The sequence below is a fragment of the Papilio xuthus genome, unplaced genomic scaffold (assembly GCF_000836235.2).
Source record: "Papilio xuthus unplaced genomic scaffold, Pxut_1.1 DF826159.1, whole genome shotgun sequence".
Taxonomy (NCBI): Eukaryota; Metazoa; Arthropoda; class Insecta; order Lepidoptera; family Papilionidae; genus Papilio; species Papilio xuthus.
In genome coordinates this window covers 1,544,185-1,615,276 of record NW_013532490.1, presented here as the reverse complement: position 1 = coordinate 1,615,276, position 71,092 = coordinate 1,544,185, and the positions used below count along the sequence as shown (strand labels likewise).

General features: G+C 34.0%; 3 protein-coding genes across 12 annotated transcripts in view; 2 read left to right on the top strand and 1 right to left on the bottom strand.

The window, feature by feature from the left end:
• Positions 1–6,927, top strand: part of pan (transcription factor pangolin) — a 126,517-nt gene extending 119,590 nt beyond the window's left edge. For 2 of the 6 annotated variants that reach the window (XM_013319313.1, XM_013319312.1), the window contains exons 9-12: positions 444–666; positions 1,115–1,280; positions 3,380–3,449; positions 5,751–6,927. In XM_013319313.1, coding sequence (XP_013174767.1) covers positions 444–666; positions 1,115–1,280; positions 3,380–3,449; positions 5,751–6,168 — 877 coding nt within the window. In that variant the 3' untranslated portion in view covers positions 6,169–6,927. Of the gene's footprint in view, positions 1–443; positions 667–1,114; positions 1,281–1,833; positions 1,988–3,379; positions 3,450–4,586; positions 4,735–5,750 lie in introns of all 6 variants that reach the window. The other 4 variants (XM_013319318.1, XM_013319316.1, XM_013319315.1 and 1 more) reach the window with 4 other exon arrangements.
• Positions 6,928–10,349: 3,422 nt separating this feature from the next.
• CRMP (Collapsin Response Mediator Protein) lies at positions 10,350–41,748 on the bottom strand. 3 transcript variants are annotated; one of them, XM_013319386.1, is made up of 14 exons: positions 41,533–41,748; positions 29,393–29,487; positions 16,862–17,046; positions 15,788–15,864; positions 15,393–15,593; positions 14,788–14,934; positions 14,189–14,315; positions 13,718–13,826; positions 13,273–13,421; positions 12,840–13,027; positions 12,546–12,630; positions 12,292–12,441; positions 11,803–11,928; positions 10,350–11,612 (listed from the first exon to the last, which is right to left on the bottom strand). In XM_013319386.1, exons 1-14 carry the CDS (start codon positions 41,572–41,574, stop codon positions 11,533–11,535), a joined length of 1,761 nt encoding a protein of 586 aa, XP_013174840.1. In that variant the 5' UTR covers positions 41,575–41,748; the 3' UTR covers positions 10,350–11,532. The 3 variants fall into 3 exon arrangements, with proteins under 3 accessions (XP_013174840.1, XP_013174841.1, XP_013174839.1); XM_013319387.1 differs by lacking the exon at positions 41,533–41,748 and adding an exon at positions 35,870–35,918; XM_013319385.1 differs by lacking the exon at positions 41,533–41,748 and adding an exon at positions 30,158–30,294.
• A 511-nt stretch (positions 41,749–42,259) lies between these two features.
• Positions 42,260–68,466, top strand: Nep3 (M13 family metallopeptidase neprilysin 3). 3 transcript variants are annotated; one of them, XM_013319419.1, is made up of 15 exons: positions 42,260–42,429; positions 47,630–47,740; positions 58,631–58,796; positions 60,138–60,347; positions 61,868–62,081; positions 62,481–62,553; positions 62,934–63,254; positions 63,357–63,454; positions 63,841–64,004; positions 65,078–65,260; positions 65,600–65,761; positions 66,167–66,356; positions 66,858–66,988; positions 67,302–67,441; positions 68,056–68,466. In XM_013319419.1, exons 1-15 carry the CDS (start codon positions 42,397–42,399, stop codon positions 68,230–68,232), a joined length of 2,373 nt encoding a protein of 790 aa, XP_013174873.1. In that variant the 5' UTR covers positions 42,260–42,396; the 3' UTR covers positions 68,233–68,466. The 3 variants fall into 3 exon arrangements, with proteins under 3 accessions (XP_013174873.1, XP_013174872.1, XP_013174875.1); XM_013319418.1 differs by lacking the exons at positions 42,260–42,429; positions 47,630–47,740 and adding an exon at positions 52,352–52,937 and having other exon boundaries at positions 68,056–68,465; XM_013319421.1 differs by lacking the exons at positions 42,260–42,429; positions 47,630–47,740 and adding an exon at positions 57,416–57,471 and having other exon boundaries at positions 68,056–68,465.
• The last annotated feature ends 2,626 nt before the right edge of the window (positions 68,467–71,092 follow it).

Genomic DNA, 71,092 nt, shown 5'->3' with positions numbered 1-71,092 from the left:
ACATGATGAGGGATCATTTTAGAAAAAAGATCTACTCATAAACGAACGGTTTCTGAAAGGCGTGATTAAACTATTATTCCACCAACACTAGAACAAACGTCCAACAGTTCGTCGACAGTCGTTCGTCCTTATGTCCGTCCATATCGACAATAACCGCGGCCGCTCGTCTGGCGTTGGCCGCCGGAAACGCCGCGTCTATTTCCAACCGGACGCGCGCTTGTTTACTGTCACCCGTCGCCGTCGCCCGTCGCCTGTCGCGGCTGCGTGTCGTTAACACCTACCACTATTAACATATCGATATCGACGCCGATAACAAAACTTGATACATCGATATCTTATTGTTGCACGTCACTTTGTACGGTTAGCAGAATTACATTTTCAACTATTATAAGTAGAGTTCTGTGTTCCGTCGATAATTCAAAGCCATGGTGATAAAAAAGCAGTTATAATGGTTTCAGGTCTCAAGCGGAGAAGAGCGGCGGCGGGGGCTCCGGGGAGAAGGCAAGTGAGGGGGGCGGCGGCGGCAGCAAGGAACAGAATAAGAAGCCTCACATCAAGAAGCCGCTCAACGCCTTCATGCTTTACATGAAGGAGATGCGTGCCAAGGTTGTCGCCGAGTGCACGCTCAAGGAATCCGCCGCCATCAACCAGATCCTCGGTAGACGGGTGAGTCCCGCTCCAAAACTTACACCGTCCATATCTTATAAATGTTATTTTTAATTTTGAAATACATATCTCAGTATCCAAGTCAAACTGGCCATTTAGTATTCCAATCAAACGATTTAATTATATAAAATTTACCCTTGACTCTGTGTTTTGTTCCGTATAGAAGCGATGTTGTCATTGTTAATCTTGTAAGGAATACGATTCGCGAGGCGTCGAGTCAACAAATCGACGGCGAGACAATGCCGCGCCGCGGCCGAGCCGGCGCCGTATCGCACATCAAACTAGATGCATTGAATAATAACGAGTGTGTAACGCGAGGCGACATTCCTCACAAGAGTAGCAAGTGTGTCAGAGCGGCCGCTCGCGAGCGTCCAACGAGCCGCGCGCGTTGGGCGGCCGCGAGCGGCGCGGCACGCCCATAATGTGGTGTACCCGTGTCGATACGCAGTGGCATTCGTTGAGTCGCGAGGAGCAGGCAAAGTACTATGAGAAAGCGCGGCAAGAGAGACAGCTCCATATGCAGCTATACCCCGGGTGGAGCGCCAGGGACAACTACGGTTACGGTTCCAAAAAGAAAAAGCGGAAAAAGGACCGAGGTCCCGCTGAATTGGGAGGTATTGGACCTTAGGAACTGTAACCTGTGAAGGGGCTGGGTCACGTCGACGCTTGTGTACACTCGCTTCACCTCCCCCTCCCGTCCTGCGTGTCCCGCCGAGTCCCGCGAGTCCCGCTCGCGGCGAGCTCCTCTAACACTACTAACGCCCGCTTGCGTCACTCAGACGACTCCGTTCCGAGCCGACCCGACCCGAGCCTGTCCCGTATCGTATGAGTGAGCGTGTTTGCGTGTGTCGTGCGCCCGGGGCCGTGCTAGAAAAGCGGCCGGCCGGCTGTTGCGTGTTGTGTACTGTACTGTAGACGTCGAGTGACCGCACTCACCTCACCCCGGAAACATTGGTTTGTTCTGTGTCTAGGCGCGTCGTTCGACCGCAGAATAGGTTCTGGGAGGAACATAATTGGCCATTCTCATTCCGGTTAGGATCAAAATTGCCGCGGGGACGCGTATAGCGGGCTGTTTTTCTAGCACCAAGATAGGACGGCGAGCCGCTTGGGCCGCGTCGAAGTGCATTTATCTTTTCTTTCCATATTCGCTGGCCGTTGACGGTACAGTGGCACGCACTCGGCCGGGAGGAGCAAGCCAAGTATTACGAGCTGGCGCGTCGGGAACGCCAGCTGCACATGCAACTCTATCCCGATTGGTCGTCTAGGGCTAATACGCAAAGGGGCAAGAAGAGGAAACGAAAACAGGAGACAACCGATGGAGGTACTGCCTTTCGCTCCGTCGCCGTCCCACCTCGCTCCGCATTCACCATTTCCCGCTCCTCTCCAGCAAAGAAGACCACGCTTGTCACCGGAACAACCGGCATCGAGCTACCTAAAATATCACAATCACGATTCCCAAAGTCCAACACGTGGTCTGAACAGTGGACGTCTCAACGAACGCGCTACACGCGCTTTGTCTCATTAAAAAACGAGGTCAATTAATGAAGGATTAACTCGGAGACGTCTGCTGCTTCCTTTCCCCTACCACTGTCCCCTCTCCCCTGTCCTCAGGCCCGTGAGAGTTCAATTACTTTGAACTTGATGCCAACCATGCGTAGTTACTGCCGAATGTATAATGGTTGAAGGGGTCCAGGTTGTAGACTTATTATTCAGCATTACTTATTTTATTTAATATTTATCGCATTTATTTATTTATACATAAATTTTTTGTTACTGTAATTACAACGCTATATAAATATATATTCCGAGAATCATCCCGAGTAAGTGGCACTCCTTCGAAGGTTGTCCCGGTTTTTGTTGTTCCGCTCCGCTCCGCCGGCGGCCACCAGTCCGGTCCGGCCTTGCTGCCATGATGCGTCAACATTTCAACTTTAGAGTAAATGCTTCGCAGGGAAGTAGCTCTGTGCGGGCTGGGACAGCCTTCTTGAGATATTGAACTATGCAAAGGTGTAGAGACATATTACTTGCATGAGAGAGGAGAGGAGAGTACGCGAGGGCGTAGGAGAGCGGCGGCGGCGAACGCGTCCGCAATAGATACGAGCTGCCGATGCTTCTGCGGTGTTCTGTACAATGATACTGGCCAAACAACATATTTATTTTGATTCCGGAGAACCTATTCTGCTTCAATTTGCTTACAAGCGTCATGTTTATTTGTGACTGTTTTGTTTTTCCGTATGACGTAGTTAGCACAGTTTTTGATAGCGAAAGCGAGTAGTCAGCTATTTTTAAAACCAATGTTTTTCCGTTTTTCCCTTTTATTTATCCCTTTCCGATTTCCCGCATGATACTAACGTGTTATTAGATGTTTGTTGCATGCAAGCTTGTTTGTAGTCGTAGTATTAGGTGTATTATTTTTAAGGCGCTTCCAACTTGATTTAAAGTAAATTTATTTTTGCCAAACGATCGAGAGTAAATACCATTTGATTTGTATTAAAAAGCCGCTTTTAAAAACCAGATAATTTGATTAACATTATTTTTAGAAAGTCAACTTCCCACATCACACGGTTGAACCGTTAATTTGCCGTTAAAGTTTTAATTTGCTATTAAATATCCATATATAATGATAATAAAGTAACAACCTGGTAGAAGTTTGCCGATAACTTGTGAATTATTTAAGCGACGTTTTCTAACAAACTTCCTGTCGCACTTCCAGGAAATAATTTGAAGAAATGTCGGGCGAGGTACGGCCTCGACCAACAGAACCAATGGTGCAAACCTTGCAGGTGGGTACTTAGAAAACAACTTTTTTTTTATTATTTTTCGCTTGAACCTGTTCAAAATTTTTAAAAGAGGTTTTCCTATAACTTGTTTGTCGTTTCAAAAATTATATTGTTTCTATGTGGAAAGACTTGGCTTATCTTTTCGTCTTCACATACAATGGCAAAAGGAGCCCAGTCCTCAATTTTTTTTTGTTTCTCTTATTAGTTTTTTTTTATTTATTGTAATTCAAAAAAATCTGTAGTAGTTGTTGTGTTTTATGTTATTGATAATATTAACGTTGATATAATGTTTCGGTTTAAACAAAACGAGTCTGGTCAAATAGGATTCGTGTACGGCGAAGCAGCAAATATAATTCAGAAAATGTGTCTTTTCACAAAGAAATAAGTTTGATACGATGTAGAAAGCACACGGAATAGATTTTTTTGAAAGTAGACAAAGTGTGGTAGTGAATAGGCAATAGAATATCGGCAATCCAGATCGGCTGAGGGAAGGCAATCATTTGTCGAAGAAAACTTTCAAAAAAATCTTGACACATTTTCTGAATTTCGCTTGCTTTTTTTCTTGGGATACGACCAGAGATATTTAATATGACGATGTTTATACTTATCGAAATGTTTTTTTCCACTCATGATTGCCGCTACCCACGGAACAATGCTGGATGACTGGCACCATTGGTAACTCGTTACTCGAATATTGATCGCTAACTAAATATACACCAAACTCCACTTGACTCGATATTTTTTGTTTTTTTTTTTATGTATTCCTTATTCCTGTTGTCTAATCTTACATTGTCGCAATCTTATAACATGATGCTGTTATGTTTTTTATTACTTAACTTTTTTTTCTTGTCCATTTTGCTATTCCCAAATTCTCTCTTTTTATACTTTCTTGAATGCCTTCTTTTGTTGAAATGTAAACTAATATTACAATTTCTGACTTTGCAATTACAATTCTGTGTCATTCTTTCGTTGCATTTTTTTTAACCTTTTTTCGTACCTTATATTACTTTAAACTTTCCTCATTATTCATTCAACTTTCCAACACCATATTTTGGTGCATTATGACTCTTTTTCTTTGTACCTTCTCTTATTTACGTTTCACCACTTTTTGTTGGTGTATTGCGTTTGTATGGACATCAGTCCCGAGTCAAGTAGCGTGATGGTGTCGGGCGGGCTAGGGCTGCTGCGGCCGGAGGCACCACTGCCCGGGGCCAGCCTAGTGGGCAGCCCCGCGCAGGAGCCCACATACGTCAACCTCTAGTGCCGGTCCAACGCCGAAGGAAGTACGGTCAGTTACGTCGTAGCATGGATTTAGCCGATTTATTGTTTTGCAGTATTCTCAGTTTAACTGTAACATTGTTTTTGTCGTTGCTAGTTATTTAACATATTGTTAGTTGTTTTTTTCGGTTTTGTAGTGATTTTTTTTTTAATTTTAATTGCATGACGTTTTCGATTTTTAATTTTGTTTAGCGATTCTTTAATAGACAAGTTTATAATTTAGGATTATTATTGAATGTTTATCGAGCAGAATTTTCCTATGTTTACAATTGGGTCATATTGTTTTAAAACTTGTGGATTACGAGGAGAAATAAATATGATCCCTTATGAACTTGTTAACAACGAAAATATAAAATATATAAGTAGATTGGTTTCAATAACTTATCTATGTCTAGATTTGTTGGAAGGTCGTAATATCGTCTTCGAGTTCTTGGTCGACAATAATCTGCTTTTAAGATAGAATGTTGTGCTTTTTTTAATTTGTCGATGTTTGATTTTTTTTTCGCATTGTAATATGTTTTTGTTTCTTCAAAATTCCATTGAGTTTTTTTTTAGCGTCGCATGAGTGTTCGGATGTTTTCTGTGTGCCTTCATTGATGTTATTGACGTAGTTATATCCTTTTGTTGTTTTATGTTACTTGTGATTATTTTAGCATGTATAGATTTAATATTTTTACAATTTTTATGTCTAAAAGAACGCAAAGTGTGTAAAAACTAATTTTTATTAAATAATACAAAATTATTTTATAATGGACCTAGATGGATGTGATGTAAGGTAAGAACAGATTATTACAACGTTCCTGATATAGATTTCTAAACATTCGTGGTTACATGCAACTGTTGTTTAGTTCCAAGAAATTAGGATTCTTATAATGACTGGACTCGGTCAATTACAGTAGTCGTATACAATTATAAAGAAGTTACAAAGATAAAGTGAAATATAAGCAAAGAAGAGGACATCGATTCTGTTTGTTCCACTTTGTATCACGTTAAATGTTATTAACTTTGGCGACGGTAAATTTTCAGGCGGAAGAAAAAATGCGTTCGTTACATGGAGGCGCTGGCGGCGGCGGGGGGCGCAGGGGGTCTGGGCGCGGGGGGCGCAGGGGGCGCAGGGGGCGCGCACTCTCCCTGCTCCGATGAGGACGTGAAGCTTGAGGAGCTGTCGGACGCCAGCAGCGACGCCGAGCCCGACACGCCCCCCACCTCCGCCTCTAGCCCCGGCGGACTCAGCGCGCTCTCCTCGCTCGCCTCCCCCGCGCCAGACCCCGCGCACCCCGCGCACGCCCCGCAGCCGCACCCCACGCACCCCACGCCGCGTCACCCGGTGGGCACGAACCCGCGTGACGCCAACAACCCGCTGTCTGTGGGGCAGCTCACCTCGCAGTCATGGCCGCGCGCCGCGCAGACCCGGCCCTCGCACGAAGTCATCTCAGTGTCATAGTGCTGCCGCCAGCGCCCGTCCGCCGCCGACAGTGACAGTGATAGTGACAGTGACAGTGACACTCTACTGACTGCAATCTGCTGACACGGGCTCGCTGTCTACCGCTAGGCGGCGACACTCTACTACAAATCTGGATTGTTACTTCTTAATCTTGTATCATAAGCCTCGTGTTCCTTGTAACGTGTTTACAATTTTGAAGTAACAATCCGTTTGAGAACAGCGCCATCTATCGGCGCGTCGGTACAACGCGGTGGCGAGCGCCATCTAGCGGCGCGTGTAAGAACGTTGTTGTGTTGGTTGTGACATGACAAGTTATGTTCAGGAACTGTATTATAACTTCGAGGATATTGTGATTTCACATTTAATATTTTTTCATCAGGTGCTAAATAACACGGGTTTTCTTGCATGACATTCGGGAATATCGACATTTTGTGTATATTTTTTTTTATTTGTCAACTATTCTCTTAAATACCGTAGAAGTTATGTTTATTTCGCTGACAATTTGAAATGGCCTAAACATTCACCATGTGTCTGATATTTCTGAATGCCATACGAATGCAATGTACATGAAAACTTAATATGTAATTTACGTAAAACTTCTGTGAAATAAAGAACACACAATTTAACATATACACTTGTCTCAAACTCCAGTCAACCATGATCTCAGATCCACTCTCATTGAATAACAGTTGAAATCGGCTATAACAACATCGCAGCAACTTTCAATATTCAATCATAATACATAGTCTTTATAACCGATGTCATATAAAACGGTTTCTTCTGTATATTCAATGACTAGTCACAGTTATTTGTGCCATTGTGTACAACCGGTTTAAATAACGATTATATTTAACGTTATATAGTTTAACAGTTATAGTTGATCAACAATAGCTACAGAAAAAACTAATTTAAATTCATCTTTTTTTACTCTATAACTGTTAAACTACATCGATGAATAGTAAAAAAAGTGGATTTAATTTTTGACCTCTTGTAAAAGATTTTTTACCTAAGACCCATTTATATTAGATCATAATTTATGACCGAGTTTGTTAATTATTTGCCTTTGTAAAAAGATCAAAAAAAATTCTTATTAAAAAAAATACAAAAATGTTTCATCCTGTATAAGAACATTTTAGAGGTGTTTGTAAAATCAATGTTAGATTTCAATATTTAAACACCTAATTTTTTATATTTGCTTAAAGTCTCGTACATTTAAAAAAAACTGAAAAAAAATGTTTTTGAATGTTTTGTTATTTTAAAAGGTTTGATAATTAACAATCTCAGTACATAATCAATAAACATCAATATAACAGATAATATTAACTTATAAAAATTAGAAGTACATAAAAAAATCTTACTTATAAAATCAATATTGCCGTGTATACCTCTATATAAAGGCATAAAATAATCTAAAATCAAATATAATTTGCCTTTTATTGCTCTCTTCAGAAATATATTTAATCCAGACTTTAAAGTAGAATTCCATTGTGGTGGTACAAACTTGTCATCTCTTTTTTATCAAAAAGAATAGAAAGAGATGGCAATTATCACAACTATGGAATTCTATTATATATACAAAATTGCACCATAATGTTCCACGTAGTGTTTAAAAGTTTTAGTTTTAAAATAAAGTACCTCTCTTTGGGTCAAACTTGTGTAAAGTATAAATAATTCGACCCAAAAGGGACAGCTGTTTTTTTTTCCGTTGTGCGGAATTGTTAGACTGTCGTAGGAATAGAACTAGATGGCGTTGCATGAGTCAAAATATTTAATATTGTGTTTATGGATGTTGCCTTTTGGAATTTAATTTTTTTACTTATAAAAGAAAATTTGAGTTTTTTTATTATTTTTCAATGGAATTGTTTTAATTTATTTTGATTGATAAAAATTTTGTGTGAAAAGGAACTTTTTAATTTATTATTTTGTTGTTGCTTTTAATCAAAAGTAACAAGAATAAGTGGAGATATATTTTCTCTTATTACAAGTGCATTTATTACTTTTTTTCTACTAATTTTGGTTCAATGTTATTTGTTCATTGCAATGATATAAAAAAACAATGATTTTAATTACAGAACCTTTACTTACAGACTTCTATTGCAATTAATGCATTTTAAATAGTCTTAGTATGAGTTCGTTATAAAATTTTATTTGAAACTCTAAAAAATGGGTTCGTTTAAATTATTTCTATGTATTGTTACTATTAACAACACTGAAATGTAATGAAAAATAAATTAAAAAGAGAGTTTTTGTTTATAGGAGGTAAATTTGATTTTTTTGTTTTTTTTTTAATTGGAAAATACAACAATTTTTTTTAAATATTAACTAACTAAACCACGAGTGTAGTAAATGGATTATTATATGTTTTTGCGTCAATGATTTTATTGTAATGAAAAATTTTTTTTGTTCATTTTGTGTAATGTGAAAATTCCAAAGGGCAAATTCCGAAACATCCTGTATATGTGTAAGTACACACTAGAGCGGTGTAATTGTATAAAATGTAGGTTTTTAATCTAACTGTGTCATATTAGATGATAAGTGTACTATTCTACTTACTTATATATTATACATTATTGCTATATAAAAAAGAAGTTTAAAGAAAAAAATATTAGTTAAAATACTGACTCAAAATATTAAAATAATATCAGAATTCATATGCATTATTACAGTTATTGAAGACCGCGTTTGTAAATAAATACACGATTTAGAACAGTTTTTTGGTATTAAAAATAATTATTGCATTTATTATTATAATAAAAAAATTATCGCACGATACGTTCTCGGATGGTTTGTTTTTGTCCAATGCAACATTTTTTTGTTAATTACTATTTTTTTTTATTGTTATTATTAAGATTTTTAATGTTGTTAAATGCAATATCGAAACTACTGATTGTGCTTTTCGTGATTTTAAATTGATTTTTTTTGAAAAGAAAATAATTGAATCTGTTAACATTTATCATTTGACGAAGTTTTTAAATCTCTTTGACTCCGATCGTTGGCATGATTTTGCATGATTATATAAAAACCTGTGCAATATTTATACATATGGGTATTGTATAGTTTTTGAAGTACATATAATATTATATAAAAATTCAAGTGTAAAAATGATATTTTAAGGACTATTTCTGAATTTATAGAAATTATTTTGCTTTCAAATCAAGAAGAAACATTTTATTTGTTTTTTTTTTTGTCTTTTTGCTTTAACAGTAATGTAAAAATTAAAACCCTACGTGCCAAAACCATCTGGAACTATAAATATTCAGGGATTTAACGGATGGACAGTAATTTTAAACTATAGCATATTTCAGTGCCAAATTTAACTGTAAAAACTATGGGTATTTTGTAATACCCAATACCTCTGAAAGGTCTTTTATGTTGATAGATTTTATAGGTTGTTTTTATTGTTAAGGCGGCAAAGACAGGCGGCCACTGTGTCGGGCCGATTATGTTTTTTTGTAGGGAAAATTTTGTCAAATTAGAAAACTCAATTATTAGGTCTGAACCCATAACTTTGTGTTCAGTTGAAGGAATATTATTTTAATAAACAACTTAAAAATTGTATTTTTTATTTTTTTCTCACTCCGAGATTCAGCTAACCACTAAACATATTGTCCTCTCTCCATTACTCTTTGAAATGACAGAGACAACATGTTTTTTAATATAAGTGTAATTTACATAAGGAAAAATAAAACATCCTTTATGATTACATTGTTTATTTTGTGACAATGAATAATAAAGAAAATACATATAAGTAATTGTGTATAATATTGTAAAATTGTGATACAGTGAAACGTTATACGGACATTTGTACTGGGGTCTACTTCAATTACAATGAGTACAAGTTAATTATTTAGAAAACTTTAATATTTTAAATATTTCTAGTCACGTACACACAAATGAGACTATTTAAAATTACTGTTTTACTTAATATTCATTCATTTCTCAAACAATTAGGCGTCATTAGTCATAAATAGAATAATTTGAAAAAAAAATGTAATCAATGAAAAATAACTAACATATTATTTGAGTTCTCTTAATGCGTGTAATAAAAAATAGCTTATAAAATGCATAAATAAATAAAAATGCTCTGATTGTGTTGGAATTTCAACATTAAAAGTTGCATGATTAAAAATTCTAAATAATATATTAATTATAATATTAATCATAAATAATCATGACTGTCAAAACATTTTAATTTAAATTGTCACTAATAACTGAAAGTTTACATGTTTTTGAATTCAAATCCAACATAAGTAATTTACCATATTTTATGAGTACTCTTTGGCGTTTTTTAACAATGAAGATATTTTAAATTCGAAAAAAAATCGATGTTTTCAAAGAACAAACTTCCCTAAACGCGATGACAGCGATATGACAACCGCGACCACAGATAAAAACAAAGTGCAGCAATAAATGCAGATAAAATACAATCCTGCCTTGTCACTAAATATCGTTTTAATTTTTTTTTATTCCTTTTGAAACTTTGTAGCTTATGCCTCGAAGTTTTGTGTAAAAAATTACAAAAGGTAAAAACTGTCACTATCTTTTATGATAAATAATTAGAGGCAAACTATATGTGAGATGCAAAGATAAAAAAATCTATTTCTACCTACTTTCATAAGTGTAATCAACAAGAAAATACAATATTTGTTTTGCAAAATCGACTACAATTATTGAAAACTAAAACTAAGTACACTAAAACTTGCTATAAAATTATCAATATTGTTCAGTAAACAGTTCCTTTAAAAAACTATAACATAGAAAACATTGGTTCCATTCGACATCACATTTTCTGATAAAAAAAAACACAATTTTCTATAACCTATCCTGAGATACAGTCAATTTTAACTATAATCCTTACAAAATCAGTCTATGAAACCGAATTAATATTGCCTTACAATGATTAAACAATTAAAAATGTCATGCAACTATAATAAGCAGTCTAACAATGTGGATAACTCAAAAAACCTCATCGAATCTATCAAAAGTACAAACAAATATAAACCTTATTGCGTTCGAATAAGTTATAAAATAATGTGAACATTTTGACAGATCTAATAAGGATTTGTGTTAGTTACTGTAAATAACAGAGTAAATAATCTAATATGTTCGCAACAAACGCTAAAAAAATGCTTTGCGTTTATGAAAAAATGCTTTCAGAATAATTATACGTCAAACACGATTCACAAATGCCATTAAAATGTTTAAAATTAATAAACATAATTTTCCATTCATCTTTTTTTTTTTAATTCTTAAAATAAATAATAAAATAAGACACATCCGATACATTTTTTCACAAGCTAAAGCCGCAAGCCGCAGACCGGTTTGAACTTGTCGATACCGGACCGGACCGGTTTGATCCGGTTCTTACCAGAGGCCGGAGGACTTGCCGCCGGGCGGGTTGCGCACGCGCACTGATGTCTTCGTCTCTGCACCTTCCAACTCCTCTGCAATGTTTAAAATATGTTTTATTAGTTTCTACCACAATTAAAGTATTTTAAGTATATAAGAAGGGGGCTAACTCTGAGTTGGGGCTGATCAACTATAAATTTGCTATTGACAAAAACTTCTTTTTAGTTTTTCACCATATGGTCGTATGTTACAGTATACATATGTAACAAGTCTTGTTGTACTGACTGCTGATGGAGAAGGTGGAATTCTGCAAGTCACGTTGTCCAGGCTCGCGCATCTTGCGTCCTGTGGGCGTGCTGCAGCCCGAGGACAGCGCGCTGTCCGCCAGCTGCTTGCTCACTAACTGCAGCTCTACAAAACAAAACATGATAGAACTTTAATTTGGGATAAAGAATTTACATTCAACATTCAGAGATAGTTATTTTAGTTAGTAAACGCAGTAAATAAGTATGACAGGCGGATACCAGAGCAGATTCTTATGAAGCAAATTAAATTGAACTCGACTCAATGGAAATAAGGTTTAATTTTATTCTTCAAGTCATTTTTTATCAAAAGCAACCGTAAAAAGATTTGAAAAGTAAAATTAAACCTTGGACCAATCATATAAAGAGCTCAATTTTATTTAAATCTGTTCTGCTCTCAGTCCCCTTTCTAATATGTATTACAAAACAATGAAACTCTTTTATCTTAAAACAAATATATAGTATAATTTACCACTGGTAGGTGTGGGAGTGCCGTTGGTGACCCTGGCGGGGAAGTCGAGTCGGGGAGAGGGCGCGTGGGGCTCCGGAGTGCGGGCCTTGGGCGCTTCGCCCCCGTACACGTAAGGGCTCATCACTGGCGTCTTCAGGAATTTACCGAAACCTGAAAAATAAACGTTTTAGTTACAATATTGTTATTTCAAACGAATGATTTCTTTCTAAAGTCAGGTAATAACATAGTTACAATTATTTGGTTTATTTGGTTACCTTCAACGACCCTGAGGTCGCCGTCGTCGAAGCAAACGCGGCCGTTGACCACCACGTACTGCGGACTGCCCACCACGTTCTGACCCTGCGAAAACAGTTCACTTTTATTAAATTTGTTAATAATAAATATAAAAACCGATAAACAGAGAAAATTATGGTATAAGGTTTCCGTCTTTTTGAAGAGGTAATCCATTACTTGGAAGAGCTTAACATTGTCGTCACTATGGGCATGGTCAGAAGTAAAACTTTCTTTTCTCAGCGCAGGGTACTTGGACATTGTACACTAGCGCGTACCTCAAAGATATTGAAGTCGACAGCGTGGGCGTGTCGTGTGGCGGAGATGGTGCGCTGTAGGCGCGGGTCCCACACCACGAGGTCTGCGTCAGCGCCCACACACACGCGACCTTTGCGCGGCCACAAGTTGAACACGCGCGCTGCTGTAGCACTCGTCACCGCCACGAAACGACACGGGTCCATTATACCTGATGATACAAGAGGTTAACTTTAGAATTGATATATTTCCTTTATTATTATAAGGTGGCAAACATACATTGTCATACTTGTAAGCAAGTTATTTACTTATATTTAATTCATATGTAAACTAGAGCTTTTGAAAATTACTATACTAAAGATAAACAAACGTTCTACAACGTTATGTCTGCATTTTTGACTCCAACTCTCAAACCAATCAAGCAATTACAAACCGAAAAGATTATTTTGTACATACCAGTGTTAACTCCCTTCTGCCAGAGTATGGACATGCGGTCCTCGACTCCGTTCACGCCGTTAGGGATCTTGGAGAAGTCGCCATGGCCCTTGGCCTTGTCACTCTCATGGAACGTGCAGTTGTCGCTGCCGATCAGCTGCACGCAGTCACTGGAATTATACACGTATAATTCTATCAAACGCCTGTAAGAAATATTACGGCAATAACAGGTCATACAGAAATGAATGTTGTTATGACAAAACGTACAGGAGCAGTTAACTTTAAAATAACCTTTTATAAGGGAACAATGGTAGACGAATAAGTCATAAAAAACTTGTCTAGGCTTTAACTTAGCTTTGTCGCCTTGCCTAGCTTCTGCGATATATGTACTCTGTATCTCTCTAAATGAAGTCGCATTGCCTCTTTCTCTGTCGTATCATTCATAATATTGTCTTTATCCACTCACTCAGCGAGTGCTTCCAGCATGGCCTGCGGGGTGTCAGGGTCGGAGCGCAGAGGAGGGGACATCACGTGACCTGCTGCATGACGGAAGCACGCATTGCGGTAGTGCGAACCTGCGAGTAAACGAACTTTTATATAAGTACGGATTTTTTTTAAAAAAAACAGAAATAATTGATTTATCATTGAAATATTAGCTTAATTCGCTATTTATCTAAGTTAATATATTCAAATAACTATTTTGTGTTTGAATTTATAACTCAGTGTGACGATGAACTTTTATCAGGCATATTTTTTCAAAAAAAAAAGTGTCATCAGCTTAAAGAAAGCGCCATCTATAATTAATATTTAGAAACTTCTAGTTTCAACAGCTATTTTACTTCAAAAATATTCACTCCTTTTTCATTTCAGAAGTCTCAGTGTTGGTTATAGTACCTTTATGTAGAGTTTTGTCTATGGCTATTTTTTTTAAACATACCGTCAGTTCCAACAGTGGCTGCGAGTGTTTCTCCATACACGGGCTGTTTCTGTCTGGGCCGAGCGTTCTCCAGAGCCTTCACCGCGCTGCGCGACATCATATGCACTATGTATAGTGGACTGTTGGCCTGGAAATAAGAAGTATTTATATGTAAAACAAACTAAAAACATATTTTAAAAGTAAAATGAAATAAGTACGAAATTGTTTGTTGATATTTCATGATAAATCCAGTATCAGATGACTTCAAAAATTTTACATAGATTTTAGCATAGATTTCTCACACTATGTATAGACATATTAATAAAATTGGCGTGTCTGTATGAAATATCGAAAAATTTCGTATGATGAAATCATATATTTTCGTAGCTGATAAAGATCAATTTTAAAAATTTTTGTCTGTCTGTCCGTCCGTAAAGCCAAGTTTGTTCCAGATAATCTCCGGAACGTCTGGATGGATTTTGACGGAACTTGGACGAGAAGGCAGCTGATGCAAGCTTATATTATAGGCTACGATTTCTAAATCCTCCGCTGACAAAGTCGCGGGCGACAGCTAGTCTACAATATGGTGGATTTAACAACTCAGTATCTCAGTTACATACCTGATTAGCGATTACGCATGCTCTGTTGACAGCTTCAGCCTCGACCTCCTCATCACGAGACAGCTCATGACCCTCAGGGTCAGTCTTGCCCGCAGCAAGCAGCTTCTCTGTGTTGCGAGCTATTATGTGCCCGTTCTCTGCGTGCACCTACAAATAGTAATGGGATTAGACTATAGGTTTAACGGTGACTATAGGTTTAAGGTTTCTGAGACCAAATCCCAGTATAAAATAGTTATCTTTACTTTGTCAATGATAATGACAGGGCTGACGATATGATTTATATAGGAATTTTGATCTCAGGAACCAACGGTTAATGAGTTAAATCTTACTTTGTCGTGTCTTCCCTTAGAATTTGTTTTAATGAAATATACAGAGTGTCCCAAAATTCAACGATAAAACGGTACTTGTGTATAGCCAGGTCGATTGATTTATCGTTGAATTTTGGGACATGCTGTATAATGCTTCAGAAACTTTAAATTAAAAGTAATATGTTGTCACACCTTTCTCCAAGGTCCTTCATCTAAATAGATTATAAAATAGTTTCTTAGGCTACATAATGTTTTTTCTAGTACGGTTTCTATTTTCAAAACTTTTGGTATAATTACCATAGGCAATGCTCCCAGGTGCTTGCAGGTCTCCATAGCAATGTACAGATGGTAGTCATCCAGCATCCAGGTGTCTCTATACGCCATGAACATCTTGAAGGAGTTGACGCCGTACTCTTCGGAGCAGAGCTGCTGCATCTCCTTGGCGACAGCGGGAGACCACCAGGTCACACCAACATGCAGCGCGTAGTCGCAACACACCTGGGATTGTAAAAATTTATGGTGGGTTTTGTTTATACTTCAAATAATGTCAGCTTTCAATAAATCAGGGTGACTAGGTCATAGTCAACTATGCTAGCCCACTGCGGGTTAACTTTACATTTATCTTTGAATTTCTTCTCAGATATGTGCATGTTGGATCAAGATGTTTTTCTTAGAAAATCAATAACTTTTACCTTATTATCTGCCTTCTCCCTCCAGTGGTTGTAAGCTTCAACAAGAGACTGTCCTTTTTGAGGCAACACGAAGTCAACTGAAATCACAAATTGCAATTTAATAATTTGTTTAGATTTTTTTCTATAGACTTTTATCGACGCTTTTTACTTCTTATTAAATTCATTTATTTGGCTAAAAATCTGTTTCAAAATGAACTACAAATTTGGTCTGTAAGCTTGCAATAAGGGCGAATTAAACATAAACTGATAGTTGGTTTTAAATCAGATTACTGCATCACAGAACTTTTAGGATATTAGTTACAAAGGAATAGCCTTGGACTAAATTGTCCTTTCTTCAACAATACTTGTATTCATAAAGGCAGGGTATTGTGATGAACAATCTGTGTTTACTTTGTATAGAGAACCTGTCATTTTTACTATACAGCAAATGTACACAAAAATATGTTTTAAACAATTTCTATTATTATTTTAAAACAGTTATCAATGGTTACCACACCCAGAATTACTTATAAATGCGCTTAGCATTGACTAAAGTAATAAATAGCTATCTTAGTGATTAGCCAATGGCACTATAATATTTAATAGTTTAATACTAGTTTCTTTATTTACTGTCAAGTGAGCGGCCACCTGAAATGACTGAAATAGCGAAGTGACCGTTGCCCATAGACATAAGCAATTGCATATGCGTTGCCTACCTTTAATCGACGGAGGAGAGGATGCACAGAAAGGAAAATATGTTCGCTTTCCATGCATCCTCTCATCCGGAAAGTCCACTTCCACTTCCCATCTTTTCCTAATAAGAAAAAGGATGGGAAGGGAAAGAGGACTAAATTAGGCCTCTTAGGGTTTTTACAGATATCTTGGAGGCTCGGAACGTCGTACGAATCGCTGCGCATAACACAATGTTAGGTGTGTTAGAGTGTAGCAGGATGCGGGGGAAAGGCATGGCAAGGCGCTGATGACCTTGAGCCGCCAAGATATTTGAAAAGAGTAATACATTGTTTCCTGCTGTCAATTGGTTGTACATTGATTGTTATAAACTTATGTCTTTTACTGTCATTGCTGTTTACTTACTGACAGTAGTGGTACCCCCCGCGACCGCTGCCCTGGTACCCGTGTAGAAGTCGTCAGCTGTCTTCGCGCCCATCATCTCCAGCTCCAAATGCGTGTGAGGGTCGATACCACCTGGTAACACCAGCTTACCGGTCGCGTCGATCACCCTGGTACCGCCAGGGATGATGAGGTTGCGACCCATTTGCCTGGAAACAGAAAAGTTAATTAGAGGACGCCATCTATATTCCAGTAGAACAAACAATTATTTGCTTTGAATGTTTATCACAAGACAGACCTGTTACTACATTTACAAAACGCTAATTCCTAAAACTACCAGCTAATAAAATCACGCTAATTTTTTTGGCTATAAAAATCTGGCTTCGTCACCCTGAACGACCCGCCGAGTGATTTATTGTGTAATCCAAAGGAGGCAATTCAATTTATCCAATTGTACCACATTCCGTAACAAAAATAAATTAAATTGAGGTTAACAGGGATCTGTTGACCTCAAAAAGGATGCTATGAGAGCCCCTAGCTGTTCTATCAATCAGTTTTATTGTTTTTTTTTATCAAAATCTATCCATTTAATTTAAATTAATCATTCAACACGGGATTAATTAGATCTTCAGGTAGCTCTTTTTTACTATTATATGAAAGAAAAAAGTGTTTTTGTTAATTCCTGCCATAAGTAAGTAATGTCCTTACTGAACGTTGGAAGTTTCTGATTGTTGCTAGATTAGAATATATCTAAAAAGGCAAAAGCGTTACAGCCCTACAGCCTATTCAGACTTATAATAAACAATCTATAGGTAATTAAAAATGGCGGGCGTTTATGACAGTGACAGTTATGGTGACGGATGCTCGCCGCCGCATTAGCCGCTTCCGGCGCGCCACGCGGTTCGCATCTAAACGTTCACACAACGCGTTCTCAATTTGAATAATTTTAAATTTGGAACTGTTGTTTATTGAATTCAATGTTGCCATTGATTTTTTTCTTTCAGTTGTGTTTGAGACCAGTAAAGGTGATTTTTTTTTTAAATAGGTAAATTAATAAAATCGCCATTGTTTGCATTGTATCAAGCTATATTATTTAATGAATTTGCCCTACAAATGATTAGAACTAGGATGAGTTGCAATTCTTCACATACTTTTTAATTCATCGATAAATTGGTTTGAGTCATCGTTTTGGATCCTTTTTATTTCCAATCATATTAACCGCCGAAGTACATATTTCCATGCTTCTTTCTATTGAAAAAAAAACGGCACTAAAAAAACGATTATACAGGTATTTTGTAGTGGACACGTCAAACGTAATACTTTGAACCAAAAATCATAAACATTTTAAAACTTGCGTAAGAAGGCAGTCTTAAGATAAACGGAAGCTTTAGAATACCATCTCATTTCTCCGAATACCACAAAGGCAACAGTTATGTGTTTACAAATTTATCTCGGACGCGCTATGACGTTGATGTGTTGACAATGGACACGCGTACGGGGTAAGGGCTGTCATCTGTTCGAATTTGATGTCTTTGGTCAGTGTTTTTTTTATAGTGACTTAATTTCTATCTAATGTCTATGGGTAGATGTCGCTTTCCTATTTTGGTGAATTCACGTGGCGCTTCCCCGTTTGCTGCCTTTTAATAAAAAATAGGTATTATTTTGTAAAACATGTTACATTAACGACATAATTAATTATCGCTGTCCTATTTGTAAAAACGAACGCACCGCTATTAATATAAAAATCGCAATTAGGCTAATTGTTTAGCAACAAAGTGACAAGAATTAGGGCGCGAAAGGTGGGAGGGGTTCGCCCGTTTATACTAAAACGTCACATAGAAATATTCATGACAGGTCTACCTTTTTCCCTTTTAAAATCGCTGAATCACCGCCAATAACAATTTTTTTTTTGTTTGACAAAAGGCCAATGTTTCTATGGTTATGTAAATGTCGGTGGGTTGTATTTTTACTGCAACATAGAATGTTTAGGCCAATTTTTAAAAGATGAATGCAATATGTACTTCACAACTGACTTACCTTACCCTGAGATTTGACTGTCGAATGTCTGAAGCTGAAAGCTGTACAAAAAAGTATTGCCAACTCTGTTTTCTTAAAGAAAATGAGTAGGATGACAATATTTTTGTACGTTTGATTCGTCTATGGTATTACATAACATCGTATATATTAAATGTTAGTCAATAACTTTGTATTACGTGTTTACTCGAGTATATTTTTTCCTGTAGACTAAAAATGTGTTATTTTCTCACAATCACATTGTTGTTACTTAACATAGGAAAGTATACATATGTGTACAATGACATAGCATGGGAAAGTACGCGTAATCATAAATAATGACGTCCCATCATTTCCCAGCTTGGGTTCCACAAACAAGTTGTCAAGTTTAATAATATGCGCAAGAAATTGTATTTCCAGCCCTTAGGTTTTTAAATAAACTGGAATAAACAGTACTTTTTCTTACTAAAGAACATTCAGTTAAAGGCGTAATACGTTTTTTATTGACTAGCTGTCGCCCGCGATTAAATGTCATAATCAGATCACTATACGTCCAAACTGAAGGACTCGGAGCCTACCCTAAGTTAGGGGTGACTAGGCAATAGTCATCCACGCTGGCCTAGTGCGGGTTGGTTGACTTCACACATATATTTGAATTTCTTCGCAGATATGTGCAGGTTGCATCACGATAGTTTCCTTCACCGTTAGTACGTCTGATAAATGTACATATGTAAATCGAAAATCGAAAAAATCAGTGGTACATGGCGGGATTCGAACCCAGGTCCTGCAGATCAAGTCAAATGCTGAAACCCCTGAGCGACTCCTATGAAAATTGGTCTAGTCGTTTCGGAATTTGGAAATGGAGATGGAAGTTAGTCAAAAAGAAACACCCATATATAAAAACATATTGTTATCTCTATTTTGTCAAAGATAATGACAGGGATGACGATATCTTTGATACAGAGATTTTGATATCAGAAGCCAATAGTTAGTCTGGTAAAAAAAATAGAAGAGACCTTTTCATGTAGACTACATGTGCATGTAATAATATAGAGTCATTTTATAAGAATGAAAATTAAAACTAAATAAAAATTTTACATCATATCCACAAATAACTATGAACGAATCTTTTCCACCTACGTATGACATTCGACATGCAATCATCATTGCTTATAACTTTGTAAGTAGGTAGTGATAAATTACACGTTTTAAGAGCAAACTAAATCAGCAGAAATATATATTTTATATCATAAGGTGGCAAACGAGCGAACGGCCACCTGAAATAGCGAAGTAACTGTTGCACATAGACATACGTAATTGTATCTGCGGTGCCTACCTTTAATCGTTTGAGGAGAGGATGCACAGAAATAAAATATTTTCCCTTTCCATGCATCTCATCCGGAAAGTCCACTTCCACTTCCCATCCTTTCCTTATAAGAAAAAGGGTTGGAAGGGAAAGAGAATAAACTCATCAGACGAAACGCGGAATTACTTCCACTTCACGCCTGTCTTCTGTGTGGTCGTGGTATTTCACCGGGCGGGCCAATTCGTGTGAAGATGTTAAAGCGGGTTCTATCACTGTTAAAAAAATTAACCTTACTAATATTATAAATGCACATGTTTAGATGGATGCATGTTTGTAAGAAGATATCTCCAGAACGGCTGCATGGATCTCGATGAAATTTAACATAAATATAGAATAATCTGGAAGAACAAATAGGTTTTTATTGACGAAATCGCAGGCGACAGCTACTCATCGGATAAAAATTTAAAAAGCTACAAAAAAGCAATTACTTAAGTAATTAATTACCCCCAATTTTATTTCCTTAAGCTACACCACTCAGGGTCATTAAAGGAATCCTTGTCATTCGCACATATTTAATCTAAATTAAGTCTAGATATATTTAATTCGGACTATGGAATACTGCTACAAATTTGCATGTATTCAAAAATTACTCTTAAACCCTTCTGCGTAAAGTTTAGAATTACATGCACGTTATTAAAGCATACGTAATCGGAAGAAAATCATAATAATAAGGAAACGTTATGGGAACATGCACAACGAACTTGACTTTAATGTGTATCGAAAAATAAACTCTTTTGCTTAGACCATAGAGTAACGAATTGAATGACAAAGTATTTAATGCTTTTGGGTTGGGATTGAAATTTCTTTTTATTGAAAAATAAACTCTATTTTTAAGACTACAGTATTGAATTTAGAATTGAATTGTTGTATTTCGTCGTGTGCGTTTTGTTTATTAGATTTTCTTAATCAAAAAGGTTTTTATCACGTTATTCGGCCATTATAGGAATTATTGGTTTTCTTCTAAATCGAGGTTTTATTGCAAAAATTAAAGAAAAAGTTTTATTATTAGTTTAAATCCTTTTACATGAAGGTTTTTATGAAATAAAAAAATAAAATGCTATTAAAATATTAACAGCTACGGTCGTTCGAAAGCGGTCTTTATGCTTTAGAGACAAAGTTTAAAATACCTTGGCATGTGTATCGCGTGATTGCAATGACGTAATGTAGGGTAGAACGAATGGTACATAGTACGAACGATAACGGGATCTCCCGTAATGGTTCCTATTTCCGTGTGTATTTATATTTACTTTATGCGATTTACTAGAGGAAAATATATCACAATTGTTTTCAGTAGGAAAAAAGACATTTCATATGACGGAAGCATTCTTTCTTATGTTCAATTTCTTTTTCGGACTTGTACACTCAGCGGCATAAATATGAATACATTTAAAAAGCCTCCGAAACGCGTATTAGCCTTCGGTTTCTAAAACTTGTATGCACTTGCATCTGTATGCTTACGACCATGATAACATGTTACCGACGAAAACATGCATACGACTATTTGAAACCTATACAAGTTTCTAAAGTATTGTAAATGTACAAATATTTATGCGGTTGACTGTACATTATTGTCATCTCTATTATTCTCTAATATTATAAATGTGAATGATTAGATGGATGGATGGATGCAGTATTGTTCGAAAGTATCTTCAGAACGGCTAAACGGATCTTGGTGAAATTTGGCTTACACATAGAACATAGTCTGGAAGAACACAGGCTACTATTTACGCGCGGACGGAGTCGCGGGCGACAGCTAGTGTCTAAATAAAAATGAAAAAAAATTAGATAACTATGATATTTTCTGAAGATTTTTTTTAAGTTTATATGATAATTAAAAGTTTTCCAGTTGAAAATATCTTTTGAACTAACGTATCTTAACGATATGTGATTTCTTGCAAACTCAGTTATTCTTCAAACGAATAACAGTTTGCAGTCGGCAACAACCGTTCAACAATTTTACCATCAATCAAAACATACTGTATTGTTACGGTTTACTTTTTTACGGTTTTTAGCTTTGTTCACTACGATGTACTCGATCTGCGCGGAATTAAAAGATAGTAGTCTATGTGTTCTTCCAGATTATGTTCTACATCTGTGCCAAATAGCGATATCCATGCAGTCATTCTGGAAATACCTTGAAACAAATATCCATCCATCCAAACATTTGCTTTTATAATATTAGTAAAAAAGTAAGATTTTGAAATATTTTTAATAGCAACCTAATTAATAAACTCTACTCTCTCTCAACATTTTAAAAAACGAATTCTGAAACTTAATAAAAAATGAAACAATTGTTAAAAAGGTAAGGAAGGGTCAAGCGGGACTTGACAAATGCATTCGCTCAGAATAGTTTTCGATAAGTTACGTGATTGGCGCGCGTCAGTTCTATACATTTTTGAAGTTCGCTTCAAAACGAATGCACATTATCTAGGCCCGTTATCACTATTGGGATTTATTTAACGTATTTTTCTTTCATTTTAAATACTGGCAGGTTAATTGTGTTGTACAGACTTGACGGGAACAATAACCACGTCACTAATTAGAGCGGGCAGGTGCTTGACCTGCGCCATTGTTAAACTGACAGTAATAAGAATAAAGTCTGTTGTATAGAGTTGCGAAAGCGGACAAGAAGCGATGTTTGATACAAAACTTTGTTTCATTTGTTTCAAACCTTATATGTACAAAAGAGGAAGAGGTCTTTAATATATCTCTAACTCGGTCCTACATACTTAAAGAGTTATTAGGACGGCCAATAACTGGGTATCGAATTTAGCAGTATTTGTTAGGCGAGTCGGAGCCCATTTAAATTAAACTTGGCGTTTCGTTTTCAGTTTCGTTTCCTGTTCGCTTCTGCTGTGTAGTGCAGGCCTAAGTAGCGTTTTCAGTAAAGCAATTATTATTTTTACTGCGTCTTTACTTCTCAGCGTTTTGTGTATCGTTTGAAAAGTAATTAACAATATATTAACAGCTAAATAAATCACAAAGGATTAGTTAAGTTTATTATTTTAGTGCCAAATTTGGCGCCGTTTTATCTTTATTGTTTCATTTATAGTTAGCGGATATTACAAAATATGTATATTTTTAATAAGAATTAAATTTATTAAGAGACCTCTTTACATATGTAACTCTTTTCGTTGGCTATGTTGAAATATGTCTTTGTAAATAAGTGTAGTGGAAACGCACTCTAGCGCTACTTCAAAGGCAAAAAGGATCATCTAATATTCCCGTTACGTTACGCTGACGTATCGGTGTCGCGGTCAACGGTTAACCGCGGTTCAACGTAAGTGGTTTAACTGAGTACCGCCCGAGCTAAGTGGGGAGGCGTAGAAACCTTGGTCTTATTAAAATGTCGCTTTAAATAGGTCAATATAATGTCAAAATGACCTTAAAGCAATGATGTCATTTAAATTAATAAACATTTATTTAAAAACAAATATTAGCAGATATTTTGGAAATTACTAATATTTCTTTTACCATTTCTAACTAAGCTCAAGGCTTGTGCTAGGATATGGTTTACGACAATAATCGAATGGCGGGAGTCGAACCCCCGACATCGTGATCGGATATCCGTACCCCTAAACATTAGGCTATTCAATACCATCCATTACCTATAAAGATGGGTATTAACAACCAGTTTTAATATATTCTTTGGCTCCTGTAACAACATAGTTCAGGAGCCAAAGCTTTTATTTATTTATTGACGTAATTCTGGAACACCTGTATCCCTGTTTCAACCATTACTGTATAAGACTGAATATGCATACTGAGTAGCATATTATGTACAAAATTTAATAAAATTTGTAAGTTGGTTGCAGCAAATATTTTTGATCGCATCCGATTGGTCAGATTCTACTTAACTATCCACTGTCAAAAATACTGTCACATAAAAATGCATATTGTTATCTCACTTTTTTCAAGGAGTAAAAAAGGGATGACAATATTGCTATGTAAGAATTGTTAGTAATTAAAAATATTCCATGCGTTGTTGAAATTGACTCATTCAATTCGTTAGTTAACTGGTCCACTTGACTTTGAGTGTTCCGCGGCAAGAGCGTGAACTATTCGATAATTGAATAATGTTCCGACACTTACAGTACCATCCAAACTTAACAGCGGCTTGAAATCTTATATGAGACGTTGCGCATAACAGATAAAGTATTAGCGAGACTCAAAGTGGATCCACGAACCTCCATAAACTTTGAATCTTATAATACAAGTAAATATCGACCTCGACTCTCTCCGCGCGGAATAAAAAAAAATGTTCTATAGTTTAGGGGAGATCCGTTGTGCCGTTCTTGAGATACCTTCAAACATCCACCCCTACATCCAAACATTCGCATTTATAATATTAGTAAGATTAAAAATATTGTAAGCATAAAATGTAAAAAAGATAGCAACTTAAAATGATCTTTTTAATTACCTTAATTAAAGGAATTTGCATAAAAAATATTCCATAAATATAAACAAATCCTTTCTCCTTAGTCCTTGAACTTTTATTTCTTTCCCGCCAATGACGATGCAACAAACAGGTTTTAATATAATACATTAAAAACAAGATTATTGTCGTTGCTTTTATACATCGGCTATGCATTTTTGCAGTAAGCAGTTTTATAAATGTCTTATTTCACTGTAAAATTAGAAAGATTATGTTAGGTTTTATCTTTGAGTGTGTTTACTATTTTTTTAATAATGTATAATACTTCTACGTATAAATACTACAAAATGTTTGAAATTTCCATCAAAGGGCAACGGTTTGTAGATACCATCAGTAGGGGGAGCGAAAATTGACTTACAAACACGTTAGGGGCCCAGACAGACGTTTAATATTGAATTAGTTCCCCACATCGACACTAAGAATTTAAATTGCAACGGGCTTAAGTGTTTAAAAGAGATATTCTCCACAGTTTTCTACCTTCAACAATTCAAAAATCTACTCAAGATATATAAAACGTAAAACGATAGTTGATTAGGGCCTTACTATAAATAAAAAATTGAATTGCAGGCTTGCAAAATGAGTTCTTTGCCAATGAATAATGAAATACCTACATATACCGAAAGTGGTGTGGTGATACGTATTTGTGGCGAACCATATAACTTTGACGTCTATAATATCCTTCGTCGGCTTTCAAAGGGTTAAAACACGTGTTCAACTAAACAGTGTCCAACTACAATTTTGGTTATTCAGTAAGACTTTATTTTTCTAATCAACTTAACTAGATGGCGTTATTTTCAATCTCAAAGATCGAATCTATGAAAATTGGAAACACAATGGAAGTGATGATACGATCTTTTAAAAACTTTTATCGATTAAATAACCTTATAAAGGGTGTTCAAAATAACCGTAGCATAGAATCTTTGTAGTCTAAGTGTGCCAAGGCCTTGCGAAATAGAATTTTGTAATCTACCCTCTATATCAGAGGTTCCTAGTGTTTAGGAAATGAAGACTTAATTTTTGTTAAACAGACAAAAATTACACTATTAATATAAGTAAACATAGCACACAACTGTCAAGATTAACCCAACCTTCGAAGAATTTACTGGCGTGACAATTGTATAAATATACTAGCTGTTGCCCGCGACTGCGACCGCGTAATTAAAAATTAGATATTAGACGATTCTAAGACCTACTGAATTTGCATATCAAATTTCATAAAAATAGGTCAAGCCCTTTCGGAGGAGTATGGTCACAATGTTTGTTACACGAGAATTTTATATGAATTATTATCGTCTCTATTATGTTAAAGAGAATGAAAGGGATGGCAATATGATTTGGTACAATATGACCAGACAATCTTTGGATTGGACACAAATAAGCAAAACTGTGTTAGATCAACTAGACATGTAGGTAGTAGCTTCAATTGAACTGGCCTATTGAAGTCGACCTATTGAAGAATCAAGGTGAACTTTTCAAGTGCATAGAACAAGGTTTATCGCTTCTAGACATTCTTAAGTCTTCATTCTTAACCTTATTTCCATAACATATTGAATTTTTGTTTGACCGTACAATACTCAAGAATGATAACACAAATAGCCGCCCGCGACTATGTCAAAGCGGCATTAAAAATCTTAATTAGTAGCATATGAATTTTTCTAGACAATGTTTTTTTTGTTATATCATAAGGAGGCAAACGAGCGAGCGGCCACCCGAAATCGGTGAAATAGCGAAGTGACCGTTGCCCATAGACATACGCAATTGCATATGCGCTGCCTACCTTTAATCGACGGAGGAGAGGATGCACAGAAAGAAAATATTTTCCCGTTCCATGCATCCTCTCATCCGGAAAGTCCACTTCCCATTCTTTCCTTATAAGAAAAAGGGTAGGAAGGGAAAGGGGACTAAATTAGGCCTCTGGGACGCACACTCATCAGACGAAACGCGGAATTGCTTCCACTTCACGCCTGTTTTCTGTGTGGTCGTGGTATTTCACCGGGCGAGCCGGGCCAATTCGTGCGAAGATGTTAAAGCGGGCTCTGCCACTGTTGTCTACCAATTTCTATATCTATGCCCAGTTTTTTCCAGATTCATTAAGCCGTTCTGGATATAACTTCAAACAAACATCCATCCATACATTCACATTTATAATATTAGTAATATAAGTATGATATAAAATTGGCAAGTTTATTGTTTACTCTGTGATGTCGGGCTGGTATTTACGTCACGAAGTCACGGCCGGTGAATCTAAAAATGCATTCATATAATATGCACTAGCGTTTTACTTGTATAAAACCCTCGTTCCATTAAACGCGCGCGACTGTCTGCGCGCGATTGGAATTTCTTTGTCAGTAGCGTACACGCTTGTGGAAATGGCACACGATGCCTACAGCGTACATAACTGCGTGTGAGCATTGCTCGGATAGTTTTTTTAGTGGAAAATGGGATTAAAAAACTATAATTACATACTTATTATAGGAACATAAGGAAATGGAATACGGATAAGAAAATGCTCCTAATTTGGTATGAAAGCCTAGTACTCGTAATTTAGTAACAAACGTGTTTAGTTCTATATAATTTTAACATTGTAAGGCTTGTTTATAATTCATTGACTTTGTAAATGCATAATGAAGCCCGCAACCAAGGGACATATTGCATGAAGCCATATCGATAATCTATTAGTGTCGATTAATCGTCTTATTACAAGTACATCACTATATGATGAATTACTAAATAAATCTATCGACATTTTTTAATCAAGATTCGAGAGGAGTTGGCAGAGACTAGTGTTGATAATTCTATAAATTATTACCATTCGCAAGCGATTTCCTAGTGCAAAACTTTTGTATTAACCAACCCCAGAATGTGTTTAATCTCTATACCAAATTAAATTCAGATCCGTCCATCCATTTTGGAGTAAAGTGGTAACAAACATACATACAAACTCTCCAAGTAATGAAGTGAAGGGACTGAGAAGTATTTGATAAACATCGGGCACTCGGTTGCAGTATTTTAAGATACTATAAAAATATAAAATATTCTGCATATCTTTTGATATTTTAAATGAAATAATCACACAGGTCACCTTGTTTGTTTTTCAAAGAATTGCAATCGATCTAGACATTTTACGTACAACGTAGGCGGATATTTAATGTTCAGACTTAAATAGCTGACGAATACTCAGGTAAATATTTATATTTAAACTATTTACGTAATTTCCATGACCTTTTCGAGGTCGGAATTCAAATTAATTGTATACGTGAAAGTTTTCAAATATTTTTATTAACTATAGCAGTTAAAAATTTATTTAGAAACTCACCTTTGTTTTAAAATTAAATTATACACTGTTTTAATTTTAATTGAATCCTATTAAATTAAAAAAAATAATATCAAAATCAATCCTATTATTGAAATCGCTATCACAATATTAAAAAAAAAATCCAAACGTATTTATATGGCTCCAACGAAAATAATCGTAACTAAATAACTCTAATTTTACAGAACAGATATTAAAAATAATTATTTGAAATAAAAAAGCGAAAGTCGAAAAATAGTTAAAATCTTAAATTCTTAATTTTATTATTTCACTTTAAAATTAACACAGATAATTAATAAATCGAGATAAAATAAAGAACAATTAATACTGTGTAAAATGCAAAATTGTGAGTTATCACTATCTACATTGGAGCTATGCCCAAGTAGTATTTGTTAGTATATTTTGGCTAGCATGCAGTCTGCACGCAGCGTTGTCGCTGCCTGCAGGCTGCAAGCAGACTGCGGTCCTCCCGGAGTGCACGACGCTGCAAGCGAGCCAGCGAATCTGCAGCTAGCTCGCTTGCAGGTGCAAATCCCCCTGCGCACTGTCCCCCCTTCCACGGGATGAAAGTCTAGATTTTGTACGCGACATCTCTTGGTATTGATTTAAATCTTTATATGTTTGTTTCACTGTAATTTTAATATGTGATAATTAAAGTTTTATTGAAACATTTAAAGACTATTTTAAGGTCAATAATTGGGAAATAGTACGCGATTTCTTTAATGACCATTATCACATTTAAAGATCAGGTAAAAGATAGAGCCTTCTTGGAGATTCTTCTCAAGCCGATATATTTATTCATTTGTTTTAGAAAATTGGAAAGTACTAACAGAATAAGTACTTAAAATTGAAATAATGTAAAAGCTTTTAGCACCTCCCATATTTGCCAACGAAAGTTGGCTTTTACGTTAAGTCTTTGCGATATTGTGCTCTATTTCATATTGAATAGGGTCTAAAATAGTAATAGTAATAGAAAAACCCGTAGCTAGCCCGGGCTCGCGTCTGCGTGAGACAACCACGCAATGTATTGATTTGCAACTCTTCACAATGATGGCGGAATGCGGAGAGATTTGTTACTAAGTACAGATAAGGTTTTCAGATGATTGGAGAGTATACAATACTACAACGACAAATAACTAGGCTTTACACTGAAAGAGCTAGTAAAAATCATAAAATGTTACGATAACCAATGAAAAAATTTTTTTAAAAAATCGAATAAGGTCTGATTAATAATAGATACTGGCCGTAAAATGTGGCCGAGTATCTTTTTAAAACTAAAGTTATAAGTATTTTTTATCGCTATAAAAAATTTACATGACAGAAGAATTGCAGTACACAGTATTAGGTGTATTCCAATTTAAACATCCACATTAACAAACAAAATTAAACCTTAACCACGTGGAATAGAAGACATATTTCAGTACTCACTTAATGATTCCATCCTCAACGTATACGTCTGCATCTTCCATGCCATCATCGTTGACAACACGACCATTCTTGATAAGAAGACGGTTTTGTGAACTCTGCGAAAAAAAAACAAAAGACATTTTATCTTGTACAGAAAATAATATATTTTTGTCGTTTTGTCGGAATCCACGGTATGGTATGAGACATACAGATTTCCAATTTTATACTGTTGTACGTCGGCCATATGTCCTAAGCTTTATAAATAGCACCTAAATGCAAATCTTTAAAAATAACCATCCTTTGTTTATTTCTCTTGATGTGGGTTTTCACTGTCGAAACAGTACAAAAAATGCCATCTCTCTTTCTATTGGAAAAATCAGTGATAACACTTTAAACGTATATTTAATTCCTTACTAAAATCGCTAGCATTTGTTTTAGTAAAATATTACTTAGGTAATAAGTAAAATAATATTTTAAAAATGCACAGATAACATATTAATTACTAAATTAAACAAACATAACCTCTAAGTATCTCAATGATAATAATGTATGTCATATTTACGTTGTTAATTAACCACACCGCAATTATATAAAAGAGAATCTTTACTACATTTTATATTTTATTTATATATTATATATGTTTCAATTCTGCAAACGTAAGTGTTCAAATTGAAACATATTAATTACTATAAATACGGAATGTCAACGACCACTGTCAGGATAAATCTTAGCGAAAGGATATGCTAAATATGTACGTAATATTGCGATTCTTTAACTAATACTCACTTTAATATTAGCACCGGAAACGGACGTGGCTGTGCAATCCACTGTCATATTAAATGATGCCATACGTCAAGAAAAATTCGCGAAGAATTCCGACCGGAAATAAAAGAAAATGGCGGACGCTTTCCTACGACCGACACGCCCTCGTGCGGGTTTTACACTGAAACTGAACGACGCCGAAAATACACTCCCCTCGCAAGCGTATAGCCGCTATGTTTTCGTTAGAAAGTGACGAAGGATACACGCTATCCTGTAACTGCGATTCAACTGTTTTTAATAACAGTTTTCTTGTCATTATATCAAATTTTACATCTACCCAATCCCAATATTTAATCGTACCATTAAAAAACCAAAACATATTCAATCTAGGTGTCCCCCGCTGCACCGTCCGCGCGGAAATAAAAAACCAAACTGTTCTACATTTATGGCAAATTTCATTAAGATCCGTTGAGCCGTTCCGAAAATTTTCTAACAGACAACTATCCGTATAAACTTTCTCATTTATAATATTAGTAAGAAGTAAGATTATATTGTATTTACTCTAACAAAAAACATCAAATTAACCAAAATGTATTTCGTATCGTTTACAATCAAATAGGTAGAAGCCCTTTTGGTTAATTAAGCAAATTTCGTGGAAAAACCAAACAGAGGGGTGTCTAATTTATTTGCATTGGCCGTGAAATATTGCGTGTTAAAGGAAGGGAAAGTCCAAAAACCGCAAGTCTTTCTAAACCACTAGAGGGTGTAGTAAAAGTCGAAAGCTTACCGCAAGCGATACAGGATTTAAAAGCTGTGTTACTTTAACGTTTTAAGTGGAAAACAATATAACTTAGGTATAGCCTGACCGGGAAAATGGAAAACCTGTCATGAGGCTAGTACACGAAGAAATTAATTATATGTTTTTCTGCAAAATGTTGAGGTTTTTTATATCTCTGGTTATGCTATACTAGAATATTATTTTCGTAACCTTACTAAAGTATAACCTGGTACAAAATTATATTCCTTACTTATTTGTGAGACCCTAATCAGACCTAATCAGGTCTATATCTAATGACGTATAAAGCCTAATTATAAAGACTATTTTACAGGTTTAATTATTATACTATTAGAAGAAATTGTAAGTTATTAAAATATTGCTATTTTAACGTCTATTTTTTTAACTGTATTTGTTTTTATTATTACTTTTTGAGGTCTAAAAAATGTAACATTGTTTTAAATTAAAAAAAGGTAATGCCATTAGTTTATCGACTAGATTTTAATTTACAAGAAAGTTGAATCACGCCTTAAAGAGATCGAAAGTGTGTGATGTGCCTTAATTAGAGATTTCTACACAAGTCCCATGTTTAACCTTAAATAAAATGTTTTGAGAAAAACTAGAACGTATCTAGAGATACTAGTGCAAGTGAAAATCAATGTTTCGTATCACTTTCTTATTGGATTCATACTATTAAATTTAAAAGTAAAATCAGTTTTATACCGTTGAGTAAAAACATAAGGCATTAGAATATTTCCGCGAAAGCGAACCGGAAACAAATCTAACTCATTTTTCTATGAATTATGAATTTAAAAAAATACTTAATAGCCTATGTGTTCTTCCAGACTATGTTCTACATCTGAGCCAAATTTCATCAAGATCCGTTGAGCCGTTCTGGAGATACCTTCTGACAAACATCCGTCCATCCTAACTTTCAAATTTATTATTTCCCGAACTTTTCACCTTGCGGACCTCTCCTCCCTCCTATCAGAATTGTATTGCTTCATTGAACCTTTTTTCCTTCAATCTGAAAATCCTTCATCAGGTCTCTGACCATCGTAAACGATGTTGTACGTACTTACTACTTACAGTATGGACCTTAATGGTCATCCTGTACTTTGGAAATCACTGATTTAGTAACTATGTTATGGAGCAAATCCAAACGAAAACAAACTCTACGTTGTTTCCCTTCGTTTTAATGTATAGCGCGTTATGTTATTACCTTTCGCAGCTGTGTGCTATAAGCCTATGTGTATAATTACGCGCAGTTGATCCAGACGACTTTTATATGAATAAATTTATTCAATAACAGCTACTTTTTGTTCAAAAGAGTGTTCTTTATACGCCACAGTTAGTTCAGTGAACGTTTGTTTTGTGGAGTTTTAATTAAGTGTTCACGTATTGAATAGGGAAGGTAAATAATTACTTTTTGCCTTAAAAAAAAAAAAGACGTAAACAAAACATGTCTCGCAGGTTATAGAGCATGGCGTTTCCTTTATCTTACTAATATTTAAATGCGAATGTTTACATGTATGGATGTTTCTTTGAAGGTGTCTCCCGAACGGCTGCATGGATCTCGCTGAAACTTGGCACATATGTAGAACACATAGGCTACTTATTAAGTTTGTTTTTAATTCCGCGCGGACGGGCGATAGCTATTTACATATGTATACATAATATGTATGTACAACATAAGTATGGAGTCATCCAATACAGTATGACCTTGGTTTATATTCCCACGGGTTATTAAATCTGTATTTAACATTCCGAGTTTTATCATAATTGTTATATATTCAATGAAATGTCGCACAATAATACCATACAGAGGATATTCCTACATCAAGACATTGCTTACATTTTGCCTGTTTTTACCATGAAACAAGTACCTTGTATTATTGCTAATAAGGACTAGAATTGCTTGAATTATTATCGTTAAATACTAAGGGCTCATGATTAAAGAGCATTGACTATTACCTAAAAACATTAATATATGTTATCAAAGAGTTTAGGCCAATAATTTGTATATTTACCGCAGTGAGAATCCACGGCTGGTCAAATCGTTATGATTGTATCGTCACGTACAAACTCGCCAATTCAGCACGTGGTTAGAATATTAAAGTTTTTTTTTAAATTGTTCTAGAATTATTATTGACTTGGCTAACATCTGTTGTAAATTAAAAAGATATTTATTATATGAATGTAATTGAGTTTACGTATACGTATTAAGCTAGCTCTCGCCCGCGTGTTTACGCAGTGGAAACCGTTGTCTGATTCACTCTTAAACTAGAAACTTGGCAGCCCTTTCGTAGACGTAAATCGATAATTCACAAACGACTTCACATAGGATAGGAGACTGCGGAAAACTCGAGTCGCAATAAAATGACTCACTGATGTAAATTCGACATAAAGTTTGAACATTACATTACGTAGAATTAAGATTATTGTGTTATATAATAAAACTAGCTGTCGCCCGCTACTCCGTCCGCGCGGAAATAAAAAAGTAGCCATGAGTTCTTCCAAACTATGTTCTACATGTATGCAAAATTTTATCAGGATCTGTTAAGCCGTTCTGGAGTTACCTCTAACAAATATCCATCTATCTAAACTTTTGCATTTATAATTTTAGTAAGATTAAATATTTAATTAACAAAGATATTTATCCACGAAATTGTGACATGTCATCATCGAGATTGTCACCGACAATTTAAAAGTCAATTTAAAAAAAAAATGTCGCCATTTTGTCTGCAATTGTCGTATCAAAGAGCAAAATTAGTTCTTAATTTGACGGACTACAGTTCGTTTATAAAATGTCGGATAGGAAATTATAACGTTTGTTATACTTTCTAAATATAGGATTCCATAATATCGTAGTAATGCACTTAGCAACCTACACATCTCTCTAGGCTGATCAAACAAAATTTGATATATCTATTCTTAGATGTAAGCATCCAAACTGAGCCGTTTTATGTTTCAAACTTTCCTTCCTACATGCACTTCATTTTAAATGAGCTCTTATTGTAACTACTTAAGTATTATATTCGCATATCAAAGCTTTAAGATTGAGCTTGTTGAAATTGTAAATTAGTACGCGTAATTAACATGGTTAACAGATTTCTTTTATTCCGTGAATACATGAATTGGCAATGAGCTTGTTTACATCGTAAAAGTCGGAAAATGTTTCAGAATTTTGGCTAATTTCTGTACTGTTTTTCGCAAAAGTTTGCAATTTTGTACCGAATCGGTGTTTGACTTGACACGTCGGGAACCTGAGTTGTGTATATTACGACGTGCCAACTCAAACGAGAGTCAACGGTCAATAACGTTTACAACAACAGAGTCTTACTAATCATCATCATCAGCTCACTATACTTCTTCACCGAGGGGCTCAAAGCATACCCTAAATTAAGGGTGATTAGGCCATATTCAACCACGCTGGCCAAGTACGGTCTGGTTGTCTTCACACATATCTTTGAATTTCTTCTCAGATATGTGCAGGTTGCATTACGATGATTTCCTTCACGGTAAGAACGTCGGATAAATGTACATGTAAAGCGGAAATCGAAAAACACATTGGTACATGGCGGGAATCGAACCCAGGAACTGCAGATTGCAAGTCAAGTGCTTGACCCCTGAGCCACCGACGCTCTTACTAATATTATAAATATATTAATTTACGTGGTGCTTAAACTGAGCCTATAAACTTTTAACACAAACAAAAACATACGAGTACAATAGTTATTTAAGATCATAGGTTATCATTTTCCATATCAAAATTTAAAATATTTTAACTCCCAAATTACATTGTACTAATACTAGCGGTTGCCCACAACATCGTCAGCGCAGAAATAAAAAAAAACCCAGCTGCGGTCCATCAGCCTTCCAATCGTTCCGGAAATTATCCGGAACATGCGGGCTTGCAGACAGACATACAGACGAATTTTTTTTAAAATTTAATTTTCGCTATCATCAACGCAAATACATTATCATACGATTTTTTTACATTACATTCAGACAATCCAATTATATTAATATGTATAGATTAGGATATTTATACGTACTCGCCTATTTATAATATTAATGTCTAGATCATATTTATGTCTAGAAAAGTAGACATTGGCGTAATGCCAAAGCAAAATAGTTGTAATATTGATGTTATGCTGGTAACTTTGCAGTTATATATTATTCAAAACGATTTTACTTAACCGTATATTCGTAGTACTTTATTTTATTGTGCGTAAACTTGAATAACTTTGCAACTAATCTTTTCTAACGGAGCTTGTTACTTTTGAATGAGTCATTAACCTTTTGGTTATAAAAATAACATAACACAAATTAATAAAATTGCAGCGTCTGTATGTAATATCGAGAAAAAAAATCTTACAGACATACTAGCTGTCGCCCGCAACTCCGTCCGCGCGGGATTAAAAATAGATGTCCGATTCTCAGACCTACTCAATATGCTCACAAAATTCCATGAGAATCTATCAAGCCGTTTCGGAGGAGTATGGGAACGAAAATTGTGACACGAGAATTTTATATATAACATTTGCGTTGCTGATAACGAAATATCATTTTTTTATTTTGTGTTCCGTCCACAGCCGGTTTTGTTCTGGATAATCTACGGAACGACTAGACCGATTTTGACGGGAATATAGCTGATGTACGTATTACACGCTACTTTATAAATCTGCGTCGACAAAGTCAATGCGTGAACAAACAAATAATTCACGGTAAAACACTATAATATCAATACGGTTTCTTGTTAATATATAAATCTTATGAAACACTACCAATCGCCCGAGATTCCGTCGCGGGGAATTAAAAAAAAAACATAATTAGCCTATGTGTTCTTCCAGATTATGTTCTATTTGTATGCTTAATTTCATCAAGATCCGTACAGTCGTTTTAGAGATACCTGAACAAACATCCATCCACATTTATAATATTAATAAGATCCTTACCATAGCGCATTAACGTCCGTTTAACTGAGAGCAACGAAGTGAACTAAAGTTATTTCCCAGGCAACTTGATAACTTATCTTTACACAACACGAGACTTGAGATAATTTACATGTTTTGATTCATACTTGCTTATGATATAATTGTTACTATTAGTTTCGAATAAAAATGATAAAATTTTGAAAAAACATAAAGCAAACTTGTACATTTTTATTAATCTTACTAATATTATAAAGGTGAATGTTTAGATGGATGGATGTGTGTTAGAAGGTAAGTCTAGAACAGCTGCATGGATCTTGCTGTAATTTGGCATAGATGTAGAACATAGTCTGAGGGAACACATAGGCTACTAATGAGATTTTATTTTCAATACCGCGCGGATAGAGTCGCGGGCGACAGCTAGTGATTGATATTACCGTATCGATAGTTTACGTTCTATGTTAAACGTAGGCTTTGCAACACTCAAGTATTTTTTTTCTCATCTTTTTCAGACTATTTGGAAAAACTGAGATGACAAATATTTAGTTAATGTTGCATTGTAAATTGTTATGTCCAGTATCTTCGGGACCTTGCCTAAAGGGACTCCTTTTATTAACATATTTTAGTTAATTATTCGGTTTTTTTTTAATTTTATTTTATATCATAGGTTTAAGAGATTTTATAAACTTTCTGAATACATAAAATTGTTATGTTAACAATCTTACCGTAACATTGGTTAATCTTATCTTTGTCGGTGTCAAGCAATATTTACACACAAGTGGGTTAACAGTCCGACAGTGTGTCAGCGAGTTTGTTTTAGCGATCAGCTAAACGATTGTGTAATGTTGCAGAATTGTATATGTCATTAATATGTCCTCTTTAGTATTCTAACCGTGGGTTTCCGAGACCAAAATCTCCGTTTAAAACATATTGTTATCTCTGTTTAATTAAAGATAATGTCATTTGTTAGTTAAAAATTAATTAAATGGGATTAGATACTTTTGTTATGAACGTATATTTTGCATTATGTTTTAAATAAATTAAAAATATTTTTTAATGTATGCTTTTACATTGTGATTGTGTTTAAAGTCTTGATCAATTAAGAAGTTATGTGTCAATCGGTCTTGTTGTTTTTTTTTTAGTTGGTACGTAAATTTTAAATTAGAAAAGAGGTTATTCTACGAAAGGTTAAAGATTTTATAAATATTAGACGTCTCACATGCATGCAGAAGTTCGTTACGGAACTAGTGATGTACCGTTAGTTTACGCGAGCCCGGAAGTCGATAATTATCGATAGAATAGAGTCGCGTTGCACATATCCTTGTTGACACCACACTTCGTGTCCGGGAAATGCTAATAGAGAACAAATTAATAAACGTCAAGTGTAGGGTACTATCTTACTAATATTATAACTACGAATGTTTAGATCAATGGATGTGTGTTTGAATTTCCCGAACTATTAAACAGATCTCGCCAACCATTTTATTATTATATATGATCTACATCCCGTTTAAAAAAACGTGAAACACTAACTGTGGGTTTATTATACCAAAATCTTTGTTTAAAACATTAGTTTAGTACAGAGATTTTGGTCTCAGAAACCAGCAGTAAATTGTAACATATTTCAATTACTTCACTTGTATTTTTATGTTACAAAAGTTTACTCGTTTTTACATAAGTAATGACATCACTATACCCTCAATCAATTTTAGCCTCTTAGTAAATATCGATATCGATAATCGATATTTTATCGACACAACACAACACTATTGGACTATCAGTGAAAGTAGAGTTACAAAGCTATTGTACTGCACGCAATAATTGATTAGAAGCAATCATAAGAAGTTTTATATTGTTCTCAACACGATAATACTAGCGACAATCGTCTCACATAATTATTATACAACTAGCAGTCGCCCACGACTCCGTTCTCCTGTAATTAAAAAACTTAATTAGCCTATGTGTTTTAACAGACTATGGTCTACATCTATGCCAAATTTCATCAAGTTACGTTGACCTGTTCCAGAGTTACCTTCAAACAAACAAACATCCATCCATCTAAACATTCGCTTAAATATATAAAAGAAAGTCGTGTTAGTTACAGTATTTATAACTCAAGAACGGCTTTACTGATGTAGTTGAAAATTGGTGAGCAGGTAGCTTAGAGCCAGGAGACGGACATAGTATACTATTTATTCTTTTTTTTTCGAATTTATGCCTTGAAGAGCTGCTTTTTATTTAACTTATCTATATATTAAGATTTTTATATTTCCACGCAGACGGAGTCGCAGGCGACATTTAGTTTATAATATTTGTAAGATAGTATAAAGTAAGATATCATTTTAACCGCAACTTTTAAACACTGGTTGGATTTAACTGAAACATAAATCATCGTTTACGTCCCTTTGTGAGGGGAAGAGTACCCCAAGGCTAAATGGAGGCGAGAATAGATTGGTTTGTGGTGAAGTGACGTTAAAAACCTGCATCTTAACTTAAAACTATTTTAGAAAATCAAAAAAATACAAGAATAACGAACAATAAAAGGAAGGGCATAATTAAATTAAAAGTGACCACAATTTTAGAATGATCCTTTTAAGTCTTCCTGGATTAGCAATTTTCTGGACTAATCGTCGTCCATTTAATTTAACATTTAAGATATATATATCATCAGCTGAGCTGATCATATACGTCTCCACTGAGGGGTTCGGAAAACTCGTATTTAAAATATAGAAAACCTCTTTAGTTATAAGACGATAATAAGAATGTAGAAAAAAAAACAAAAAGGTTTAAATTGATTATCTTATTAACTGTACTTGTACAAATCAGAGAACTTACTATATTCCCAAAATGGTTTCAAATGGAAATTGTTCAGTCAGTGATAACGTGTTTTATAACAGCTATGAAAAACGTTACGTGATAAAATGTGTGCGCGAATGTACAAAAAATGTAAACAAAAATGTGACCTTTAACTTTTGACCGTTGCGTCGATTAACAGTGGGTTTCTAATACCAAAATCCTCGTTTAAAATATATTATTATATCATTTTTATCAAAGTTAATGAAAATATAACATTTTGGAGTCAGAAACCCACGGTTAATGTCTGTGGATTGGACGAGAATAATCATTTATTTTGTAGTAATATGCAGAACAAAAACGCTTATAAAGTTAACAACATGAAAAGGTTAAAAATATGCGCATAATAGAACAAAAATTAAACTCAAAATTAAGAATAAAAACAAAAAGATTTAAATTCTGATAAAATATCTTGTTTCATTTTATACGTAATAAATATATTTCTTCTCTGTCATACAACGAAATGTGAACAAAAAGAGACGGGTATTTTTAGAGAATTGGCATAATTCATTATTTACTTAGGCAAAATACAAAATGAATCTCCGTTAGTTCGTTTACTCTACTACGTAGAAACCTAAGCTTTATTTTTTCAAAAACCTAACAGTAGCTACTTCGATAAAACCGTTTCTTTGAAAGGGGGAAGATGACATGTGGTCAAGTGCACTTTTTGTTTTGTTTTGCCCCTAGCGTAGTTACGAAACGTTTTGAAGCGTGGGCTAATACACGTTCAACGTGTTTACAAACGACACACGAGTTCTTGTTTAACTGTTTATAAGCAATCCAAATCGAATCTAGGAGAAATAGGTGTATACCAGACATCATTTGTAACCTTACTAGTTGTCGCCTACGACTTCATTCGCGAGGAATTAAAAAAAACTTAATTTGTATCCTGTATTTTTCAAACTGTTCAACATCTATGCCAAAATTCAGCGGGATCTATGCAGTTCTGGAGATACCTTATAACAAACATCCATTCATCTATCCATACATTCGTATTTATAATATAAAACGTGAAGGTTACTGTTAATTCAATAATTATAAATTTTACGAAGCTATTGAGGAATGAAACAATTCTATATTATTACAACTTGACCTTGACATTTTATGTAACTATTAATAAGGTATAAGAATTAGAAAATCGTTTACAAAATATAACAAAACACATTCTAATTTCAATCAAATATCTTATTTTTGCTAAATCCAATTTTACAATATGTTTTAGAAACATTCTTTCTATCTCTATTCATTAAATGAAAATGAAAGGGATGATAATATTGTTGTCATAAATGTTACGAAAGTGAAAACTTACTAAAACGAGTTTATCTTTTCTCTTCACATCTCTTGATTTAACTCACGTAACCCCTAACAATTGATTTAAAACGTTTAGTAACCTCTTAAAATAACTACTTCCTTTTTGTTTAGCTACATATAAGGATATCCGCGTGATATTGTTATTATATGACAAACTAGCAGTAGCTCGCGACACCGTCCGCGCGGAATTGAAACAAAACTTAATAAGTAGCCTATGTTTTCATCCAGGCTATTTTCTACATCTGTGCCAAAATTTCATAAAGAACCGTTGGGCCGTTTTGGAGATACCTTTAAACAAACATCCATCCATGCATCTATCCATAAAGTTTTCGCATTTATAATATCATTAACATTACTATTAACCTCTGTCGTACTGAAAGCTATCAATATTACAAAATACTTTTTTAAACCTTTCATGAGCATAATTTAATGGTGTCAAAGACACAAATGGGATGTCAGTGTTTCTATAGTAGCGTAAGTAATTTCATCTTCTAAAACACATTAAGAATATAAAAGAATCTTTTTCTTTTAAAATAGTTAAAGAAAAATCCTCGTAACTTAAATTCAGTTTTAAACAAAAATTTTAATTACAAGCTGTACACTAGACAGCGGATAAAAAGACCATCGGATTTTTAGATTAAAATTTTCCGATCCCATCAATGTCATGACCAGACTTAGTTGTAATTTGAATAATACTGCTTAAATATGGCTTCAACGTTCTATTACTTCTATTGAATTAAAAACGTGCCTGTTGTAATCTATACCTAGCTGTTTTCTATATTAGTGTTTCATCAAATATTTAGCGACAACGCCCTTTATCCCGCGTGGTCCCAGTCTTCCTAGTTCCGACATTTTGATCCTAGTCCCTATTGCGCATGACACGTTCAGTCACTGAACCTGGTCCTTTTGATGGAATATATTATCTGTAACGTGATTCTGAGGTCGTTCACCATTTTGATAATATCAAAACTTCAAAATGTATCCTACATCCTAGCATCTGCTAATATAGTTTAACGATCAAAAAATTTACATATTCGCGAAAGGGTTGTCTTAAAAGATTAGTTGGATGCTTAAAATTTAGAAATAACTACCCTATATTTTATATTTCATGAGGTACTTGTATATTTACTAAATTCGATTCCGATTTTGTCAATACATTTGCTTTTTGTATGACGAATTTTTAGTGATTATGCACTTCTAGGTTAATAAAACAGGATGATGAAGTATTGTCGATTTAGTTAGGTTCGTTTAAGATCTTTTATCTTAATTCTCGCCTGGGAATCATGATCTCGTGGGAACCTCTCGTGTCTATTTGTAAATTGTTTCGCAAGAATCAGCCAACCTAATTTTGCCGGCCAAATTTAGGTCGTATTTTTCGCGTGAGCATAAATTATTACGAATAAAGCAAAACGTGCTAAAACGCCATTTCCCTACTTGCTAATAGCAAATTACGTTTTGATCGTTAATTATTTAATATTCATGTAATTTTAAATTTCGCTACTAATAACGGATTGTGAACTTACCTGCAAATGGATGGGGACCTTTTTCACGGGAGCGTTGGTCATTTTTAATCAATAGATTACACAAAATGCACAAAAACGTATAAAATTTTGAAAAGTGCGTGTAGGCGGTAACGCAATTACGATTTTCGCGTATCACCAACGGTGGTACCACGCACAATACCAAAAAACACACATATATCTACTGACTATTTTCATTGACTGAGCTCCCCTCCTATGCGCATGTGTACAAACTCGCGCAGCCCCAGTTTATTGGACGACGCAGTGCAAACGGTAATATTATTTTGTAGTAGTTTCTACGAATTCACCTAGATGGCGTGGAGTTTCCAAGTTCCATAGTTTTGATTTCTTTTATCTAGATTTTGAAAACGTATAATATAGAAAATAATTTTTTGTCTAATTGATACCACAAAAATATGTTTTTATTAGCTGAATAAAATGTTCATAATCCACGAAAACAATACAAATAAAAAAGCCAATCAAAATCAAAGAAGTTACCTGTTTAAAAATGATAGGACTGTGACTTCTAACATTTTTCCAATAATCTATTCCTGTAATTTTTAAGAAATTTTGTTATTTTATAGGAATTACTGAAATAAAGACTGTTAATTATTATTTGCATTTCGCACCGATAGATGGCGTTTTAATAAATTTACACAATCGATCATTACATTTGCGAACAGTAGCAAAACGACTCAAGTCGAGTCCCGACCAAAACATTCAATCGGGCCATACGTCGGGGTGTACCGATTTTTCGCGCCCGTTTTATTGCACGGGAATAATATTACTAAAGATAATAAATTTTATAGAAAAATCAATGTGAAGTGATACTGAGTGTATTGAGTTCTTTTAAAATTCAGCACATCCATGCCATCGTTACACCTGAAGCCTGGAATTACGGTAATGTATTATTTATGCGTGTGATTTTATCCAGCATATTTGAGGCTTTGTTGTAAAAATAGAAATGAAATTTTAGTACAGACATGTGTTCAGAAAAGAATGTTTGATTTTACAATTTCTTAATTTTATTAACAACATTTAAATATAGCAAATTTACTAACCTACAAAAATGTACTAATTTTAATTTTTACAACAATGTTCTTAGGTCTTATACTTAAAAATTATACAATTTCTTTCTTGATCCTTATAAACATTCCTATAGGGATATCAGTCTATTTTATTAAATGTATACGTGTAAAAATACATTTTTTATATTCATGTACAATAAAATTCTAATTTTTTATACGTATATTTGATACTTCAAAGTATGTGTATATTTTTATTTAACGTTTATATTTAGAGACGACGGATAAAGGACGTTTAATGTAGTGTACTAAGATTTCGCATTTTAGCTCTTATCTGACATATTAAGTGCTGTTCCATCAGAATTAGTTGATAACACACTCCCGTTAACCAAGGGCATGGTTTTACCTTGTCCTTTTTACGTATAAGAAATCAATCTACACCTACGCAGTCTATAAAGGAACGAATTCTGTATGCGATGTAAATAGTAAATAAACAAAAAAAAAACTGAAATCCCTTAAAATTGAGTCATTTTTTGTACACCAATTTTCATTAGCTTCAAAATCTATTTATGCATTGGTTCAATAATACGTAGGAGACGAACAAACCAAAATAACACTTTTTATCTGTTTATTTTTAGGCATATTCGTTTTTTTTTTGGAGCAAGTACTGGCCGTTAATGATTTGACAGCTGTTAATTAAAAAATCACTGTAAGAGAAAAAATCCGAGCTAGTTGCCGTTGCCGGCATAATCCAAAATATTGGCATTAGTTAAATTTCCCTTATCCTTAAAAAAACTGAGATGACAATGTTTTGTTTGTGGCTATTTCTGCAGTTAAAATCAAAGGTTGGATTTAAAAACATGTCTTAGAAATAGTTACATACTTTTAAAATACCCATCTTAAACCCATTCAGAGGCGACAGAAATAGCAAAAGATATTATCGTGGGGTTGAATTTCGTATTTTATTTTGAGTTGAAACTCAACTGTGAGCAACTCTATCTACTAAATTATATTTGCTTATTTATTATATCTTTTGCCCGCGATTATGTCTGTGCGAAATTAAAAAAAAACTTAATCATGTATGCCAAATCAGGAGGGTCTGTTCAGATGTTCTTGAGATAATTAATAAGAAACATCCATCCATACATTTAAACTTTCGCATAATGTTACGTAAGTGTATTATTATAGTTGACCTGTTGCTACCTTTAGGAGTTAGGGTTGCCAACTTTCAATAAAATAACAAACACTAACGAGAAAACTACCACGAGTCAACCCTTGTTGGTATTTAGCATCCTGCCTCTATATCTCGTTCTTATCCAATGCCTAATTTAAGTAAACAGAAGTAATTCAATTTCTATATGTTGAAAAAAAAGACTAGCTAATCTTATAAAGTATAAAGCAAAAAAGTATTATACCAATTGTACTTTGTCTATGGTTGAAGGATTGGCTGTTTCCGGCGGTGACAACCCTAAGGATTGGGCGTCGCGTGCCCTTGACTTACCCCTGCCCGTGTTCCTGATTGATTTTTACCCAGTTGGTTAACGCCTAGCAACCATTTATTTAGCATTGTTTACCCACACCAACTAAATTTTAATTAATATTACTTACAAGCTACTGAAAAGCATTTTTTTCGTGAGTAAACTTTGCGATATTAGAATATTCGAACTTCAATGTAAACATTGTCTTACTAATATAATAAATGCGAATGTTAGGATAGATGGATGTTTGTTAGAATTCGAGAACGGCTGTATGAATCTCAATAAAATTTGACATAGATGTAGAAGATAGCCTAGAAGAACAAAAAGGTTTTTATTTTTTTAATACCGCGCGAACGGAGTCGCAGATGACTGCTGTTTAACAAATATTTTTTTCAAATAAGTACTGCCCATTTCAATGGGTTGCTTTACCATTGCTTTAATAGTGGAGTAAGCTATATTAAGTTCACGTGAGTCTAACCCAGACGGGCCTCAAGATGAAACTGTTCCAATGTAAACAGCTTACAAGTACGTATTGTTCAAACTAATCACTTTTGGCAAATATTTAAAGTGTTTTGAGGTAAAAGCTAACAAAGTTATTCTTTATTTTTTATATCATAAGGTGGCAAACGAGCGAGCGGCTACCTGAAATCGCTAAAATAGCGAAGTGACCGTTGCCCATAGACATACGCAATTGCATATGCGTTGCCTACCTTTCGTCGACGGAGGAGAGGATGCACAGAAAGAAAAAATATTTTCGCTTTCCATGCATCCTCTTAGATCCTCAATATTAGAAAATCTAAATATCCCTTTGAGTTTGTCGTAATGTGAGAGTAGTCAACGACACGATTCCAGCGTAATATCGTCTGCTATCAATATTGGAGTTTTATTTTGTTACGCATGCGCAAATCTTGTTTGCGTTGCGTACATATCTATTGGGTGTAAGCTTGGAGCTGCCTTAATACCACAACTTTATCAAGATAAAAAACGAAAGCATACAATTTATGTGATCTTTAATGACCTTTTCAAATATAAAGAACTAGCTGTCGCCCGCCATTCCGTCCACGGGGAATTAAAAAAATAGTATCCTATTTGTTCTTCCAGACTACGTTCTACATCTATGAGAAATTCCAGTGAGATCTGTTCAGCCGTTCCGGAGATACCTTCAAACAAACAAACATCCATCCATCTATACTACTACTTTTATAATATTAGTGAGAAGTATGATAAGATAGTAATGTTAGGAAGAAAAGCCGAAAATGTGGCAGTGTATTGACCCAACACTAGCCTTACTAAAATGTCGACGTTTATGTCCCCTCACTATTCATTCTGACACTGGACTTTGTAACGAAAGCACGTCATTCGCGCTAAAGGATTCTAATTAATAATGTCTAAAAGTAAGAAGCAAGATTAAAAAGTCATAAAAATATAAGGGCGCAATTTCATTGATCGATAAATCAGTCGTCACCTAACAGGAGTCCTCGTATACAGGTTAACAACCGAGGTAAAGCGTCGTACGAGGATTTTAAGGAGTATAACGCGTAGTAAGGACAATCGCCTAATGCGGGCTCTAACGACTAATGTAAATACGCCCTAAAGAAAACTCCGTCACACGAAAATGGAATAAAAAAATAAAATGCTGAAAAGGTCAAATCAAATTTCTTTATGAAACTCGCATATTATAATTGTCGATAGCAAAGTTTTTTTAAGGGAAAATAATATCAGTTCAGTGGTTTTACAGATTAATTAATTACAAATGCATCTTTTATTTTTAATAAAAGTAAAAGAGAACTTAACGAATGTATCAAGTCAATGCCAGATGTATTGTAATCCAGATTCAAAAGAATCTAGATGTTAACTTAGGCACACGAAAATCTAGGATTAGACAAAGCTTTTTGCATGTTTAATACTTTGCTACACTATATTTACTATGATTTGACGTTTATATTTATCAACCTTGTTAAAAGCTTTTCATATAAATGTATAATCTTATCTGAAAAGCCATCAAAGTCCTTGCTTTTATTAATTTTATCGTCACTTTGTTATGGATTATACAAAGGGTTTATTTTAGTAGTTTTTTCCTTTATAAACTGTCACAAAATGTACACCCGCGCAGAATTAAAAAATCTTAATTAGTAGTCTAAATTTCAGCGAGATTCGTATAGCCGTTCTGGAGATACCTTCAAACAAACGTCTATCCATCCATCCAAACATTCGCATTTATAATATACTAGCTGTCGCTCTCGATTTCGTCCGTCCAGAATTAAAAAAAAATTAAAAGAATAGCCTATGTGTGCTTCCAGGCTATGTTCTACATGTATGCCAAATTTCATCAAAACCCGTTCTGACGTTCCGGATATATCTTCAAACAAACAAACATCCATCCACCCAAACATTCGTATTTCTATTAGTAAGAGAGAGTATTTTAAATTATGTATATTTTATATAAACAACACTAAAACATATTATATGTAGTCTATGTTTTCATCAAACTGAAATGGTAATAAATTTAAATACAAATGTTTCTCCAGTGGAAACGCCCACTAACCTACATTCCTGTCCACCATATTTCAATTATTTCCCGTACAGGAAATGAATTGTCCTCAATAACGCGGGATTAGTTTTTACGGATATTGCTCTATCGAACGATCGAAGCGCAATTTCAAGTTTAAATTGCTTTGTAGAGAGGACCGTATTTTCTAGTATAAATTTAAGTTTTTAAATAAAAGAATATCTCTATAGTGTGGTAATGGTGAACTTTTACTGGCTAATCGTGGGTTTCTGAGACCAAAATCCCCGTTTAAATAACAGTACCTGGATGACCGAGCTTTGCTCGGTATTTTTTTTTAATTTATTTTATTATTTCTTTAATTATTTTAAATTGTGTTTTATATGCAATTGTTGTATATATATATATATACAAGAATTGCTCATTTAAAGATATAACATTGTTAAATATCTCAGTTTTGTCAAAATAATGACAAGGATGACTATATGTTTTATGGATGATTATTCTAGAAACCCACGGTTAGTATTTCTTTTATTGAATAAAGATACCTACATGATAAAAACAAGTGTGTCGCCGTTTAAAAACAAAAGAAGAAAAGCTTTCGCGTTCTTTTTTATTTTGTATTAGCACTGCAAAGGAAAATTCAAGTGAGGTCTGCTTTGCAATTCGACTTTTTATCCTAACATCAAGTTGTTATTTTGAATGAAGATTAATGAACCGGAATAAACAATGTGTACTCGCTTCGTTTCGTTCAGCGGAAGTTTTTCATTAACACATGACTGAACAATTTATTATAATTATTCGGTACAATTTAATAATTACGTTACTACGGGTTATTCAGTCAGGGTAGGCTCTGAGCCCCTCAGTGGGGACGTATGAACTGATGTTGATCGACTCACGAGCACTTAATTGACACTAAAAAGACGAAATATATTTTTAATTGACGTAACATATAGGACGACTAAAATACGACTAAAACTAATAAAATAAATATTTTAAAAATAATTATTTTATTATTGCAACCTTATAGACTAAAAAGGTTTTAATGAAAAAATAAGTTTTTAGTTTTTAATAATATTATTTTTCGACAGATGGCGCGCTACAAGAAAACCGGTTTCATGGATGATGACGCTGGCAGTATCAGCTCTATTCAACTGAACGAGGGAGTGCGATCTGGAGGGACTCACATCCGATACCATATGGTAAATATGTCGCTCTTATATTAAGAATTTTAGGCTATTTACAATACAGTAATGAAAGTAGTATACCTACTAACAACGTTTATAATTTCTTCTTGCAACTTTTATTCAATAGTTTTATATTTAGTAAGAAATTATTTATAATTGGAGAAAGGAATTCAATCGTTTATTCTAAGACAATATACAGTAGTAATTCTTTGTGTAAGTAACAACGCGCCTGCTATAAATCAATAGGCAATATATCGAGATAGCACCACAGATTGCTTTATAACCAGGCGTTATTACGCTTGAAGTAAACTCGTACTAAATGAAATATATAATATCACCTTAACTTATTTTATTTTGTTTAAACATAGAAAAAAATTAAGTAACAAAACAGTTTATAAAATGAGTTTAAATACGCAAAAGTTGCAAAACAATCTTTTTATAATAAATTTCATACAAATATCTCAATTCTTTAATACAATATTTGAATATCGTTACAACATTGTAACTTATTCAAAGGTAACGCAAATTATCGTGCTTTAAAGTCATAGAAGGATACCACGTACATACTACGTACATGTTTTTGGCGTAATAGAGAAAAAGGATAGGCTTTAAAATACGATCACACATCAAATTGTAATCATAATAAATAAATTAAAACAAAATCAACAGCTTTTAAAACTTATATGTACAAAAATTTCGTGTCATAATGTTCGCGTTAAACTCCAAAACTATTAAACTAATTTTTATCAAACTTTTTAAGCATCTATTTTGGTCCCATTTCGGAGATAGGGTAGTTTTTAATATCTCTCTTAATCTCAATTATTGTTTATTACTTAAATTCCGTATTCATATACTTAAATTATTTGATTTTTATCTGATATTCAAAATAAACTTCCTTTATATTATAGTTTGGTGTTATTAAATTTTTTATATTTACATGTAAAATATAAAATTCGCACACGTTTTATTTACAAAAGTAATATATACATACAGTCAGACGGTTTCGCGGTTCTCTTATTAGCGAGCATGTTATTTATTCAACAATTTAGTGCTATGTAGACTAATATATTGTTCTTTGGTACATTTCCATACGTTGACAAATGTATGACGTCATAACTCAATAGGGAAATAAAGATACCATCGATCTTGAATTAGTTCACGTAACTTTAGAACGTAATTAAATTTAAAAAAAACTTTATAAGCCTATGTGTTCTTCCAGACTATGTTCTACATCTGTGCAAAATTTCATCAAGATCCGTCATGCTGTTCCAGAGTACCTTCTAACTAACATCCATCTACCCATCCATCTGAACTTTCCCATTTATAATATATGTCAGATGAATACGTGTAAGTATGTATAATTAGGGTAAAGTCCCGTTATATGTTGAAAACTCGGTGAAAAATATTTCAAACTAACACCTGCCCGCGACTTTGTCCGCGCGGAACTAAAACAAATCTAGTAATAAATATAGCCCATAGCCTCAACCCTAAATAATAGATCTATGTAGGAAGAATTTGGGTAAGTTACGTGAGCATACAAAATAAAAAAATCAATACTAACCGTAGGTTTAAAAACATATTGTCATCTCAGTTTTGTCAAAGATAATGACAGGGATGACGATATGTTCTAAACGTAGATTTTGATCACAAAACCCCACGGTAAGTAATGGTCGTATTTACGTATAAATAAGCAAATATTTTTAAAGATCGATAGCGCCATTGTCGTAAATAATTAGTCAAAGATCTTCCCGTCATGCTGAATTTTCAAATCGCAATTTTCCTTTCGCGCTCCGCTGAACGCAAAATAAATGTATAAAAAGATGACGTCAAATGCAAAAAGAAAAAATCCAGACAATCTTAGATTTAACGCACGACAGCACTAAAGCAAAAAATCATATATTTTGTTCATGTGGGTTTTTAATACTTTAGTTTTTATTTAATACTAGCTTTCGCCTGCGACTCCGACCGCGCGATATAGAAAAAGAAGTTAGTAGCCTATGTATTCGTCCTGGCTATGTTCTACATCTTTGCCAAATTTAAGCTAGACCCATACAGCCGTTCTGGAGATCCATGCATCTATCCAACTAAACATACGCATTTATAATATTAGTAAGATACGTAGTTAAGGCAAAACACTAATTTATTGTTAACAAATATTAAAGTTGTAAATGACGCGCTAAAATCTAACAAATTCACCCAAAAACGTGAAAAAGCCAGATATTCTTTAGTAATATTTTATATTAACATTTAAGTAATTTCCTCAGCTAACTTTACAACACACGATACAGTATTAAGCGCGTTTGAAATAAAGAAACTTAATTAAAATTTAAATTACCTACTAAATAGAGTCAGACGTCAGAGTAAATTAAAAACATAATTAACGAACGAAAAGCGCCTATTTAACTTTGTAAAGGCATTTTGTATTTTTCAATACATTTACTTACAACCGTGGCTTTGTTGACAAAATGTTTTGTGATCTCTTTTATTGGATTTGATAAAACTGAGACGAACAGAATAATTCACACTGTGCAAGTGCTAAATATCTACATTCACGTATGTAGCAACTAAACTGCTCTTACTGTCCGAGACTTATTCAAAACTAGCAGTTGCCTGCGACTTCATCAGCGCAAAATTAATAAGAAAAAAGTAGCCTGTAACTTTAGCTATCTTCTCGCCCAAGTCCTTTCAAAATCAGTCCAGCCACTCCGGAGAAATATAGGAACAAGCACGGCCACGCGAACAGACAAACAGAAACACAGACAAAAAAAAATTGTATTCCGTTATCAACTACGCAATTAATTTGTGTTTTTTTTTCGATATAACACAGACACTCATTTTTTAATATATAGATTCAAATGTTTATTCAAAAACAAAATCCTATTCAACTGGTGATCGGCTTAGCTAGTACTTAGTTTGCAGACAGATATAACAAGATTCAAACTCTATAGCGGCTCGCAATTTGGCACTCATTGCTCAAAACAAATTGAATTTCGAGGCACATACTTTTGGCACCGATCTACGCAGATATTCTACTAGCTTACCGCGAGCTGTAATAACTTTTGGATGGTACTATACTCTGTTTATCTCGCAAAGCCATTGTGCGATCCGGGGTATTTGGAGGCTTGCTTTTGAAAGCATTTCAAAGCTTCCACTTTACCGCAACCCTTTTGAATTGAATTCACTCGCTTTCTTTTGGTAGTAATTCCTTTTGTAAATAAATTTAATATTAAAAATATTTATAGTAAGTTAATACAAAGATAGAAATTTCACAACAATTTAACTTTAAATAAGCGAGATATATATGTTATAAATGACATAGAGTTCTCTAATATTTTAAAGAAAATAGGACATATAAATTGTGTTAATTAATTTCAATATGCTGCAGCGAATATGTTTGAATCTATATTCAAAAATAGGAAGTACAATAAGACCTAAAAATACGGAACATATATTGCCTATTTCTAGACCATGCAACGTCTATGAAAGACAGAAATGATGACTGCTGCCTGCTGAATAGTCTGAACAAATGTAAGGCCTTGAAAACCTCACATAAAACCCAAACAAACAACTCATAAATTAGGTGGTTAATGTACTCCTAGATATATATGTTATATTTTCATAACTCATCTGTATCCATTGAATGAATTGACGTCCAGTATTATATAAATAAATATATAAATAAAGCTTATGTATCACATAACATTATCATCATGCAAATTATCCCAACACGGCCCCAAACATTCGTGAATTTATCCCCAGTTGTAGATAAGAGATACAGTAGTCAGCGTACAAAAGCTGATCTTACTTAAATTGTGGTGTGACCATAAAGAAGAATTTTACAGGACACTATGTGTAGTAATTGTAACCGTATAGCTATCTCTGTCATTCAAATAGACTAAGAGATGTGAATGAATGAAATACACTAATAAAACTTATCTTATAGCCATCACTAAATTTGCCTATACGGTAAAACTGGTGGCGATAGTCAAAAACATGTAGACTAAAATAGAATGTCATCCTTTTGACGTCTGTCAAAATGTTATAATAAATTGATTACATTTATAAGTAAAACATATGCAATTGCTCAACATTTTTTTTGTTTAATACATGATTATAGCGCTATATATTTTTATTTGTAATAGATAAGTCAGTTGTTGAGTCATAATAAACAAAAGTAAGATATAAGAATATGCACAATAAATGAGGACTGTGACTCAGTGGTTTGAACTTTCATTAAACAAATATTTGTTTAGTTTGATTCCATTACAGAATTCAAACATCCATGAATTATGAAGACTGTTTTACAATATTTCATTTCTTGAGGCAAAATACATTAAAATTAAGCTTTAAACTTGAGATTTAAATATAAATAAGTCCTTAATAATATGGATTATTGATAAGATTTTAAAAAAACTCACATAGTCAAAGGAAAACTGTAATTGAATACAAGTATCTAACACGTATACAATTTAGATGAGTTTAAGAGGCACCGCTTATATCAGTTTAAATTCAGGAAAATCCGTAAAAAATCTGAAGGGATAGTCACTGTAACGCTGGCTGGTTACAGCATGCGCACGCGCCGATGTAAACACAGAACCGATTCAGTTCAGTCCGACACGCGCGGCGCATCACATGTCCGCGATACAAAAATAAATAATTTAGGCACGTTTTATTATAAGCAGACTCCGTTCAGTGATATACTTGATCTCTATAGTTGTTTGTACAAAATAACCTTGCACTTGTAACGTTTAAAGATGACGGCAGTAGATGTGATTAGCGGAAAATAATATTTTCCGGAAAATCTTCTCAAAAAATCAGATTAAAATATGTATTTAGCTTTGTGATCATTAAAATAAATAAAATACATCTTTAAGTACAAGTTATTTCGTGTTTAATAAAAGTGTTATCGAGATAGATTGAAAAAAAGATGGCATCAATATCTCAAGAGCCACCATCGCCGACTAATGATACCCCGGATGACACACCGTCCCCTTCACCCGCCCCAGATGTGATAAACAAATTCAACTGGCTCAAACAAAGCAGGAACGCGAGAAATAATCCTTTTGTAAAACCTCGTCCATCGTTAACAAGAGAAAGCTCGACAGCTGAATTGTTCTCAAGAGAAAATTCAAGTCAAGATTTCTTTCAAAACTCAAGACTGAACCTTTTCGAAACAGCTCCGAAACCGGAAAACTCTCAAGGATATAAGAAGGTAGGATTATGGAATATAAAAACCATAATTATAGGATGAGTGACAAAGCTAATTTATGTAGCGGAGTCATCCATATATACGAGAAAACTATGGCAGTTCCTTGTACTCTCGCTTAACCATTTCGTTCATATAATAGCAAAGTTGATAGGGCACGTTTTAGACGTATCTTGTATTGTTATTAGAATACGTAGTAAGATACTGTATAATATTAATGACGTGGTTATTGAAGACGCTAGAGTATTAGATTACTTGTGTCATGAAGTTTGCCTCGATGTTGAACTCATTGTCATAGTAAAGGGCTAAGAAATTCGCCTTTAATACTATAAAATACACTACTCTTATTAAATATTATTTAAATTGTACTTCGGTTCAGTTCTACTAAGCGTTTATTATTTCAACCAAATTTTGTATGTCTTGAATCCTATCAAGTTAAAATTCAAGATTATAATCTTGTTGTACATTCCTGCTGCAAGCCATTACTTTTAAAAATTCTGGTCCTTCGAGCCGATATTATTTATTATACTATCCCAAATATTTTAAATAAACAGATCGCCTAATCTATATATTTTACGTGCAAATTAAAGAACGTAAAAAGGTAATTCCTAACAAATTCAACAAATATTTAGCATCTAACTACGACAATATCTGCCTTGAATAGCCTCTCGTATGCGTAAGGCGGAAGACTGATACTAAACAGACGCGTTGACGTCACTGATTTTCTTCCAAATATATTAATATGATTTACATATCAAGAACGAAAAATATTTATTTAAAGCAGACGTAGCAAATTATATTTCATTTTCCTTATCCCTTATTTGTTAGATTTAATAATTGAAATATTACTTTTTAAATTTTGGAACATCAAAAAACTAAAAATCAGTAGTCAGTTTTATTGTGAACTAGTTGTCGCACGTAACTCCATACCCGATGAATTGAAAATAGTTAATTAGTAGCCTATGTCTTCTTCCAAAATATGTAGAACATATATATGTGATAATACGTGTTGGTAGGTATCGACAGAACGGCTCAACGGAACTTCATGAAATTTGGCAAACATATAAAATATAGTCTGGAAGAACACATAGATTAATCATTGGGTTTTTTTAATTCCGCGCGGAGTTGCGGGGCGATAGCTAGTATCTAATGATAACAAATTTAAAAGACAATTATAACCTGTTTTCTACTTATAGTTGTATATTTAATAGTATTAACATAATGTTCGCTTTAAAGACATAGTACTTCGTACGACAAATTGCTCAATTACCCGCTCAGTTAGTCTCCATGTTACTGCCAACATTTCGCGCCGCGTTATTTTTACTTCACTTCGGTATTTCAGGACAGAATGTTTTCGATTCGATACACGTAAACATTTACCTTTGCTTATATACGGTGAAATTAAAAATAATAATAGTTACTAACAAGGAAATTAGGATGCTTAGAGATATTGTAAATATTTTTATTAAATCCAAATATCTAGAGTATTTTGCGATGTATCGATGTTAAAGTGTAGTAACGCCGCACTGTTGGACTTATCTCTTTTGATATAGGACAAAATGTATTGTCCGAGATATTAAGAGGTGGCATAATACTATCAAAGGTTATAAAGAGTATCTGGCTCGAAGGACCATTTTTTTTAATAAACATTCTGGTATATCTGCCATTCTCTTATAAATATTTTTGTAAATAATCGCATTTGTAAGATGAAAACTTATTTTTTTTAATTTAAAAGGGATGATAGATGATACTAGCTATTGCCTGCGAATCCGACCGACCAGAATTAAAAAATATATTAGCCGAGTTGTATCATGACATCTATGCCAATTTGCTACTAGAACCAGTTAATTGTTCTATCCATTTCCTAATTTAGATTATTGGTAAGATGCAAAATATACAATAAAGTGTATGTCTTTACATTTACACTACATTTTTTTGCATACATTTTTCTCGGACACATGTACGTTTGCAATTTATTCGTATTATACGCCCTTGACACAATCGAATACGTTTATAGTTATGTGTAATTTATATTTACGATCAATTCGCCGTGTAAATAGTGCGGGCGGAATATGGCCTATAAAAGTGGACTAACCCATGTTGAAGGGTGTGTTTTTATTGGCATATAATACATGTTGTTGTACATTAATCCGACGTTCTTACTGAAAGGAAACATCGTGATACCTACACGTATCTGAGAAGAAATTCAAAGATATGTATGAACCCGCACTAGGCCAACGTGGCTGACTATTGTCAACCCCTTTTTTTTCGCGGTAGTTATGTGGGATTCTCCTCCATAGCGGAGGCATACCCACTAAACCTCTCTGTTCCTCCAACGCGTAGGGACGGGACCACGGGCACGCTTTCGCTCTTATCCGCGGCCCGACTATTGTTAACCTTAACTTAGTGAAGTTTCCGAGCCCAGTAACGACTAATAGTGAGCTGGACTGTGTCAAATGAAACTCCGTAATCCTTGCCTACTACCCTTGATTTCGTGCGTGTATTCTTACTTTAGCATTGATTAATATACCTTTGTATGTTAATAAATAACACTGGAATATAAAAGAACAATACTTAATGTATTTCCTTTCCTAAACAAATTTTATGACCTCGTATCGTAACATACATTCAGGTTTAACGAAATGCATGAATAAACTATCTTTCAATATTATAAATGCGAAAGTTTAGATGGATTGATTCTTCTATTCAGTAATGTTTTCGTTCCCTATTACTCGTACATTCAGAGTTATAAATAATTATATGACCTCTCACTCGCACCTGTCTTAGCAGCAATAATAGTGATGTACAGATGTTTATCGATAAACATATGACGTAAGCTACAGAACAATTACCAGAAATAACATTTCAATGACTTAAGGTCTTATTGATTTAGAAATAATAAATAAAAATATATAAGTACCATATTATAACAAAAGTATTGAGTCATTTCTATGTAAAATAATATTCAATATTACAAAAAATAGATTCCAGCTTGATACCTTCACGCGTTTTCGAGAAAAAGGGTCTTGACAGACAGACGGACGGATAACAAAGTGATCCTATAAGGGTTTCGTTTTTTTCCTATGGGTACGGAACCCTAAAAATCAAATAAACCTTGTCTTAAGATATATAAAATTACAGTTCTATATTTACATATATAAAAATCAATTGCTGTTCGTTAGTCTCGCTAAAACTTAAGAACGGCTGAACGGATTTATCTTATCTTGGCCTTGAAATGTTCGTGGACGTCTAGGGAAGGTTTAAAAGGTGAGAAAAATTCGAATTATTGCCGGGAACTAATTAAGTTTTTTTTTATTTTAGTGAAAAACAAAAATCTATGGTCATACATTTTTAGGATAAAATGTAGCCTATGTTATTTTAGACTATCTCTCAAATTCATCTAGATTTAGATCCATTGGGCCTTTGAAACTTTTACATTACTAATAGTGAGATAGGAAGAAAAATATAAGTAAAATATAAAGAAAGAATTACTCAATATCTTTTGTTTTGAACTTTGTACTATTACTGCATATTTAGTATTTATATAAATAGTAAACTTCGTTATCAATGTTACCAACGAGTCTAACTACGTTTAAAATAGTCAAATAATTTTAACTATAGGTCAATAACCTCATTAACCCAAAAACAACTATCATTTATTCGAACAATGACGTAACAACTGTCCTTACAACAATCTCTGCTTAAGATAATAGACGCTCAAATTGGAATTTTAAAAACATATGTATATAAGAGTGTTAGTTTACAATGTAACTATGGATTTTATATTTAATTTTAAGCTTTAAGTATTTTTTTTTGCAAAAACTTTTCATTCCAATTTTAAAAATAAGTATACAATAGCTGATTTAATGATTTTTATTCATGCGTAGATTTTAGGTACCACTTGCTTTACATGGCTCTTGGACTATAAGGGCCATTCAAATACTCTAAGAGCTTACTTTATAGGTATCCCAATACACTTAAAGACACTTTATTAAATTTTAGAGAACAATATCAAGTGGCTGATTTCGTTCTTTTCTTATCTGAAGATATCGTCCCTTTTTAAAAAGATGGTACTTAAAAACGATTTTATGGAATACTTTTTTATTGTTTTGGCTTCAGCATACCTCAAACTTGAATCCAATGACGTCACAGCAAAATGCTTGTAAATACCATTCTATAATTAAAAATGTACTTTAATTTAAAATATTTATAGGGCACTGTGCCATCAAAATTCATGACAACACAGTCCTTCTCAAACTCTTTAAAAAAAAAGATATTTTTTTTGTCCAGATTTTCCTGCAGTGGAAACCCACGGTAATACTGTGATCATACAATACATAATAGCAATATTGTATTCGTAATATAAAACGTGAACCATAATAGTGCGGAGAGACCATTACATTTGAATGTTACATATAAATTACGCTTAGAATAGCATGTTCGTAGCATCTCTTTGTCAATGGAACTATTTGATGGCTGGATATTGTCGTGCTGTGACATACCTTTGGAACTACTCTGTGTGATAAAAATGAAAATAAAAGTATGTATAATATATATTTATAAATAATAATCAAGGGAAGAATTGTGATTTTACAGTTTAGAAATGTAGGGGGTTGAACATAGAAGAGTTATGGGGTCGTCTTTGATACTAAAAAATGGCGTCATGGAAAAGTAAAAACAATCAAAAACAATCAGTGAATTTGGGCTACGTAGTTATGTTATGAAATGTCTTACTTTCACAGTTTTTTTAGTGAATTTAAATACAATTGAGCCTCCTAAAATCTGCCAGTGACTAACTATAGTATGGAAATTTATATTTTTCATTTAACAATTGCATTCTTTGTTTCGGTCATGTATTACATACATGGTATATAGTCGCTGCGTAATTATTCAAATGGGATTGTGCGTCACTCGTTACCCGTATATAATCGAGTTACTCCTATCGATGCAAATTTCATTGTACTCTCCCATTTACGATGGTATATAAATAACAAAGAAATATTTAAGGATTATAATAATTCTGGTTTACTATCATCATTTGCTATGCAGCAGTGCCCGAAAAGTTAAAAACGTAACACTTTTTTCTTTAACTATATCTGAGTCTTGACCCTCAAGAGGTGCGTAGCTTTTCGAGAGCGGTTGTAGATCTTCAGTGTAATGAAGTGGGGAAGTCTCGTCAAATTTAGGTGACTTTGTTTTTTCTTATCTTGCCCCCGGTTGCAGAAGAGCTCGCGAAACATATTTGCAAGCTAAGAAAGTGTGGAAAAAGTTGAAAATCACTGGTAGTACTATTGTACATTTTTGTGATAGAAATCCGTCAGATCAAAGAGTTATCAGTAATCGAACCAACCTTTACTTACAATCTAAATAAAACCATGAATAGAATATTCATCATGTTTTCTATTATAAATATGAGTCAACAATAGTTTTTACCTTTCTATACAATTAACAAGATGGTTTCCTCGTTTATATTTTATTTTATTGTTTTTCTTTATTATAAGGTTGTGATAACCATTGTCAAGTCTTAAAGAAAATAGGAACAAACAAGTAACTACGAACTTTCTTTTGTCTATTTTCAATTGTTGTACACCTTACTTCTGACTAATATTATAAATGAATGTTGAGATGGATGGATGGATGTTACTTAACAATGTTAACATTTTGTTCTTTTACAGTAATTCTGTCTTCTATCTTTCCAGGGCGTATCCCTCATTGGATGGCATCAGCGCACCAAATTAGAAAGAGTTCTGCTAGTTTGCTGCGCGGTCCTGCTCTTAGCAACATTGCTGGCCACCTGCATACTGCTGCTAATCAGGAGTCCTTCCTATCTACCAGTCCCGCCCTGTTACCGGCCGGAGCCCACAGGTAGGAAGCCTTTTCCACTAAACGACTATCCGCCCGATCTAGAGTTCGGAACTAGGGTTCCATAACATAGGTCATAGACTTAGTCTTTGAAAATATCAGAAGCTACAAACCAAATAAAAATAGTTGTCTTGTTTGAACATAATGAATCCTAAGAGGCAACAAAAACTAAAGACCATTCGTAACTTAAAAAAAAAAACGTCAAGGATTCCTCTAAACTTGTACAAAGAAATGAATACCGAAACGTCTACTAAATATTAAGGGAGATATAGAGGAGATTGTTTATTGTAAATTTCCAAGCGATTAGACAGGATATCAGCGACAGGGGTGGGTATACGAAGGGCGAACTGACCCTCAAGAACACAAGGTCAGACGAGATTTGTGTAATCTTAAGGTTGTTGCTATACGAATAAGCGGTAGCGTTTCTAAATTATTGACTTTAGTTCAAGTGCATAGTAGAAACAAAATATAAAATAGTAAATACAAAATATTTAGGTACCTTTTCCTTGTCTCATTGAATTTCTAAGAAAAAAAATTGTCTAAACTATCTAATTTTCATGTAACTGTAGTGTAAAATCGTGTTTAGATACAAAATATCTCTCAATGTTTTAGCATTATCTTTGTTCTCACACATTCTGCCCTTATGTTTTTGCTTATGTTAATGCTTTATGCATACTTCGCGCCCTGGGGGGGACGCGGCTGTTATGTGGGATTCTGCTCCATAGCGGAGGCATACCCACTAAACCCCTCTGTTCCTCCAACGTATCGGGACGGGACCACGGGCACGCCTTCGCTCTCGTCCGCGGCCACACATTCTGACCTAGAACATATACTAAAAGTATCAATAGAAATTTAAAACTCTTTAAAAGTTGTCACGTGTTTAATGCTTAGTTATCTTTATATGTATTTATATTTGAATCGCTCAGTATATCACTATGGTATAGGTATAACTTTCCTCGTGCGAAACCTAGTAATTGTTTACAGACTTTGCGGTCTTTGTAGAATTATTCTGTATTCGCACATATATAAATTTTATGTATAACCTCAGTACACGTTGTTTTAAACAGTTACATGGGGTTTTAAAAGACGTGTAGTATTTGATATTGCTATCTCTGCTGTCTAAAATAGATAGAAAGGGATAAGAATATATTTCGTACGTGACCTTGGGAACCCATAGTATGGTTTTACAGTGTCGTACCGACATAAATGGTAACAGATTTTTAATCGTCGAATGTTGTAACACAGGCTATCTCTATTTTTACTTGGACAATGAAAAGGATAACAATATTCTAGTGCTGATGATACCACATTTAAGACTCAATGTACTTTTGTGTTTCTTTCCAGAATCTAACGTATGTCTCTCCAGTTCGTGTATTTACACTGCAAGCGAGGTTATAAGAGCGTTGGATGAGACAAAGAATCCTTGCGATGATTTCTACGAGTTCGCTTGTGGAGGATGGATCAGAAATAACCCGATCCCAGAAGGAAAGTCCAGTTGGGGCATCTTCAGTAAGATTGAACTTCAGAACCAATTGACTATCAGATATGCGCTTGGTAAGTTATTTAAAGCTACAATAAACGCGAACAAATTACTACAAAACAATTACTTTATATAGTGGAACCTAAGTAGAATTGTAGGCAACTTACAGTGGGTTTCTGATACCAAAATCCCCTTTTAAAACATATTGTCATCTCTGTTTTGTGAAAGATAATGATAGGGATGAAGATATATTTTTATACAGAGATTTTGGTCAGAGAAACTAACGGTTAATTATTTTTTAATTATTCGAGTGTCTAGGGGGTCATATGACCCCCCTGCCCTCCCTTTGGCGTCGCCCTTACTAACATAAATATAAATTCTTTGCTCTTATCCAATAAATGGCATTAGATGAAGCAATAGTAATTAACTATACTAAAAGGTAGATTTTTCTAATAAAGTATGAACGAAATACGTTTTTAAAGAACGTTAATTATTATAATAAATAACGAGAAACGTGTTTCTTTTCAAATCACTACACCGGAATACAGATCATGTCGATTTACTTATCAAAATTATCGTGCTATTGTTAATTCGACATACTTTAAAAGTATTTTAGAAATTGTTAGAAGTATTTTGTATGAATATTACATATAAGGATTTCTAAATAAACATATTATGATTATCGACTTTGGGTACGAAATATTTGTGCAATAAGTTATCATATTAAGTTATTATTGAGTTTAAGTTTTTCATATTATTATTTTAAAGTTACAAAATATATAAATTGACTAGCGGACCCGACAGACGTTGTCCTGTCTACACGTCTTTAATTCGAATATTATTTAAAATTTGACACTGCGATGGTAGGGCCGTCTGTCGGATCCAATGTAAAACATTCCAAAATCAACAACTACTAATAAATTAAAAATTAATTAAAAAACATTGTCACAGCACAACAGCGGACAACATTGTGAATCTAAACCATTCCCAGATCCCCTTGAACACACACAAAAAATTTCATCAAAATCGGTCCAGTCGTTTGAGAGAAGTTCAGTGACATACACACTCACAGACGAATTATATATAAATATAGATTTCTAAATGATGATATAGGGATTTGATAGAATTAGAGCCCGTTTACGTAAGACACTGGAATTTACATCAACCTCGTGTTCCTTAGACTTTATCAAAGAAAAATTTAAATATACATCCTTTTAGTGTAGTTTTGAAACACTGACAAAAACCGTCTACTCATTATTAAAAAAAGCTTGGCAAGTAGCCTATATGTTCTTCCAGACTATGTTATACATTTGTGCCAAATTTCATCGAGATTATTGAACAGTTTCAGAGAAACCTTCCTACTTTATATCTTACTAATATTATAAATGGGAATGTTTAGATGGATGGAAGTTTGTTTGTTTGAAGGTATCTCTAGAACGGCTGCATGTATCTCGCTGAAATTTGGCATACATGTAGAACATAGTCTGGAAGAGCACATAGGCTACTTATTAAGTTTGTTTTTAAAGTCGCGCGGACGAAGTCGCAGGCGATATCTAGTATCTGATAATCATGTGTGTATTTATTTACATTACAGAAAAAGTAAACATTTCCGAAGTGTCAGGTGCAGAAGCAAAAGCTAGGATATATTATGACGCATGCATAGACACGAATGAAACCATAGAGAAGTTGGGAGAGAAACCATTGATTGGTGTCATCAAACAGCTGGGAGGGTGGCATTTACTGCCTACTACTGTGACTAAACAACAAAAATGGGATCTGCAGAAATTGATGCAAGATGTACAAAATACGTAAGTAATTTCAATTTAAGCCCGGTTTCTGAAACCACAACTCATGTAAGCGTAGACCGCGTCTATTCAGTGTGGTCCTAACAAATCTCTCGTTTCTTCTACATTTATATATCTATATATATCCCGAATTGTTTCTTAAAAATCAATTAACTTACAGTTAATTTTTATTTAAACATTATTTAACTGATTTATTGTTGGTTTCTGAGACCAAAATCCATGTGTAAAACATTGTTATCTCTGTTTTGTCAAAGAGAATAGCAAGGATGATGATATGTTTATACAATTTTGGACCCAGAGGCTTGTTTTTTTGTATATTTTTTAGTATCATGATTTGACATGAAAGTAAAATTGTTTTTAACAGGTATTTTAGTTGGAATAGTTTAAGTTTCTTATTTACAGATATAATCTTGGTGGACTATTCAACTGGGCGGTATCGGAAGACGACAGGAATTCATCCAAACATGTCATTGTGGTAAGTTTTTTTTGCTTAATAAATGCGAATGATCGGATGGATGGATAGATGGATGGATGTTTGTTAGAAGGTATCTCCGGAACGGCTCAACGGATGTTTATGAAATTTGGTATAGATGTAGAACATAATCTGGACAAACACATATGCTACTTTAGTTTTATTTTTTTTTAATGCGGGCAAAAGTATAATAGTTTTATAAGGTTGTAATTTCAACTTAACTCAATATGGCTTTTAAGAATTAAATATAAAAAAAAACATCTCCGTAGAGGGAAAGGAAAACCTTGTTGTGATACTAGCTAGATGTAGATAGGCCTTAACTTAATTTTATCACTTTGATTTACTGATGCGGTCTTTATCTCTTCTTATTTTCCTACTTCCAGTTGGACCAAGGCGGATTGAACTTACCAACACGTGACAATTATCTCAACAAAACAGCTCACAAGAAAGTTCTAGACGCATACTTAGACTACATGACAAAGATCAGTGTGTTGCTCGGCGCTAACAAATCTGAAGCCAGGGCTCAAATGAACAAAGTCATTCAGTTTGAAACTGAACTGGCTAATATAACAACCCCATCTGAAGATAGAAGGGATGAAGAGAGTCTTTACAATCCATACACATTGAAAGAATGGCAAAAAGTGGCACCTTTCTTAAATTGGTCTATGTTCTTCAATGATGCTTTCAAATTGGTTAATAGAACTGTAAGTGTTTTTTCCGTAGAAAAGAACTAGATGGCGTTAGTGTCAAATTAGAACACGATATTGAAATGTGTAAAGCAATCTGATTTTATATTTTTTTTGTAGATATCTGACAATGAAAGATTGGTCGTATACGCTCCGGAATATTTTAAGAATTTGACTCGAGTCATCAGGAAATACAGCAGAACTGAGGAAGACCAAAGGTTAGTATTCTAAAATATCGATATCCGAGAAATTTTAATATCTTAATAATATTATAAATGCCAATGTTTAGATGGATGGATGTTTGTTACGAGATACGTTCAGAACGGCTGTATGGATCTCGCTGAAATTTTGCATAGATGTAAAACATAGTTTGAAAGAATACATAAGCTACTTATTAAGTTTTTTTTAGTTCCGCACGAAAGGAGTCGCGGGCCACAACTAGCTAGGTTTTGTAATACTAATCACAAAATATATTATCATATTTAAAGTAATAAATCCGAATCAATCCATTATTTTGTGAGTTATTAAAATGCTTCCGAATTTTCTAGAATAATAACCAAGTTAACCTAAGTCAGTTTTATTTTATGCGTCATATTTTTTCTAGGACAATAACAAGCTACATGATGTGGCAAGTGTCACGTTCTCTGTCCACTTACTTGTCCAAATCCTTCCGTGACGCGACCAAGATACTGCGCAAGGCGTTGTTCGGTTCCGAAGGTACAGAGGAGTCGTGGAGATATTGTGTAACTGATACTAATAATGCTATCGGTGAGTTAGTTCTTTTAATATTTATGTATATTTTTAATATATAGATTTAAGAAATAATTAAATCATAGAATTAAGGATAGGCGTTGATTCAAAGATATAATAGTTGAATTTGTTGACCTTTTCATTTAACTATAATAGTTAAATTTAACGTAAATTCACACAGGAAATATCGTCTGATTTCTCTCCACTAGTCTTGTGGTTCTGATTGTATATATTAAAATCGTTATAAAAATGTGTTTTTGATTAGTTGAAGAAAGCAAAATTAACAGTTTCGTTTCATTGACGTAAAAACCGTCAAGAACCCATTCTAACATAGAAGGAAACACAATTGTAAGCCATTTTGTATATTCTGTAATTTCTTAACGTAAAACGTTATTTAGTCTATGCTATAAGTCAATAACACTTTTGTTTATTTAATATAACAACATTAATCATTTGTATTACGATCCAAAAGATTATTTAAATATTTGATTCTCAAATATAAAATAGAAGTATTCAACTTATCATGTTAATTATCTGACGGTATTTCGTTATCGTAAATTAAAAGTATTGTAATTGCTCGTCTGAATGACGGCCATGTTTTTCTGACATTCGGGGAATGAAAAAGACAATGTAACAGCGGTGTTTTTGAAAAAGTTGTTTTCAATTCTAAAAGGAATATATGAGTTAAAGAAGACTGATTTATTTGAAAAAGTATTCTCCGGCTGTGACTCCCACACAATATAACAATGTTCTAGTTTTCTAGTGTTAAGTAAAGAGTTAGTCTTGTACTAAAAATCTACTCAAACAATAAGCTGGCTCCAGTTTAGTGATATCTTTTTTTGTGATTGATTGCCACTGTTTGCCTTGAGGAGGCATTTACAGCTTAACTGGGCGTGAGATGGCCGAGCGCAGATGGCACTCAGCTTAAACCTCATTTAAGAGTTAATAGCGATATCTGTTTCGGTTTAGATTTTAACATCCATATAGTTTTAAAAGTAACCGAAGTACTGAAGTAAATTCACAATGGATCTCTATACCGCGTTCAAAAACGTCACCAACGCCATCTAGTTTTATAAAACCAATGTATGCAGGTTTCGCTGTGGGCGCCATGTTTGTGCGCGAGGTGTTCCACGGCGAGGCGAAGACTCAGGGCGAGATCATGATAGACCACATCCGCACCGCATTCAAGGACAACCTCAAGAACCTGGACTGGATGGACGCGGAGACAAGACAAGCTGCCGAGATCAAAGCTGACGCTATCACTGACATGATTGGTGAGTTATTTGTGTCACTATCACTTGTCATCCTAGTCTGTAGTCTTACTTCTACTATTTTTTACTATATTAAGAGAGAAATGTTAATGCAATGATTTATCAATTTACCGTGGATTTCTGAAACCCAAAATCACTTTTAAAACATATTATTATGTCTGTTTCGTCAAAGATAATGACAGGGATGACGATATGTTTTACACATAGATTTTGACCTGAGAAACCAGCGGTTAGTACTACCGTACATATAAAAACTTTTTTAGATTTTTATGTAGATTACTTATACAATTTAATACGCCACTATATTTATAGTTAAATTACTTAACTGGCTCAATTCTACAGGTTTCCCTGACTACATATTGAACAAGGAAGAACTGGACAAGCAGTATTCAGATCTAGAAGTAAAACCTAACGAATACTTTGAGAATAACATAGCTTTTAATGTATTCACATTACGTCACGATCTCAAGAAATTAGACCAGCCTGTTAATAAGACTAAATGGGGTAAGTAGAGATGATTTTACGAGAAAAAATTGGCTTAATAAAGAAATCAACGGAGGAGCCTAAATCTATCAGTGAACGAGCACTGACTCAAATTGAAATCAGTTAGGAAATAAGAAGAAAAAGTCAGAGACTTTCACGTCTTGATTTAGACATAAAATTCTTTAATGATAAGTCTTCTCGTCTATCTTTGACTTTACTTTTTGAAAAGACTAGCTGCCGCCACTCCGTCCGCACGGTATTAAAAAAACACTAAATAAGTAGCCTATGTGTTCTTCCAGACTATGTTCTATATCTATACCCAATTTCAGGGGAATCCATGCAACTGTTCTGGAGATCCATCCATCGATCCATCCATCCAAAACATTCATATTTAAATGTTAGTAAGATTACTTTATTTATATCCAGGAATGACACCGTCTACAGTGAACGCATACTACACGCCAACAAAGAACCAGATAGTATTTCCCGCTGGCATATTGCAGCTGCCATTCTACGATGGTGACAATCCTAAGAGTGTCAACTATGGTGCCATGGGTGTGGTCATGGGGCACGAACTGACACATGCGTTTGACGACCAGGGACGGGAATACGACAGGTGAGTAATCTATTACTGCGGGCGAGAGCTAGTACGTATATAAGTTACACCGTTTTTGTACCAGATTATTCTACTTCTATGACAAATTTCAGCAAGATCCGTGCAACCGTTCTGGAGATATCTTCTAACAAACATCCATCTAGACTTTCGCATTTATAATATTAGTAAGATTAGTAATTAAAAAGCCATTTATAAGGGGACTATGTTTTCTTATAGACCATATGATATTTAAGATGAATATCATCAAGTCATTTTCTATGTCTAAGTAGGTTTTACATATATTCTGACAAAACCAACCGCACCTCTCACCGAATCAGACATCTTTGTCTGACTATATGATTAAGAATGGGTTTCCGAGTCCACTATCTCCGTTTGATTCATCTTATCTCTATTTTGTCAAAAATAATAACAGGGATGACGATATGTTTTATACAGATTGGGTCTCAGAAACCAACGGTAGGCGAATAAGTCTAGGTATAACAAAATAATTTTCTCTCCTAGATTCGGAAACCTTAACCAATGGTGGAACAACGCAACCATCGGTCGCTTTAAGAAGCGCGCTAAATGTATTCAAGAACAATACTCTAATTACTCTATGGAAGGACTTTATTTGAACGGCAAACAGACCTTAGGTAAGATATACTCATTTTTACAACATAGTAAAGAGAACATAAATACGCCTAGAATGTGCCTAGAAATTTGTAATTTCTACCTACTGTTAAACTGATTTACAACAAAAAAAAATAATAATATATATATAAGAAAAAATACAGATGAAATAAAAAAAATCTTTCTTTTTGAAGTCAATTAAAAAACATTTGGCACAATTTTTTTAATAATAAATTTATATATGTATTGACTAAATCTAAGCTTTAGAATTCTTAAATATGAAGAATTGCTTAAATTGTTAACAATATAATGTTATAATCTTGCATTTTATTCAAGGTGAGAACATAGCGGACAATGGCGGACTAAAGGCTTCATTCCACGCGTACCTGGACTACAGCAAGAACGCCAAAGTGAACTACACTCTGCCCGGCTTGAAGTACAACCATAGACAACTCTTCTTCATATCTTTCGCTCAGGTATATTATAAACTAACTGTGGCTCGCGACTTCGTAAGCGAAATTTAAAAAAATAGCATAAAGTATATGCACATCGTACATCACCTTTCCGTCAAAGTCATCCGCTTTAACATGTTCACACGAATTGTCCCGGCTCGCCTCGCCCGGTGAAATACCACGACCACACAAGACAGGCGTCAAGTGGAAGCTATTCCGCGTTTCGTCTGATGAGTGTGCGTCCCGGAGGTCTAATTTAGTCCTCTTTCCCTTCCCACCTTTTTTCTTATAAGGAAAGAATGGGAAGTGGAAGTGGACTTTCCGGATGAGAGGATGCATGGAAAGGGAAAATATTCTCTTCCTGTGCATCCTCTCCTCCGTCGATTAAAGGTAGGCAACGCATATGTAATTGCGCATGTCTATGGGCAACGGTCACTTCGCTACTTCAGCGATTTCAGGTGGCCGCTCGTTCGTTTGCCACCTTATAATATTATATATAATAAAAACTCTATTATTTAGGTCCTTCGAGCAGGATTTCTTTTAAAAAAATGATTAATGTTACTTAAACAATAATATAAATTAAACATTGTGATTATGATAGTAAAATAGAAATATAAAAATAAATTAAAATTTTCCAGGTATGGTGCTCATCGATGACCAAAGAATCAACCAAAATGCAGATAGAGAAGGACGACCATACAATTGCTAAGTATAGAGTTATCGGTCCTATATCCAATCTTAGAGAGTTCTCTCAAGAGTTTAACTGTCCGGTTAAATCTAATATGAACCCTGAGCATAAATGTGAGGTATGGTAAAGGGAATAAGGGTGATTTTCCTTTAGAGCTTTAGCTACGCTGCAATGTACTCGCAGCTTTCATTTGTATAGTATAAATGTAGACAATATTGACAGTTATTAAATGGATTCATAGATTTTCTAATTTTATGAGACATTTTTTAAATTTTCTTTTTAATATTGATTGTCAAATGATAAAGAACTTTTTCTGTGACTAAACATAAAAAGAAAATTGTTGAAATTTTTACGAAAAAAACGGAAAATCATTTTGAAAAATTAATGAACTGAGAATAGAACAGACTTTAATTTTTCAAAATAGATTTTATATTTAAAGTTTTGTTTATAAAAGTGAGATGTAACGATTGTAACTTTTGATAGCTTGACTCAAGAAATTCCTTTGAGGAAGTCATAAAAATCATTTTATTTATTCATTTTGTTAGTGTTATGAAAGAAAGATCAAAGAATACTTGTATTTATTACTTACATTTAATATAGCAGATCATTAAAACGGGTATTATAAATTTTAGAAAGAAAAATAATTTTTTACGATGATATAAAAAAACTCCGAACATTTTTATTCTATAAAAATATTTATTATCTGTTTAAATGTTACCATTTAAAACAATTTAATTTTAAACTATAACCTATGAAAAATGTTTGCTTCGCATATGCTTTAAGCGTCTATTTCTAAACAGTATTTTAAAAATATAATATTATAGCACTAAGCTATAAATTATTTATTTCTTGACTTATAAATACAAAACACCAAAATAAATAATAACATGTATATTGTAATGTGCAATAAACTACCAAATATAGAAGTACTTAATTTTAATTAATGTTGCCACACGTAAAAAATACCCATAAATTCTTCATAAAATCACAATGCCGACTTTTTCTGTCGAAATTATCGTACAAAATGTACAGTCGAACCTGAATAATGGAGAAACCTCTATAAGCGAGAGTCATCCAGACGGTAAGAGAGCAACCTTCGACATTGTTATTCCTTTTAGTCTCATTCGAAAACTTAAAATAACAATATATACGGGTTTTTCGGTCAGTTTGTTCAGTGAAAATTCAAAATAAGTAGTTTTTAACCCGACGCATCGCAATTATATAGGTTTATAAACCACCCACATATGATAAATTTTCGAAGTTCAAAATCGGCATAATTTTTGTAATATTTTACAATTTGTGTTCGTAGATTGTATTTATTTTAATTAATGTTGTGTGGCTAGGATAAAACATATATATTAGGATATAGCAAATGTTTATTATAGCACCGCATATGTTTATTTAAATGTTTGTGTGATAAATGTTTTTTGTAAAGGAAGATCTAATTAGGTTTATGTAAAAAAATAAATAATAATGAGATACAGACCGACCAAGTTATCTGATCCGGTGGGCGTAAGTCAAACTAAATAAACAGAGCTCACTAGCGCCCTCATGTCAATATCAGTAAATTATCAAAATTTCGTAGTGTAGCTCTCATGTTTTATTATTTTTTTATAACATTTTCTATGCCCAATTAGGTTTTACATTTTACTGTCAGAACAACTTTCTCACCGACTATATAATAATTTGACATCTGTCATCTGTCAACATTGCGTTTTAACCTGAGATGAATAGAGTGAAAATTTGTAATTTCTTATAATTTATGTATAAAGTAAGGCTTTAGTAAGCTTAACTTTAAATGTGACCACGTTGATTGTAACAATTAACACTTGGATAACATTGCCAACTCTTTTATTTTCTTAGAAAAAACAGAGTTTAAATGTTTAACACAAGTTTACAGTAGAATTTTTGAAGCTAACGTAAATATAAAAGTAGACTGACAAGGATATCTGACCTGGTGGGCTTAAGGTAAACTAACTCATGATAGCTCACTAGCCCCCCCTCTGTCAAAGTCAAACAAATACCTCAAGATACTTTTCGTACGTTACCTCATGTGATGTTTTTTATTCTAATTTCTATGCCCATGTAGGTGTTACATATTTTCTGTCAGAACTAATCGCGACAGCAACGCCTCTCACCGGCTCAGATATCCTTGTTTAAGTAGTAATTAATGTTCCAAAAGCAGACAATAACTTTTTGTCTTGTCATTTGTCCATTAAAGAATCTCTTCCAATTTCGTCACTTTCGCTATAGATTTATCGCCTATAGATATCTATGTCGGCAAAGGCCTTTTGTTGAGATAAATTCTATCTGTGTCTTATTTCCAATACCAAATGACTTATCAACATTTGATTCTAGATTAGACGTCAAACTTGTATGAAACACTATATCTATAGGTTTTAAATCTATGTCTTTCGCTAAACATAAGAACAAAATACTATTTTTACTAGCGTACATAACACTATTTAAACTTAAGCTTTATTACTTGAAATTATTGTCTGTAAGTTCATATTTATATAGATGTGCTTCTTAAATCACATAAATCGTAATATTTATAGTTCCATCAAAGCATTTTAAATATTGTTAGTTTTTTTTAGTATTAAATTGTTACTTTATCTGAGGTTTTGTTTAAATCAAATAACGTTCAAAACTACAAATGTTTTAATAGGTATATTTTATAACAGTATTTCTTTATTATATTTACAATAGAATTTTATATTTTTTACAATTAATAAGACATTTTTTTTTCTTTACCTAATGATTGTCACGACTTCTATTGTAAGTAATATTCATTGTAGACTGATGAGAATATCTGACAAGGTGGCCATAAATCAAACTAAATTATGAAAGCTCCCTAGCGCTAATTTTTTCAATGTCAAAAAAGTATCACAAGATCCTTATCGTACTGTATTTGTCTTGCATTGTTTTATCTATGGCATTTTATGCACCCAAATAGGTTTTATTTTATGACAGCACAAACAGCGACA

Bases quoted from the DNA above. Each gene is read 5' to 3' on its own strand.
- Nep3 (XM_013319418.1), top strand. From the start codon at position 52,653: ATGGCATCAATATCTCAAGAGCCACCATCGCCGACTAATGATACCCCG. The intron at 60,348-61,867 runs GTAAGTTATTTA...TTTACATTACAG, and splicing joins GACTATCAGATATGCGCTTG to AAAAAGTAAACATTTCCGAA. The intron at 66,357-66,857 runs GTGAGTAATCTA...TTTCTCTCCTAG, and splicing joins CAGGGACGGGAATACGACAG to ATTCGGAAACCTTAACCAAT.
- CRMP (XM_013319385.1), bottom strand. From the start codon at position 30,220: ATGGCATCATTTAATATGACAGTGGATTGCACAGCCACGTCCGTTTCC. The intron at 14,935-15,392 runs GTAATTATACCA...TACTATTTGTAG, and splicing joins ACCTGGGAGCATTGCCTATG to GTGCACGCAGAGAACGGGCA. The intron at 12,631-12,839 runs GTACGCGCTAGT...CTGTTTTCGCAG, and splicing joins TCGACTTCAATATCTTTGAG to GGTCAGAACGTGGTGGGCAG.